Source organism: Hyposmocoma kahamanoa, unplaced genomic scaffold, assembly GCF_003589595.1.
Source record: "Hyposmocoma kahamanoa isolate Upper Pololo Valley unplaced genomic scaffold, ASM358959v1 63, whole genome shotgun sequence".
NCBI classification, from domain to species: Eukaryota; Metazoa; Arthropoda; class Insecta; order Lepidoptera; family Cosmopterigidae; genus Hyposmocoma; species Hyposmocoma kahamanoa.
This window is the reverse complement of record NW_020653851.1, coordinates 8812651-8884739: the sequence shown is the minus strand read 5'-3', so window position 1 is coordinate 8884739 and position 72089 is coordinate 8812651. Positions and strand designations below refer to the sequence as shown.

At 36.9% G+C, this 72089-nt stretch overlaps 4 protein-coding genes across 5 annotated transcripts; 2 read left to right on the top strand and 2 right to left on the bottom strand.

Annotated features, from left to right (window-relative positions):
- Positions 1-569: 569 nt before the first annotated feature.
- On the bottom strand, positions 570-2649 carry LOC113230485. Its single transcript, XM_026464436.1, has 2 exons — positions 1698-2649; positions 570-1570 (listed from the first exon to the last, which is right to left on the bottom strand). The coding sequence occupies exons 1-2, from the start codon at positions 2429-2431 to the stop codon at positions 1318-1320; spliced, it is 987 nt and encodes a 328-aa protein (XP_026320221.1). The 5' UTR covers positions 2432-2649; the 3' UTR covers positions 570-1317.
- A 13566-nt stretch (positions 2650-16215) lies between these two features.
- On the top strand, positions 16216-37617 carry LOC113230024 (ras GTPase-activating-like protein IQGAP1). The gene is made up of 14 exons (XM_026463753.1): positions 16216-16276; positions 16600-16853; positions 17343-17420; positions 18136-18280; positions 23118-24197; positions 24355-25190; positions 25982-26841; positions 28003-28228; positions 28513-28677; positions 30760-30939; positions 32204-32344; positions 33327-33480; positions 34097-34490; positions 36378-37617. Exons 1-14 carry the CDS (start codon positions 16219-16221, stop codon positions 36736-36738), a joined length of 4932 nt encoding a protein of 1643 aa, XP_026319538.1. The 5' UTR covers positions 16216-16218; the 3' UTR covers positions 36739-37617.
- A 5772-nt stretch (positions 37618-43389) lies between these two features.
- Positions 43390-48564, top strand: LOC113230404 (metallophosphoesterase 1-like). 2 transcript variants are annotated; one of them, XM_026464315.1, is made up of 7 exons: positions 43390-43681; positions 45213-45396; positions 45737-45875; positions 46378-46547; positions 46655-46725; positions 46805-47077; positions 48355-48564. In XM_026464315.1, the coding sequence occupies exons 1-7, from the start codon at positions 43583-43585 to the stop codon at positions 48490-48492; spliced, it is 1074 nt and encodes a 357-aa protein (XP_026320100.1). In that variant the 5' UTR covers positions 43390-43582; the 3' UTR covers positions 48493-48564. The 2 variants fall into 2 exon arrangements, with proteins under 2 accessions (XP_026320100.1, XP_026320098.1); XM_026464313.1 differs by having other exon boundaries at positions 46637-46725.
- An 89-nt stretch (positions 48565-48653) lies between these two features.
- On the bottom strand, positions 48654-56450 carry LOC113230403 (protein naked cuticle homolog). The gene is made up of 5 exons (XM_026464312.1): positions 56122-56450; positions 52024-52250; positions 50619-50729; positions 50056-50513; positions 48654-49937 (listed from the first exon to the last, which is right to left on the bottom strand). The coding sequence occupies exons 1-5, from the start codon at positions 56234-56236 to the stop codon at positions 49571-49573; spliced, it is 1278 nt and encodes a 425-aa protein (XP_026320097.1). The 5' UTR covers positions 56237-56450; the 3' UTR covers positions 48654-49570.
- Positions 56451-72089: the final 15639 nt, after the last annotated feature.

Sequence of the window (72089 nt, the reverse complement as noted above, 5' to 3'; positions counted from 1 at the left end):
AATAATAATAAAAGGACGGGGCCGGCCGTTTCCATCCTCTAAAGGCCGGCCGTCACCCTGAGACATAAGTTGACATGTGCCTGTAATATCACCAAATATGTTCCTCATGATTGATTTTATACACCTATGTCGTGCTAGTGTGCAAACTGTGCAAAGGTAATAGACGACTCTATCACAACACATTGATTACTATATAATGGCAAGCAGACGCGCTGCTAAAAGTCATCGTCTGTAATTGCTCTATTCTATAGATGAAATGGGCACGAGAGGCCTTGCACCACAGATTTAGTATATGGGTAGGTATGTACTTAATAGATAGTATTATCTATGCCTTGTACCTATTCGTAAACTTTTTTACCCATCTCCGACTTGTAGTAGTTATCACTATATTTTTCCTCCATCGTTAAAGAAAAGTAAATTAAACTAAGCATAGATATTTTTTATTTATTTATTTCTTAGTTACAAAAGCATTAAACATTTTACCCCAATACTACAATATGGTTTGTAAAACTGTGTGTTTTACTTTACACTCATAAACCTAAACATATTTGGCTGAGTGTAGAAGGACATAACAATTCTAACAATAATATCAACGTAACAAATAACTAACATAATATGAAAAAATATGAAACACAATTTTATAATAACAAAAAGTTATACAAGCTATCGAATCTGGTTCTTCTCTTAGCGCTATACGAGCGCATACATGCTGTTCGAATTCAATCTACAAATGTGCCACTACCCATATACTACCCATGTAGGTACTATATACTAAATCTATGTCACTACCAGACACGGGTTACTTTGAAAGAAAAACGAGTTATTGCATACAGCATCAAAAAACGCAGTATTGGGAAATGAAGAAAAATAAGTTTTTACTTTAAAAAAATCTATTTCAAACAAAAAACAAATGTCTTTGAACTATTTTCAGCTGTGCAAAATAGCTCTGTCAAAAGATGTGTCACGATGAAAGTGGAGCGTGGTCTCTGCCTACCCCGATGTGAAAAAGAACAAGTGTATGTATGTATTAGCGCCATCTACCATAAAGAGACGTGTAGATTTTGAGAGATACCAACACTCTGATAACTACGTTTAATAAATTAACTAACTACTAGGCACCTACGGTACATATTTATGTAAGCTACACTTAGACAATTGTCTGTTGTGAAACATTGTATATACACTTGTGTATATTACAGTGTTCATATTTGCAGGTTTGAAAGTGATATAGCCAAATACCGTACATAATTATCTAAATTTATAATAAATATACACAAAAATATTACTAGATGTTTCAGTATAAATACTTACTTATGGTTAAACCGGATTAGAATCGGTTTTACTAATAGTAGAGAGTTCATGAGCTGTTGTACCAGCCACTACTAAGTCATATAACTCAATTTCTTGATCTAATGTCAACTTCTTCTGCAAATCATCGGTAGGAATCCTTTCATCTTCCGGAATATCCGTAGAATTGAGACCTACTGTAGTATACATGCGACGCAACTGATCTGCACTTATCCAGCCCCGTCGTCCAGGATCGAAACTTTTAATTATTGCTTCCAAATGCCTTAAAAATAAAAATAATCTGGAATTCATTCTATGCTCAGTTAAATATATAATGGACACTATGAAACCTTTGCCCAAAATAAACTAAGTACATACTCCACCATACTTATAAATACAAAACTACAAACCTTTGTTCATACAAAACTGGTGGAAGGCCTTGTCCAGCCCGGTATAACATACAATCATCCAGTAATTTGACTAAATATGCTATCGGTTTATTGGAACCATCTGCTAAGAGTTTGGTTAAAAGGAAGCTGATCAATTCCGGTATGCGATGATCTCTTAAATAGTTTTCAGTCCTGGATACAGTACTTAAAATCTGTAGTTTTCGACCACATATTTCAATCTTTTCTGAAGTAAGGGTGGGAGTACGAATGCAAATCGGACATTTGCATGCAGAAGTGTGACTCGCACAGATGCAAACACGATCAGATACGGTGGGCGTACGAATGCAAACCTGACATTGGCAATCAGATCCATGGCTTGCACAGATGCAAAAATCAGATACCGGTGGAGAACGGATGCAAGTCAAACATTTGCAAACAGAACCACGACTTGCACAGACGCAAACAGGACCAGTTAAACTGGAAGTTCTTACGGTAGGAGTAGCTACGCAAATCTTACATGTACAAATTGATCCATGGCTAGTACAGACGCAAATCCGATCACGTATTTCAGAAGTACGTATGCAAATCTCACATTTGCAATCAGACGCATGTTGCGAACAAACGCAAACATGCTCTGATATTTTGGGACTATAGTCGCAAATGGAACATGTGCATTTAGGACCATGGTGTAAACATTTGCAAACAGGATCTTTAGACTTTTTTGAGGTACTATCGTCACTGACAGTTTCTTCCATTGTTGTATAGCATATGGTTTAATAGCCACCAATCACAAATTTAAAAAAATGTTACGGTGTTCTCAATTGATTCAATTTGAGGAAGTTCCTTGCCTTTCTCTATTTATAGTGTAATATTCTTATTTATTGCCTTTTGTTGACGTTGAACAAAGCGTAGATTGACGACATCTTTAGTCTCTTCCTTTTTCATTTTCATCATTGGGGCTACGCCTGACTGTGGAAACTAAAGGACATGTTATGTTGACATATATAAATCAGACGTTATATGTATATGATGCATTTCGACGTTGAAAACATAAACATGTTATTGTCTTTGTTTAACTCTTGCTTGCCGTCTTAAGTCAAAAAAGATAGCATTACATTGGTTTTTGTCAAACACGGGAATCGATAATACGTAACGTCATTTTAAATGCCAACCGTGTCCATTTCGCAGTACATGAGGTACGTGATACGGTTGTCAAAGGGAAGTACATCAAATGTCAAAACAAATGTTTTTCAAAGTATTTTATTTATTTATTCGCATGTATTGTAATAAAATGGATAAAAAATATTGGCAGTGAGAACAATTAAGTATTAATAAAAATTCGTCGCTGCAGCATTACGGGATGTGGCATTTGAAAAAGCGAAGATCGACCGAATGTAACATTGTACAGACACATGTTTTTTTTCTGTATATAAATCACGCAAAAGCCCAAGTATCTCATGTAATTAGACATATTTAAGTAGTTTATTCATAAATCTTGCCTAATTTTGCTTTGGTTTCTTCAGATTGCCTGTTTGTTTTTATATTTTGATGATTATTGTTAACGATTATTTTGAGATAGTGTTGTTTTTATTACATATTATTTTATTACCTATTATTATTTTTACTATTTCAAGTTAACCTACAAGTCAAAAAAGAAAAAAGAATGGTTGGAAATCATACCACCGTATAATAGTGCCGAATATAAACATTGAATCAAATACATCCCAGACCATCTTCAATTTTATTCACTTCATTTTCAAGAGTCAAATTTTAACATAACTTTGAATGTAACTGTAAACTAATGCAATGCGTTAGTGCGCAGCCTGAACCGGTAGCCACTCCACTGCGGGCCTCCGTCCCTTCGGGACTCCGTGCGGCTGCCCCTCGTGTCGTCAGCCTGCATATCTTTAACCTCAGTGTGGATACCACTGCTGAGGACGTCGTGCATCATGTGCGCACTCAGATGGGCATCCCTGTGCCTGTGTGTGAGCAGCTGGTCGTCACCCGAGGTAGCTGCTCGTCGTTTCGTCTGAATGTACCTGCAGACAGACTGAGGACTGCCAGAAATATTAAAAACTGGCCTGAGGGAGTATCAGTGCGTCCGTTTAATGTTGTGCAGCCAAAAAACTTATCCACGAAACGTGTCACAACACGTTTAAAGTAGGCACTAAATTTGTAATTATTCACCAAAATGTACGGTCTATGTGTGGCAAAACTTCACTGTTAAATTTATTATGTAGTGCTGAAAAACCTGACGTACTTGGTTTGAGTGAAACATGGTGCAAGAAAAGTGAGATTGAACGGGTGAGGCTGTGTACCCACACATACACTGGCAGATTGTTACTGCCGCACACAAATCGCTCACGGCGGCGGCGTGGTGTCGCTGTTTGTACGTGACGGTATTACATATAAACGGCGAAATGACCTGCGGGACCACTCCGTTCAGTATCACTTTGAATGTACAGCTATTGAGATTACCTATTGTAAATTGATTATAATTTCGCTATACAGGACTGGAAAGGGCAATATTGTCATTTATTTAGAAAAATTGGAATTATTATTGAATAAGCTCATTGACGAAAAGAAAAGGTTTCTTCTAGTTGGTGATCAAAATGTGGATTATTTATCTGGCAATAGTTTGAGACGGCGGGTCGACGACGTACTAAGTAGTTATGGGTGCTTTAATATAGTTTCCTTTCCCATTCGCGTGACTGCTGACTGCGCGTCGTTCATCGATTGCGGTATAACAAACCACACTCGTGAATGCCTTACCGTATCACCGGTGGATACTGCTATTAGCGACCAAACGCACAACGATATGAATTTGCAATTAAACACAGAGGAAAGGAAAACAAAACGAATCTGCAGCTGATCGAACGTCGTTGTTTTACAAACGAATCTATCTATTTATTTTATTGTGACATTTGTAACTATGATTTTAATTTTATTTATGGCAACACTATAGATATTAACAGTCTTCTTCTTCTTTTAAATGTTATGGCCCCATTGAAATAATCAATAATTATGCCAATGTCAAGTAAAAATAACTATGTACGTCTAAGTATGTACGGTAGTTTAGTATTATTATAAAAATTATACAAAAAAAAGGCGATTTCGCCAATGTCCTGTGAGATCAATACTATTACTACTACTACAATCAATACAATACAATTAACAGTAAATTTCACTTCACTTTTTATTTTTATGGAACAGTAAATTTGATAAATTTATTTAATATTTTGACATATTACACTGACATACATTTTTTTTGGCCTTTCGCCGTCAGCGTTGAAGCCAATGACAAGATAAATTAACTTCATTTAAAAACAGGGAAACCTTTTCGTATGTTAAGGAATTTTGGAAACGGATTTAGGAAAAAAACGGATCGGGAGAGGAATTTCATGTTAGGAAATTTGTAGAACAGACAATAAATAATAATAATAATATTATATTAATGAAATAGGAACTGTCTAAATTTTTATATTGTTTTCTACAATAAAGTTACATAAATACTAAGGTCAAAACATTTAGATTTCGGAATAATGTGACTAAATGAAACTACGCCGTGGGTAAATGACGAGTTATTGGAATATACACGTAAACACACGGATTTACACGAGATCAGGCTCCAAGGATCATTATCCAAACAACCCTGTCATATCAGAGTGTATCATAACATATTATAATCTTATTAAACCTGAGGCGTTACGTGCCCGGCAAACCTACATTGGAAAGAGGTTGGTAGAAAGCAAAAATTCATCCAAGGAAGTATGGAATGTAGTCAATGACGAAATAGGCATAAAAACCAGATCATCAAACATCAGCCTCAAAGATTTATCCTCTCAAATTGATATACCAATAAATATGGTTCCAGACACATTTAATTCACACTTTCTAAGTGTAGCCTGCAAATATATAATTGAAAGTGATCTGTCTATGTGTAGGCAATACATCTGCAAACATCTGCACAATACAGATGTGCCAACTTTCTCTCCACCGACCATCACACGGGGCCTTATAGATAAAGTGGTACAGACCCGTTCAACTGTTGACAAATATGACATATCACTAAATATTATATTTATTATTATATTTAATATTATCTTTGACACCGGTGTGTACCCGGATGTGCTTAAGAATACCAGGGCGTGTCCTGTCTTCAAGGGGAAGGGTGACAAGTGTGATGTGAACAATTACAGACCAATAACAATTGTTCCTACTATATCTAAAATTCTGGAATCTAGCCTATCTTCCCACATAATGGGCCACCTTGAGAACTATGAATTGCTGACAGATAAGCAATTTGCTTATTGGCAGAAGATATCTACAATTACCGCGGCACATAAAATATTTGACTGCTTAGTTTCCGGTCTGGACGAGAAGTATAAAATGGCGGGCATATTTTGTGACTTGTCCAAGGCCGTTGATGTAATTAATCATGAACTGTTGTTGGATAAGTTACATAATTATGGAATACAGGGTAAGAGCCACAAATTTCTCACCTCGTTCTTATCGGATCGGAAGCAAGTGGTAAAATTATCCTCGAACGGTAAAAGACTGGAGTCGGTTGCTGGCAGTGTGAACTTAGGAATTCCTCAAGGGTCTGCCTTAGGAAACACGCTATTTCTATTATATATAAATGACCTTCCCACTGCCATCACAGCCGGCCTCTCCGTACTGTTTGCGGATGACACAACAGTTATAGTTAGCGCGCGCACGTACGAACAGCTGGGACAGAGAATCGATGAAGGGTGCAAAGCAGCTCCAGAGGTGGTTTTCATCGAATGGGTTGCTGCTTAATATCACTAAATCCAACATCATGCTTTTCTCGAGTCGAGGTCTCACAGTTCCTCCGTGTGTAGCAAGCAATCCGATGCCGATATGCAATGAGGGTAGGTTCCTTGGCTTCACTCTGGACTCGAACCTTAACTGGAAGTGCCATGTTGACAGACTGTGTGATAGACTGAGTGGTGCAGTCTTTGCGTTGCGTAAACTGAAGTTGCTCATTTCTGATTCTGCATTAAGACAGGTCTATTTTGCATTTATCCACTCGCTGATGTCGTACGGTTCACTCATATGGGGTAACTCCACGGATGCCAATAGAGTCATGCAAATGCAAAAACGTGCCATACGCGTATTGGTTGGGGTAAAACACAGACATTCCTGCAGAAATCTCTTTGTAGCGCAACGCATAATGACGCACTACTCACTCTACTTATACGAAATTATAATGTACGTTAGAAATAATCTGTCTTCATTTGGTACTGTAAATGTTTCTGGCATCCCACAGTCCCTCGACGCATGGCACTTGCAGAGAAAAACCCGCGTGTCATCGGACCTACTTACTATGAGCTTTTACCCGCTACTTTCAGACTTAAACCGTCTGACGAAACATTTAGGCGCCGGCTGAAAGACTTTTTCTTGAAAAATCCTATATACTCTGTAAAAAAATTTATGGACTTTAAATTGTAACGAATTCAGTATTTTCTATTTTTATTCTAATTTTTACCGCATTAACATACTCTTGTATAATTGTTGTCAACTTATGACGATCCTTGATGGAGAATGATATTTGATATTTAATTTAATGACAACAATATTATATAATGAATTGTTAATTTTTTAATTATTGTGTGCTTTTCTTATTATTTCCTTTTTGTCTGACAATCTCAATATAATTTCTTATACTTTGACATGTAGTGCAATTTATACTGTAATGTTATATTTGAGAAATAAATGAATCTGAATCTGAATCTAACTAGATTACATGATAATGCAATTCCATCATTAGGTTTATTAGTAAATAATTTTATATTTAATTTAGATTAAACAAGACTCATTTACTAAGCATTCTCAGTTCCTGAAAACAAAATTATCCACTTGTTTCCGATTTTTTCCCACTGATAACTCTAACTACTAAAAATTTTTATTTGGGTCGTTTTCATATAACCTCCAAAAATGTGTCCCTTTCAATACCTTTTAAGTTATTTACATGAACGCTAAGCATTATTTATTTAATATGATTCCTTGCTTACTTAGTCTGTGTTACACAAAAAAACACTACTTTACGACGTCACAGTAATAAATAAAAATTTAAAAAGTGGGCAATTTCTCATTCATGGGAGCTGGTTCCAAGTTGCCCTAATTTTAAGAAAAGAAGAAAAAAATATTAAACGCTCGTGGAAATCGCAATATTTCCCATCGAGGATAAACTCTAATAACTTACACGTCGAATACATATCGTAACTTTCCAATTTATTATAAACAAACATGTTTTCTTGGGAACACAAAATGTGTTTCAACTTTTCTTATCATTAGTGTCAATTCAACTAAAAGCCTCATAATAACAAAAGTTCATATCGCATCACTTTCACCCTTTGCACACGTGAGAAGGGCTCCTGTCGGATTGGAGTGTATACAGTGAAGTAACCTGTGCATCTCCGTTTTAGCAAAATATCAACTTAAATATCAATTTCAGCGCTAGTGACTAAATAATTGTTCTCATTCATGTAAAGCAATCTATCTAAATAAGTATTAAATAATAGTTTTATAAACTTTATTATACATCAATTAGACAAAGGGAACTTTAATATCCATGCACTTTTATAACGGTCCAGCATATTTTACACACTTGACAATTAAAAATGTATTGAAATATCATTATTATCACGTGTATGACGTAGTATCTCTAATTAGTTTGTGCGTGTATGTGAAAACTAAAAGGAGTATGATTTGTTAAAATATTTTGCTTGTACACTCGCGAGCACTAAAAGGCACTCGCGGGCACTTAATTAAACGTACTCGCACACACACGGAGGCACTCGCACGTGATAGTATTTTATTTTATAGTTAATATAATTGGGCGTTAGCTAGCGTCATCTACAAATTCCATTTAAAATTTGTACGTATAGCCACTAGATTTCTCGTACAAAAAATATAGGTGTCTCTGTAAGTCCCTTTAAACGAAACTTGTGAAATAATGTTACTTTCCTAAAATACATAATATTCAGTCATTTTAATGGTTTCATAATTATTGTTTGAATTAATATTGGCTGTCTGAAATACATCACAATTTATCTGTAATAGTTTCACCATTGCATTTTAAAAGGTTGCCTTTTTGATCAACTTCCATTTTTCACTATTATATTATGGTTTATAAAATTAACGATATTTGGTAAATTAAGATAACTACGACGTTGATAAATAATTGCTATACAAATTAAATCATTAGATGAGCACCATCTAGGGGCAGTGTAGTAAAAGATCGTAGTTGTGCTAATAATTTTGATAAAAATAGTAAACAAATCCAAAATCAAAGTAAACTTGCATAAATAGATAGAATATAGTATTACTAACCAGTGGAAATGTTATCTTTAAAAAAGAACAATTAAACACATCAAACAATACAGTTGAAAGTGACAATCATATTTTGGCTTAAAAATTATGTCTAAATGACAATAACATCATATAAACACAAAGTTAAACTCGTGTCAAATGTGACAACAAGAACAATATAAAGTGTAAAGATAAGTGTGCATAATCGTAGCTAATAGTGTAAATTCAGTTAAAAAATTCCGTTGTTAACAGTGAACATTGATTCGAGTGCGTGGGCTTTGAATATTTGTGCTATATAAAGTGCATAAAGTCATAATATCATAATAATAAACTGTATTAACGTGTATATTCAGCGATTTCATTTGATGTCAAAAGAACCGTACATGTACAAAAAAAATGTACATGGAGATGTGACGTCTGCGCAAAAATAAAGACAAAGACAAGTCAACGAGTATCTCTGATGTGGACATAAAAGTAAGGCAAATACGGACCAAGTCAAGGTAACGAGGTAACGAGAACAAGGAGACGAGAAAGAAGATAGTTTTAAATCGACCATATTATATGCAGATAGCGAGTATGTGACTTTAAGACAGAAGATAAAGTCAGCTTCCATTGACATTGATGACAATACGTTTGGCACAAACTACAGCATGGAATCCTTCTGCAGCGTTCCGGACATATCAATGCGTAAACGAGATCTACAAATTGAACAACTGAAAGAAGAAATAGAAGTTAGAGCACAAATGAGAGGCGCCGACTACGAAATAGAAAACTTTACTTTTGGTAAATAACCAACTTAAAAAGATAATTATAAATTTGGAAGGTAAAACCAGAAAATACAAGGACATGTACATTAATTCAATGACACCAACAAAAAATAATTTATTACAGAAAATCATTAAAGATAAGACCCGTGACACCCGTGCACTTGAATATTCGTACAGTGATCTAAATGTCCAAAATGACACTAATACATCTATTAAAAATTACCCTAATCATAAAAAATCAGCAGCAAAACGAACTTCTACTCCTATTACTAAAAATGAAGAACAAACTACTAGAAAACAACAAGAAATCAAACAAAAAGATGAGAATAAAAATAAGAAAAACAAACACATGAACAAAAAAGTTAACGATAAACCAATAAATAAAAGTAACAATACACATAATGAAAAACCAGACATGAAAAATATGACAACAAATATAATACAAAACTATTATAACGTAGGAAAAAACAAGAAACTGTGGATTTTGAGTACCAACAGTACAAACAAAATACTACCGTTAATAATAGGTAACTCTGACACATTTGAGGACGTGTGTCAATATATAACTCCAGGAGGAGGTGTTCGGGTTGTTTCTTTCTTTCTTTTAATTTTATATTTTTATTGTTTTATGTTTACTAACATACAAAAATGGCAATTGTACTACTTTGTTCTACAGAAGAGTAGAACTTTTTAATAATTTGTTATACATGGACGTGATAACACATGAATATGCGTGGATTTTGGATTCTAATGGTAATATCAGTTATGACTTTAAGATGTTTGTGAAACGGTCAGGAAATTTAAACAACATAGGACTGAGAACTGTCATAAATGATCTATTTCAATTAATTAAAGACATTGACAATAAATATTACTTTAAAGAAAAGGACAATAACTACGACAAAGACACTGATAGTTCATGCGACGCTAGTGACACCTATAACGCAAATGGTGACAATTTTTTTCGTGACTAATAGCATAAATGTTGTACACCAAAATATTGACGGACTATATAAGTCAGACTACTAATATTGGAGCTAGATGAATTAACGAACAGCGGTAAATCTGTAGATGTCATGTGTATTACAGAACACAACATGAAGGTAGGAAGGATTGGTAATAAATCCTAAAATAATAGCACAAAAATTGAATAACTACTTTATAGAAGAAGTACAACCGTATTCAAAAGTAAAGAGTAAAAATACATGTTGGTCTTTTTTTATGAAACCTACAGTTCCTCAGGATATATTTAACAATATACGATGACGTATGCACGGATGTAATTCTCCTATCTTAAGTGACATAAATAATATGTGCATTGAAAAGGGTTCATTTCCAGAAAATTTGAAAATAACAGTTCTAAAACCCATGTACAAAAATGGCAATAAACAACTCATGAAATCATACAGACCTGTAGCACTACTGCCAGTTTTTTCTTAAGTGTTTGAGAAAACAGTCAACCGTGACCATGGGACCTGTAAAGGGCCCGAAACGTCGGTTTGTTTGAAAAAACAAATATACGCGATTTAAATCCGGAAAAATAGTTTCATTCCTATGTTTGAGAAAATTATTTATGAGAATTTATATGGTTACTTTGAGGCAAATGATTTTTTTTGTAAAGAACAAAAAGGTTTTAGAAAAAACAGTTCAATTAATTTAGCTATTTATGACTTCTTAGAGAAAATACGTGCAAAAATGGATAACGGTTTACTATATATATATACATATATATATATATATGGATATGACAAAAGCTTTTGACTACGTAGACCATGACATTTTACATGATAAACTTTATTCATATGGTGTAAGAGGTAACATACATAAAATTATAAAATCATATTTAAAAGGATGGACTCAGTTGACCATAATTAGTAGAATCAACATTCGAACAAGAACGGAAATGGAATATAACTCTGATACTAAAGTAACACTATATAAAGTAACACTATACCGCAAGGTAGTATTTTGAGGCCATTGCTCTTCTTAATATATATTATTGACATGCCTAAAGCATCCCATCATTCAATGGTGCTCTATGCGGACGATTGTACAATGACATATATTAAAGAAAGCGAAATAAATACAAGTTTAAATTAAAACATTAATAGAATGGCCTGAAGATAATAATTTAAAAATCAACTTAGAAAAACAAAAGTCATGAGAAAAATAGCAAGTAAGATAAACGTAGAGTACAAAGGGACACACATCGGAGACACAAATATAACAAAGTTCCTAGGTATACAGATGACAAAATTAACTGGAAAGCACAATTAGAGAGTATTTACACTAAACTCAACACTTATGCATATAAAGTTGCATATGAGACTCGGTTATTCAAGCATACCATGGCTATGTTTCGTCCATATTAAGATACGGTATAATATTCTAGGGCAATGCAACTAATGTGAACTCGGTTCTTAAGGCACAAAAAAGATGTGTCAGAACAATTTGTCGATTAAAGAGATGCAAACCATATTTTAAAGGTCTTCGACTACTGACTGTTCCTTCAATTTATATCTACGAAACTGCCGTGTATATTCGGACATACAAATATGACACAAAACAAAATGACACGATACAAAACAAAATAATACCAACTTTGTTTGAAAGCCTGTAAAACTACCTTCATGCAGAAAAGTATTTTTGTAATGGCGCCAAAAATTTACAACAATTTACCGGAAGCACTAAGATCTGAGAAAAACGTTATGCTATTTAAAAAACAATTCAACAAGGTATTGACTAATAATAATGTAGTTAAATAGTAGTTAAATAATAAAAATACAGTGCATTGACTTACAAAAATACAGTGTCTGAATTTTTAAATGATAAATCCCTAAATTCATTGTCTAATTTTTGACATTGGACGTTATTGACGTTATTCATATTACAATATTATTTTGACATCTAATTACCATTTAAATCGATCCATGAAACTATCATCCCGTTTAAATTCGTACCGACTTATTAAATCCATGTTACACCTTCTAAGGTTACACCATGGTTACACCAGGTTTGGTCTGTCGAAGTGCATGTGAGTGAATGTATATATACCCTCAATATTTGTATGGCTACTGTTTATTTATTTATTTATTTATTTGGGATAACAACAGCAATAATGATAGGTTACAAAAAATTAATTACATACTACAAAGCCAGTAACAGTTATCCTCGATTTATACATTAAAATAAAAACAGAGCACGGGGTGTCTATAAGCGTGATAAATAATTATACAGATTATATACATACATATAATTGTGAAACAAACTAAGTAAACTAAATATGTACACTTACATACAAACAATACTTACTATACACAATAAAACCTAATATTAATAAGTATTATACACTATACCTACATATGAATACAACTTAACACTAAATCATAAATCATAAATACTTCTAAAATTATAAAAATATCAAACTATAACTATAAAAGAAATGAATAAATAAATAAATGAGCAAAATAAAATAAATTACGTGAACCTACGCATCGCGTTTGAAAATTAATTCTTTAATGCTTGACTGGAAAGAATGCTTTTTATCTACAAAGGGATCAACGTCACAGAAATATTTATTGTAACCAGTAACTAATCTTGTGAGCACAGAGTTTTTGCCGTAGTTTGTAAAGTGAAATGGTACATGAAAAAGAGACGTATGTCTGGTACGACGGGCAGGCACTCGAAAACTTATTTGCTGTAATAAATCTGGACAATCCAAACGACCATTGAGTACATCAAACAAAAGACCCATATCCAACAACTCTCGACGCTCCTGGAGACTTAACAAATTGTATGTGCGACAGATATCAACGTAAGGTGAACGAAAATCGGTTAATCTACATTTATTATTCAAATGCTTTAGGAACCTCTTTTGAATTCGTTCAATTTGATTAATATAAACACTATAGAGTGGTGACCATATAGGACTAGCATAGTCCAATATGCTACGGACATATGCCGAATACAACAATTTTAAAGTGGTCGCACAATTAAACGATTGACAAGTTCGTAAAACAAAGCCCAAATTCCTATATGCCCTGTTAGTAATACTGTTATAATGATAAGACATAAGCATTTTGGAATCAAAATAAACACCCAGGTCCCGCACAATGTGGGTCCTCTCAATAGCGGTACCACTGAAATGGTACGGATATACAATTGGATTTATTTTACGAGTAAAACTTATACATTGACATTTACTGGCGTTGACTGTGATTCTGTTACTACTATAATAATTGTACAAATTGTTTAAATCTTGTTGTAATTTCTCACAGTCAGCTGCGGATCGGACTTGCATGTAAATCTTTTTGTCGTCGGCATAGAGTAAGTTCTTAGCGTTAATTATGTGATTATTAATATCATAAATATAGGCGTTGTAAAACAGAGGTCCAAGGTGTGAGCCCTGAGGGACGCCGGACGGAATTGTAAAGTAATCGGACCTAAATCCTCCCAAGACCACAGCCTGAGAACGATTGGTCAAATAAGATCGCACCCAACGAAGTAAGTCTCCGTGGATACCTAATGTCTCTAATTTGCGGAGGAGGATGTCGTGGTCCACACGATCAAAAGCTTTTTCGAAGTCAGTGTAGACCACGTCAACCTGACCTCCATTTTCCATTTCATTTAGTAAATAATTTGCAAACACAGCCAAATTTGAGACCGCAGAACGTCTTCTAACGAACCCATGCTGAGTTGTGAGCTGTTTGGCCGGACACAGTGAAACTATACGTATTTTGTACATGTCAGCTTCTATATAACCGGTGTTTTCACAAATAAATAAATTATTATTATTATTAAAATATTCTTGAAGTTTTTACTTTACACCTTCTTAGTACCTACTGTATAATATTTATTAAATGCTTTGTTACTTTAGACCTTTGTAATTCATAACATTTACTACTTGTGCTCAACCAAAGTGAGTCTAGCAATACTGCTCTGTGATCGAACGGCACCCAGGTGATTTAAGTTGACTAAAATTGAACTAATTCAGGTGAATTAAGTTAACGCACCCGATAATATGGTGTATAAATTTGATGATATTTGCTTAATTAAGACAACTATGAGGTTCCTATATTTGTTATAGTTCTTAAAATATGTTTCAACAACTTGTTAGGTAAAAGCAGTATAATATCATTAGGTAAAAGCTTTCATTCTCTTCAGCACTGTACAAATGTAAACAATAATTATTTTGTGATTGGTCCAAATAGTATGTATGTATGAATGAATTTCAAAAGAAGTTGAAGGGTATAAAAAGAAATGTAAAGCTGGAGGAGACAGATAAAGTGCCGAACCGAGAACCAACTAAAGTTAAGTACCTACCTACTTTGTAACTTGTTCCATTGCTACATTCTAATTGTGTTGTGTAAATATATGTATTGTCTCTAATATGAATATAATGTAAATTATCGTTACTACGCTTTGACATAGTTTATGTAGGTACGTACCTAAATGTGTGATTAGTTTTGCAATTCGTTATAAGTACTTGTTGTTGTAACTTGTCCATTTAAATCAATTTCTTTTTATTAGCACAGCTATAATTTCTAATACGTTAAATCCATCCTTTTAGAAGTGCTATTACTTTTACTTTGTTTATCTTGTTATTCTCAAAATATTTTTTTACTACAACTAAATTACAAACATTATTGTTTTATACCAACTTTATAAATAAGAACTGAGTCATACTGCTTTTAATTTTTGTTTTTAAAATTAGTTCGCAGATTTTTACTAGGTTCATTTCATTTTGTACTACCCTCAAAAAGAAATAAATTAGGTTTACTAAAATTATGCTTTTGAATTTCAAAGATGTTTAGCATCCTTATAATAGAATCTAGTAATTAGTAGACTCAAATATGACTTTTCTAACAGACGCACGCCTTGCTACTTCGCACATCTCTGGTGAAATCTACTTGGTTAGTACAGGGTCAAGAGCACATCAAGCTTGACACTAAAGGCTTCAATTAAATTCTTCATTGGCTTCATTTTGCAACAAGAACGGTCCAAAGTCCAAAGTGTTAAACTTGATGTACTCTATGTAGTACACTAGAGGCGAATGCTCGTTGGTGAAAGAGGCAGTTCGTAATTCAATAATGTAATGCTCAAAAATGAATCATAAATGTTACATTACAGGCGAATGCTCGCCGGTGAGGGAGGTAGTTTGTAATGTAATGCTCGACAAATTTTAAGCTTATATAGTATTTTCTTACCTTGGAATCAAGTTAACGTAGCGTTCTGTAGCCATTATAGATACAAGAAAAAACAAACATTTCAAAATAACTGTCGTGTACCTATGTTTTGTTGCATGTTTTGGTTTTGTTTCATTATTTTAAAGTGTGTGGTGCGTATGTACTTATTTTAATTTAAATGGTTAAACATGTTAATGGTTTGAATGGAAGATGGCTAAGATAACGAGTAAAAAAACATCAGTGTTGGTGTCCACAATGTTCCCCATCATGGGTCACGATGATGAAGACATACGTATTGGGAAAATTGACGACTGTAAGTTCAGTGTTCACCGTAATAACCATTATATTATATTAACTTAAATTATTGTATTAACCATTATAATACCACGTTGTTAATTTGAAAGTAGTAGTTACCCTTAGAGAACTGTTACCTACTGTCTAGTATAGGTACTTACCTTTACTGGCTAATCTCCGCTACCTTTCTAGCGCAATCCGCAGAAGTTATCTTAAATTTTGTTCTTTATTTGCCGCAGTCCCTCAATTGCGATTGAAATGAGAGAAAGCGCGTTCCTAGTATCAAATCAACTTCGACAGGTTATAAAAAAATATTGTATTGCTTTTTAATCTGTTTTACAGGTGATTCACTTGTTCGCAAGACGGGACAGGAAATGGATTTAATAAGACAAAGGACAATAGCGTATGAGTACTTATGTCGACTGGAGGAAGCCAAAACTTGGATGGAAGCATGCATTAAAGAGAAACTTCCTCACGCTACGGAGTTTGAGGAAAGTCTACGAAATGGAGTCTATCTTGCCAAGCTCGGCCATTTCATTGCACCTGATTTGCTTAACTTGAATAAAATCTACGATATTGACCAGAGACGTTACAAGGTGACTAGACTTTATGATTTTGGGATTACTAATTATTGACCTGTTTCGAGCCTGCCCTCCAAGAGACAAAAAAATGATACTCATTAATCACTTGAATGAAATGAATGAATGAAATATTTTTTATTGCATATTAAAATTACAATGACAACACATAACAGTAATATAACCATCACAGAGTAAGTCAATGTACAACAGGCGGCCTTATATTGCTAAGTAGCAATTTCTTCTAGGCAACTTTAGGATAGAAATTTAGAGTTGGAAAAGGGGGTGCAACCAGAGCATATCTTGTAATGAAAATGTTTTAATTTACTTCTACTTTTTGCTGCAATTAATTTACCAACTGTAGCAACATATAAAATTAAAAAGATGTAGGCTAGCAGTAGAAGTATGGTTAGACAGCAAATTGTAAACAAAACTAAGTATATAAATGCTGAACTGCTGCAACCTCACTGTATTGTATTATTAAGAGATACAATTTATTGTTTACAGGCAGTGGGCCTTCAGTTTAAACATACTGACAACATAAATAAATTTTTACAAGTTTTGAAGAAAACTGAACTTCCATTGGTGAGTAAACTTGATTAATTGCTTACTGCGGTTGGGCTGACAGTCAGTTGTGACCATAGGACCTGTGAAGGGCCTGAAATATTGGTATATTTCAAATATACATATGTATATTTGAAATATAATATATATATGTATATGTATATTTGAAATATACCAATATAATATAATATAATAATATAAGAAAAAATAGTTTCTACTAGTTTTACTTGTATGGTGATCATATTAGATCAAATTAATGGTTCAGTGATATTTGGCTGTGAAGACCTTACCACCTCCGAACTATGATAATAATAATACCTTTTCAATGTCTTTTGTAGCTTTTATGGTATAGTTGCACTGTAAATTGCTGATAGTTATTCTATTCTAATTATTAAGTTAGCTTTGTATACATCGTTACAATTTTATCACTTAACAATAAAGTTGTAAATGTGGTATACAATTTTGTCTTAAGGAAAATAGACTTAATTATTTTTATGTTTTTTTAAGTTCATGCTGGTGTAGGTACCTATGTAATTTAAAATAATATGTAACTCATACCTCTTATGATTAATATTAATGAATATGGCAGATAGTTAGTTTATGTAACTTAACATAGTTTATATCATGACAACATTTACTAGATTGTTATTAATTTTTTGTAATGAACATTTCATTAATTTTAATACTAGATTTGCTGTTTTCATAATTTTTCTAACATGCTACGTATGTTTCCCAGACTTTCCAACCAGAAACAACTGATATTTATGACAAAAAGAACATGCCCCGTGTAATATATTGCCTGCATGCTCTTAGCTCTCATCTCTTCAAGTTAGGCAAAGCTCCACTTATTCACGATGTCTATGGCAAGGCTGTATTTACTGGTAAGGAAACATTGTTAATGATCACTTTGCCTAATTTGGTTGTCATGCCATATAGCTGAAATAAGGAAAATTAACTTTGATCAACACTTTTTTTGAAAGTTTTTCGTAAATTGTGTGTTACTGAGTGTAACGGGCTGGTGTCCGCAACTCGACGTCAAGGCGCCTACTTTGCGTGTGGTGGGTGCAGGGTTATACTCGTGCCACCCAATCCCTCTAGGTATCTCAGCAACCTCCTCAGTTTGCTGAAGACTTCGAGGAGCTACCTCGACACTTCATGGTAGTTCGCCCTGTAGTTGACCACACTGGAGCACTGTAGTAGGATGTGTGCAGCCGTTTCCTCCCCCTCCATGCACGCTCTGCATAGAGGGCTGTTCATGAAACCTAAATTGCAAAGGTGTTTATTGCATGGACCATACCTGTTAGGGATGCAGTTAGGAGTGTGAAGCTCTTGCCTTTTAAATTAGATTAATTTTCGAGATAGACTAATGTTGAGCATTGGAAATGCTTCCCTAGCCTGTCTTCAAACCGTAAGGGTAGTCCATGTGTTATTATGAGAAGATTTTATATCTTTGTGTAATGTTCTTGACCATTGGTAGGGGAGGGACACTATAGGTTCAGGTCTGGTTAGTTCATCTGCTGCGTCATTGCCACGTAAGTCGCTGTGTATTTTAATGCACTGTAGAGTTATGTGGTTGTGTATACATACCTCCATGAGTGCTTGATGACATTCATAAATAAGCCCTGAATTAATGTCAGATGCTCAGTGCTTGAAGTAGGGACATGCTGAGTATTCAAATATTGGTGTGATTCTCTACTCTTCTCGCTATGATTGCTTCTGCTGCCTACTTGATACCTATAAATTCAGCCTGGAATACTGTTTGTGGTCACCAAGCGGGGTTGATATCCTAATATTGAAGTTTTCTGAGAATTCCCTCAATTCAGCAAAAATAAATAGCGAAAGCAAACACCAAATCTAGGAACAAGAGTTCCTGAATTTGTTTTTGATCCATGAGTGAAGATGCGGACCCCTCTGGGGTTCAGCCCTTCGTTGGCATCTTCAAACAATTGTATCTTGTATTTTTTGTCAAAAATAATAGGGGTTAAAGTATGAAATTGCCGATTTGTACTGAAAATCTAAATTGTTTATTTTTTAAATTTTTAACAAATTTATTTAATCAAAATAGTTGCCATTAATATCTATACATTGCTGCCATCTAATGGGAAGGTTATTAATGCCTTTGCGATAGAACTCCGACGATCTAGACTGCACAAACTGTGTGAAAGCATTTTGTACTGCCTCCTGGGAAGAAAACTTCTTGTCACGTAGATAATTGTCCAAATCACGAAAAAAATGGTAGTCCGTTGGAGCAAGGTCTAGGTGAATACGGTGGATGACGAATGGTTTCTAACTGCAGTTCCTGAAGGGTCAAAATGGTTTCTCGTGCTGTGTGAGGTCTCGCGTTGTCGTGGAGCAATAATGGTGAAGATCGATTCATGAGTCGGGGCTGTTTTACTGCTAGTTTTGTCAACATGGTTCGGAGTTCGGCACAATAGACATCTGCCGTTATTGCTTGACCAGATCGGAGAAAACTATAGTGAATAACACCATGCTGAGACCACCAAACAGTTACCATTACCTTTTTATTGGTAAGTTTTGCTTTAGGACACTGTTGTGGCATTTGACCTGGGGTCAGCCATTGCATTTTTCTTTTCCGGTTATCATAAAGAATCCACTTTTCATCACATTTTACAATTCGATCCAATATTCCTTCATTTCTGTACCGGTTCAACAAGGCAACACAAGTTTCAACACGCGTTTCTTTCTGCAGATCAGTCAAATCATGAGGCACCCATTTTTCGTATTTTTTTATTTTATTGATTTGACGCAAGTGAGTCAATATTGTGGGTAAGGTAACGTTAAACCATGCCGCTAATTCCTGGGTAGTTTGACTAGGATCGGCTTCCACTATCTCTCTTAATTCATCGTTATTCACCTGTGTGGGCGGTCTTCCTCGTGACTCGTTCTTTAAGTCGAAATTTCCATCACGAAAGCGTTTAAACCAAAATCGCACGGTGCGTTCATTAGTAGACCCCTCTCCATACGCAGCATTGATATTGCGGGCTGTTTCTGCCGCGTTAGTTCCGCGTCGGAACTCGTATTCAAAAATCACTCGAATTTTCGCAGTATCCATCTTTCTTGTCTAAATTGAATAACAAAAACAATTGAAAGTCGATATTCAAATGTTTCAAATTAAAAAAAAATCACAGAAACCATTTGAAAAAAGTTTCATTCGAAAACCTCAAACCATGAAGATTCTATGAAAATTCAAAGAACCTATTGCAATAAAACGGCAATTTCATACTTTAACCCCTAATATATTGTTTTGGGAACCTATCCACAGCAGCCTGCAGTAGCAGTTCCTCAATCTTGTAAAGGATTTCTGTATGTGGGGTCCTCATGTGCTTCCAAAGGCCAGCTCTGTTCAGACGCACTGCTGTTGGCGCCGCTTCCTGTCTGATGAACAGTGGGAGGGGTCACGCTAGCCTTTGGAATTTGCCTAGTTTGTCGGTTGCGGTCGTGCTTGGTTAGTGGCAACGCCGTGGTATCGCGTCGTAATTGATCATAGGCTTGTGCTGTGTAGAATCATAGTGTTATCTTGGGTGTAAGTTCCGATTGTTTACCTACCGTTCTATGGCATTGCCAGAAAGTGATAGTAGCTTTTTAATTTTGTTGTCCAGGGGCTTGTTCCAGTTCAACTTGTTGTTCAATATTACTCCTAGGTACCTCACTTCGGTTGATAATTGTAGTGCTGTACTGCAGAATTTGGGAGTTTGGGTAGTAGGTAGTTACGCAGCAATCTTTTGTTTGTAAACATTACTAGTTCTACTTCTCAGAATGTATTGGCATACTTGCCTGTTACCAGTGTAGCTATGTTGTCAGTATAGCCTATTGTATAGAAATGTTCTTTGTTTAGTTTGATGATGAGATTATTTACGATTTTGTTCCACAGCAGAGGCGACAGTACTCCTCCTCGAGGGCACCACTTCGCTATTATGGCCCATAATATGTGCCCCGTTTGCTATTGTTTGTCTTCTAATGTTGATTGTACGAGAAATTGGTTTTATCGAAGGCTCCTTCAATATCTATAAAGGTGCCTAAGATTACCTTGTTTTTAAGGGCATCATGCCGACAGCGGCATGTAGGGCTGATTCTGTGGACTTGCATTGCCAGTATGCATGTTGGTTTCCGTGTAATGGATATGTTCTTTAGGGCTCCGTCTCACAGTTCTCTGTCACATAACCTCTCTAACGTCTTCAAAAAGAACGATGTGAGGCAGATTGACCTGAAGGATTTTGCATGTAGTCTTTTTTAGCTAGTTTTGGTATAAATATAACTTTTACCTCTCTTCAGCTTACATAGCCGGATGCTAAACAGGCCCGAAAGACGTCGACATGCTGGACCAGTGTGTCCCCACCATTCAGCCATTGAAAGGTGTACACTGCCCATGTTGTTGTTTCGTATGTACTTGTTCATGGTATCTCCAGTTATGGATCGACGTGTTTTAGTTCATTTCTTCTCACCTGTCTTGGACGAACCTCATGCTGGGAAATGTGCTTCCAGGAGGGTTATCTCCGTTTCTATAGGGGAAGTTGTGAATTTGTTGTTTGTTTTACTTATTGAAACTAGCTCAGTTGAATTTGAATTGGCAAGAATTTTTCTTACTCTATTCGCTTGTGCACAAGACGTGGTGTTTTCGCAGTACCCTCGCCATGACGCGGTACTCCTGAACCGTATGCGCTTTTTTAATTTGGATTTGGCCGTCTTGTAGTTTTCGTCCTCATCCGCGTATGTGTTCATTGCTCTATTGAAGCGTCTTCTTACCCTTCTTCGCAGCCTCTCAAGCTCAGGCCCCATCAGGGTTGGTCTTGCGCGAGGCTGAGTCAGTAGTCTCTTCTTCTTCTGTTCAAGAATTTTGATGTCAATTCTTTGACCTGTGTTTCCATCTGTGTTATGTCCAGCAGTCTTCCCAGTGCTACCGGTCTCCTTAGGCTCTGGTTTAGTTGTCAATGTAAATTTTCCAATCGGTTTTTCTGGGCTTCTATTTCGGTTGTATTTCTATAGCTGTTTCTAAGTTGAATCTTATCAATCTGTGGTCTGAGAAAGATGCTTCTTCGGACACGTGCCAGTTTTGGACAAGATTCACTTCTCCTCTCTCTGACGCTGGGGTTAGGTCTGTACCAAAAAAAAAGGTCTGTACTAGTTCTACAACTTTTGTTTACGAAAGTTGGTAGGTTTATTATTATTCCTTTATTAAGGATTTGAAGGTTAGATGTGAATAAGTATTCTGTTAGGTTCTTACCTCTGTCATTTGCGAGTTCAATGCCCCACAGCGGATGGTGGGCATCAGAGTTAGAAGCCACTGCTATATGCTGGCCGTTCTGCTCGCAATGGTTGATTAGCTGTACCATTTCCTGCGGTGGTGGCACATCTATCTCCGCCATATAGACAGAGTCGAGCACCACTTTAGGCAGACCCGTGGCCGCGTTGACTATAAGTTTTACGGCACACAGATCTCTGGAACAGGATTGTGTTAGTGGCTGTATGTGCAAGTTATTTGAGTAATACATGCACGTCTGTGGTTTATCTGAGATAGTAGCAGATAATATCTTACCTTTCTGATGTGAGAGTCCATTTATTTGGCCGCAGACACTGATCCACGGTTCCTGGATCAGCGCCACGGCTGTGTCGTTTGCCTCCAACCACGTCCGGAGCTGACCCTGAAGTGTTGAACTCAATTGAAGACTTTTAAATTCTTAATCTGCGTTTCTGTTTCAGATGAACAACTCGACTCAATTTCCAAAGACTTACAGAAATGTGAACACCCTCTCCCCATGTTTCAACAAATAGGTGGGCTTTTGTCTAAAAACAACGTATCCGACAGTGACGCTCTCCACAAAGCAGTAATTGACGTAAACAAATTCTTGGATACTGAAAAGTCCATCACTTCAGCTTTACTAAATCCACATTTGAAACTCAAATATGTCCAAAATAAACTTATAGATGAATACAAAAACGTGCTTAAAGCTGCTAAAAAGGAGAAAGTACAATCAGCTCTTAATCATTCTTTGAATGATAGTTACATACCTGATGAATATGATGAATTACTCACCCAAGTCGAAATTCAGGGCCACATTACTGCTACTAATTACAAAGACTCGTGGAAGAACCTTTGCTCAGCATCCAGGAATAACGACTTAAATAGTTTGCATAAAGTTTTCAGTGATGAATGGGTGAAAGTGAAGGAATATTACAGAAAGAATCTAGATTTTTACTGTGATGTTGTAAAGGAAATAATTGAAAGTAACAAAGATGTTGATGTTGAAAGCATTACAAACTGGTATAAGATATTCCAGAATGTTATTAGTGAAGGTAATCGAAAATCTCTTGAGCATATGGATCATAAAACTGCTATTGGAAAAGTCAACAAGGCACTGGATGAAGGAACTCCTGAAGATCTGTATATGGCTTTGAATAATCCTCATTTGGAATTGAGTTTCAAAATTGACAAGTTTGCTGTACCACTTTTATTTGAAGAAATGAAATTGGAGAAGTGTGAGCTAGAAAAGAATCTTAATGAGAGTGAGATAGCTGCATCTGTATCTTACCTTTTAGCTATAGCTTCTATATCTCAGGCTGTAGATAGAGGAGATGAAGTGGCTGTATGGAGATCTCTAAATTCAAATCAGATCAATCTTGAAGGACTACGTCCTCACTGTCGGCGACGCTATTTGAACGCCCTTGTGACTGCACTCCAAGTAAAAGTGAGAGGACAGTGTGCATGTCCATTGCTTACTTTGGATGATATTAGAGATACTATTGAAATGGTCAATATGAAGGATGATGACAATGAAGAGTGTAAGTTAAATTTTCTCACATCACCCATTTGCCAGAACAACGTGTTATTTATTTAGGACGATGTATTAGAGATAACAAGTTGTTTTGGCAAGCGGGCAACATACATTTCTTGGGAATGATAAAAACCAATAATGTGTGTTAAATTTATTTGTTTCAGTGGTAGCAGTAGTAAATAGCATAAACAAAGCAGTCATGGAAGAAGATGTTGAAACCATAATGAAATTGTTGAAAAGTCCATGTCTGAAAATATCAACGCCATTGCACAAAGAGGAGCGACAGCTATACTTGCGTCTACTGAAAAAAAAGATGCAACACAAAGAGTCACAAAATCTGTGGCTTGAAGATATTGTTGATGTTATTAATGAAGTAAATTCAGAGTCTTTAAAAGTAAAACAATTGACCGAGGCGTTAGTTCATTTGAACTTAGCTGTACTTAAGAACAGCGTGGACGAATTTTTTAGAGCTCTATACTGTCCTCTTCTTTCTGGTTCTGGGACCATTGAAGAGTCATGCAAGAACATATATTTTCAAATGTTTTCTAAAGCTTTAAAGAAGAGGGGTCACCACATCTGTTCTTGGATAGTTTGTCACACCGACGCCGGTAACACTGTTTATATTGATGTGGAGTCTTACACGTACAGTTGGAGTACTCCAAAGGATTTCGTTCCATACGCTCGGTATTTGTCTAGAAAAGACGTCAATGTTCTAATTGAGAAAACAAACAAGCATCACATAAATAAGTACAAACAAATGGAGATAGAGAAATCCATCGTAAAAATACAAGCCTATTGCAGGGGATACTTGCTAAGGAGGCGTATGATTCAGAGACTTCGATTCTTCAAAGATAATGAAGAATATGTTATTAAAATTCAAGCTTGGTGGAGAAGGATATTGGTGCAAAAGAAATTCGGCACTATAATTAAAATGAAGACCATAGAAGCGAAGTTGAGACGTGAGAGAAAGCAGAATCCTTGGGTGTGGTATAAAGTACAGGTATATATATGGTTACTAATTTATTAATATAGGTACTGTAGACTGACTATCTGATTGTGGTGCTATCTGTGTGATAGGTGATAATATTTATTTAATATTTACATTTTTGTGTAATTGTCGTTGAATGTGGTTTAAATCTTTAATTTACATTCTACAAGATACAAGTATGTTAGACATGTTGTCAACACAAACTATATGTAGTATCAATTGCTTTCAGGATATCAATAATCATATTTCACGACTGAATGCCATGCTAAGAGGTTACTGGTTAATTAAAAATAACCTGGTAGTGTAATAAGAGTTACATGTCAACTCATTTTTATATTAGAGAACTGAACTGAAAAATAAATTAAATAAGTTTAATAGACAAGAGCATTTTAAAATCTCTATGTAATTTGTTTATTTTACATACACAAGTTAGCAACTATTACAATAGTGTTATGAGTGGACTAACCTTGTGCAGTAGCGTAGCCAAAATGATCGCCTTTTTCAATATTATATACAAAGTTATATTATATCTACTAAATTATATCATATTACAAACTTATTATATTCCGTAACACATTGAAAATAAAGCTACATAGAACAGGCAAATAGATCAATTTTCCCGTCAATAACATTCAAAATCCTCGTCACTCGTGTCAGTGGTGCCCTGTTCAGTAGTAGTGCATCAAGTTAATGCAGTATCCACTTTTATGAGAAAATTGCAAAAAAGTGTAAAAACACGTTGAAGATTTTAATCTTCATATGTCATTTTTATTTGCTATAATATGTCGGTTGTTATGTTTTAGGAGCACAAAATAATAAAAATCCAAGCATTGTGGCGTGGCCGACGCGCACGACAAGCATTCACTTCTTTATTCCATTCCCCAAACCCACCACTGAAAGTAGTGAAAAAATTTATTCCTATGTTGGATTTCTCCACTGAGGATTATGACAGAGAAATAGAACTGCAATCTCTTAAATCTGAAGTAGTGCAATCTATAAGGAAAAACAAGGAATTGTCAAAACAAATAGACGATATGGATTTAAAAATTGGACTTCTCGTACAAAATCGTATAGCACTACAAGAGGTCGCGGCCCACGGACTTAAATTAAACAATTTGGTAAAACATAACTCGATGACCAAGCTTGTATTTCAAAATCAAAATGATGGGAAAAAGTTAATGGCAGTGACCACAGCTGTGAAAGGATTAAAGTCTTTAACAAAAGAAAGTAAAAGACTCTTAGACGGCTACCAGCATCTTTTCTACGAATTGCAGACAAACCCCACGTATTTGTCGAAACTATTGTTCTGCATTCCACAAAACAAAACTAACTTTTTCTTACAAAACGTCGTGCTAAGTTTATACAACTTTGGCGCTTATGCTAGGGATGAGTATTTATTGTTGAAATTATTTAGATTTACACTTGAGGAGGAAATCAGTTGCAAAGTCACGAAGCCATTTGACATTATAGCATCGACTCCTTTGGTTCTGAAAATGGCAGTAAGTCTTTCGCGCCAGTTATCTGGCTTGAACAGTCTTCAGACCATAATCGGGCCTTTGGTGGAAAAGATGTTAAAAGACAGAGAATTGAACATCGAAACAGGGCCAGTAGAAATTTATAAAGCTTGGAGAAATGAAACTGAAATGAAGACTGGACAAATCTCGTAAGTGCGATATAGTAAATTTATTAAAAAATATATTAAGTGTAGTGTATTTTTGTGCCTTGAACTCCTCAACATTTCCTATCATTAACACGCTAGGTGTCCCTTTTTTCAGTCTGCTCTCATTTTCTTGGTCCCTCTTTTTTCACGGTCGTTATTTCTCATTTTCCTAATCACATTCTCATGGTGCCCTTTTTTATCGTCTTCCTTTGTTATTTTACTGATCTCATTTTTTTGGTGCCCATTTTTTATAGGCGTTCTTTAGTGGAGTATGGACACTGACATATCTAAATAGACGCCGCAAGTGTACCTACATCGCGTGCCCAATATAAGTTATTATCGTAGTTAAACATCAGTCGAAAACGCGAAAAATGCCTAATTTTTCCATTAAAACCTGCAAAACCACCATAGCTATGAATTAGATGAATAAACAGGAGCTATTACTTCCATAGTTAAGTAATTTTGTAATCAGAATATGCATAAATTATCTTAAAATCAATTATTTTCATTTTGAATGAATTTCGAGAAAACAAATATGCATACCAGTACATGGCGTACAAGCGGCTTTTACTTGGTGCGGTACACTTGTGGTCCTTCTTTAGTGGGCCATGAATATCGAACGAGCGGTACTTTCGTATAATGCATTAGCTTCGTCATGTTTTTGGTCAAATTTTACGATTAGTGATGATCACTTGATGCAACACAGTTCTCGATTCTGATCGATTTAGGAAACAAAGAGATTATAATACTTAAGACCTTACAAAATGTTATAAAAATATTCTATAAACTTTTTTTTTTTTAAATTTTCTGTAGCGACGTTTTTTAAAACACTTATCAATAAAGGACTTTTGCAAAGGAATTATCTTATTCTGGTATTATTTTACAATATTAATTTTTCATGTCTTCTTATAATCGACAAATACTTGAAAAAACATTATTTTGTATACGCGCTCCGTCCGCATCTTCGTTTGAATCAATCGCTTTAGTGCCGAAGGAGGTTTCCAATCCCTAAATAGCGCTTGTGACGTCATCAGAGGTACAAAAAATGTGACACGCTTGGTTTGTCTATTTAGATATATGTCTATGGGTATAAACGATCAAGGTTGATTTAAAATAAATAAATATTTGTTATTGAATTCGTGGTTATCTATATTTTTCTTTTAGCAAACTTCCTTACACGGTATCGCAAGAAGAAGCCCTCAATTATCCAGAAGTGAAACAACGTCTTGAAACTGCCTTATCTCATCTCAAAACTATAGTGACCATGTTCTTGGACAAGATAACGAACTCTACAGAACTGCTGCCATTTTGTATTACTTACATGTCACGAGTACTGCACAGAGCTCTCACTACAAAGTTCCCTAACACTCCTGAGAAGGATATTTTGAAGGTAACAAGGTTTTCAATACAAATACCTACTTTTTCTTTTTTTCTATTACTACTTTCTTCCTTTACCTTTACTTATATGCGTAAAATTTCTTAAACATTGTGCTTATGTAGTCCTGTATCTAATAATATTGATTTGTCCTGAGATCGAATAATAGCTTGATCAGTTTTGCTTGGCCTGTTGTGTCAGAAGACCCAACTAAGCAGACCCAGACATAGTGGTATATTAATCTCACTGTATTGAGAGTTCAATGGAAAATCCTTATGTGGCAATGATTTTCTTCTCAGGTAATAGGAAACCTGGTATACTACCAGTTTTTGAACGCAGCGATCGTAGCTCCCGACGCCTTCCACATCATCAACTTGCCCAACGGAAGTGGTCTCACAACAGACCAGCGGAAGAACCTCGCTTCTGTTGCCAAAATCTTGCATTTCGCTGCAGCTAAGAAAGGAGTAAGATACTTTATCTTTAATAATACCTACGGCATGCAATTCTATAGGACTAACCGTGCTGTAAGCCTATTAAAAATGTCTGAGATTTCATCTTCGCAGATATAACACGACAATAAAAAACAAGATATAACAAACGCGAATGTTTCGTTCTAAATTGAAGTACGCAAACAGTTTTTTGTTTGTGTAATTGGTACACGAAGTACAAGTACTATTTGAGATGTTTCATGCCTCGTGTGGATGGTAATAATGTAATAAATGCCTTTAAATAACACTGATTTATAGTATACAATTTAGTATGGAAAATCAAATTAGAAGAGAAATCAAATTTTGACGCCTTCAAATTAGACGCTCGTGTAAGGGCGCGTGTCAACGCTAAGAAAAGTCGCCGGGTCTATACAAGTTACGTTTAATACGTTTTTACACACGAACTGTCTACACTGCCTCGGCGTAGGACAAGAAAAAAATATTGTCTACCCCCGAAACGACGCGCTCTGCCGCTATTGTATGGGGCGGGGCGAGGTGCTTGTTGGTAAACGAACGTTTGTGCGCACGGACGGGTGTTGCTTAATAGTCAACATATACAACGACATATTTCTTCCCACAGCCGGTATTAAAACGACAGCTACCTGGAAGACTCGTCATGCACTGACACATTTTACCCTCCATACGTCTGTCCGAAAGCATTCGTATTGTGTACATAATCATAATTTTATCGTCTGCAACAGTCACGACATCTTTTCGTGGCTAGATCCGACAAAGTTTTTGTCGTGTATAAGACCTTCCTCATCTTTCCTGTAGTAGACACGTCGAAATTCTTAACGTGTACACATACTTTAAGCGTACGTTGCTGAAGCGTGACCAAATTTTCAGTGATGTTTCGTTAGGCTCTGTTATGCGATTAATTCTGTCGAAGAAGCAATGTTTTTGCCTACTTATTTGTTGAAAGTGATGAAGAAATATTATTATATAAAAAATGAGAATCGAAACATTAAAATCCGCTCCTTAGCTTTATTTTATGAAAATATTCAAAATAAATATTACAGGTTTCAGCAACATGAAGATAAAAATTTTATTCTTAAATTTTCCTACGCTATTTTCTCCTTCGATCTGTTGAAATAACTGACAGAATTGCTATCTCATAGCGCGGAGTATAGTTTAACATTATTAATAAAATCTCCAATTTGTTATTTATTCGTCGTGGTCAAGCAAAAAATAAACAAATACACCACACTGACTGTGACTGCAACTTAAACGCCTACGTGCAACTGTGGCGCTGCTAACGTGCTTCTAAAAATTGTATGAAAACTTCTAGTGGCGCTACAGATGCGCCACTGCAGTGCATATATGACGACCTCGATGACCTAACGGTTTACATTGTGGGCGTTGGATGCGGAGGTCCCGGTATAACCAATTTGGGAAATGAACTTTTCTAAATTGGTTCTACTCTGGGTGTTCTGGGAAGTGCCCCAGATTGAATTCCGTTGCTCTGGTACAGTACAGGAAATTCCCTAGTTTGAGACCAAGCAATTCTGTGTGTTTGTCCGGCACACATATACTATTATATTATATACATGTATTATTACTATTATATTATCTACAAGCGTCTATTTTGAACACGGCCTAAAAGTATATGGTTTTACAAAACTTAATTTTAATGTAATGAGGCTGGATTCAGAGCAGTGCGGGTTTATCTGCAGATCGTCCGCGTGGAGCTCCGGAGCTGAGTGTGTTACTTAGAACACGTGTGGCGATAGAACATTGTGGTGTTACAGTGACGCGGAATGCACGGTACGGAACCCGCTCCGCGTGAACTTTGCACAAGGCGACAGTCTTCCATGAATATCCGCACTAAGTTAAATACTCGATTCAGATTATTGCGAATTCTACGCATGCGGATGGCCCATCCATAGAATTCGCAGGCGGACAAGCCGTATGGACCGTACCCACAGCCAGCTGTGAAACCAGCCTAAGACAGAGCTGAGTAGAAACATTAGACGTTTTGTTTCGACCTTTCTGCAACTTCCGTTAGAGCCACTTTATTATAACTACATTATTTGGATTCACAAACCATATTGTCAACAGTTCGGCGAAGAGTCCAGCCATCTCCGTTGCCTAAATCCCTTTATAGTGGAGTGTCATGAAAAGATGAAGAAACTATTCCGGCGCTGTTGTCGCGGACCTACACTTGAAGAGTATTTTGCCGTTGACGAGTATACCGAGGCCACATTGTTACACCATCCACATATTTACATCACAGTTCAGGTATTTCACACTTCCCTTATACACATATTATTGGACGGATAGCAAAAGCCGAAGCGCACGAAACGATATAGAAAAATTCGCCTGTGTGATGCCTGAAAGTCCATGTTATCTTCTGCACCAGTGGTCGGCGGGAAGCATACAGTATTCATTCTATACCCATAGGTGTATGTGATCGTTGAACTTTATTTAAAATATGACGCCATAAATTGATGAAATGAAACTATTTCACGGATATAAATCGCATATATTTGTTTTTCAAACAAACCAACGTTTCGAGCCCTTTACAGATCGCATGGTCACGGCTGACTAAGATGGTAAAGTCATCAACAAGTTATATCTAATATTAAAGCAAACCACCCTAATTTTCACTATATTTACAATGTTATGCAACGCTGCTAAGTTGTTTGACGCGAGTGCTTGTATTAAAACCTGAGCAAGCGAAAGAACCTAAAAACCTAAGATAAAAATATAATCCTGAGGTTTTAAGGCACGAGATGCAAAACAACTTTGTTTCCGAGCGAAACACACAACATTTAATTTTCTCCTCACCATAGCGAGGAAAATAATAGATGAAAGAAAAACAGTTAAACTATAACAAATCAGTTTTAATAAACAAAATTAGTTGTCGTTGCTAAGTAATTTCAACAATAATAAGAATAAAATATACCAACGGATTTATATTACATAAATGTACGACTAATCGCGTAGTTGAACGTGTCGTTATGGTTTTTTTTCATCGAAAGAAAAAGTTAGGAGCACCACAATCTAATTCGAATTTTAAAAACCTTTTCCACGCTAGTGTGGAAAAAACGCTTTTGCGCCCAGATTTCTAACGAGAAAGAAAGCTTTTCCGAGATAATGAGGTGAAAACGTTATTAATTAAATTATTATTAATTTTCCAAACAATATTCCTATTCCTATATACATACATATTTTTACAATTATTTTGTTTTAACAATATAAGTTTTTATTAAATGAAGTTTATTATTAATTAATAATGGAATTATAAAAAGTTCATATATTAATTAGTACTGCAGTTTCGATTTAGATCCGTAAGAATATTTTCATTTCCTATATGTAACAATCTTGAAAATCTAAGAACTGGATGCCATAATTTGATATTTGAAACACTGATATGAAAATTTAACTGGAATGGTATATGATTAATTAATTGTGTTATTGTATGATGAGATGATATGATAGTATGATGAGAGGTCCGTACCAATATATATTTTTTGTTTTATAAAACTAGTTACCATTTTAGGAAATCGTCGATACGCACGCTTTGCTTGTTGAGTACCAAGACATCATTGCTCCGGACTCTCGAGATAGGCTTAACGAGTTATTAGATGATCTTGGTGAAGTACCTTCAGTCGCACAACTTGCTTCACGAGATGTGGACACGGTAAGTTCTATTATTTATTCTGGTACCTGTGAAAGAACGCATTTTTCGTTGTGAGCTCGATAAGAGCTATTAATGCTCTGGCCACACAGAGACGCGCGTTTCAATGTGGCATGGTTCCTATGAACTCGTACGTTACAAAAATTCCCGCGCCCGAAACGCTTTCGCAGCCTCTTCTGTGTGGCCTGAGCATTAAGGGAGAATTCAGGAAGAGCTTGTTTCTTTGTGTGTTCCAGTGGAATACAATTTGTGCAAAGAATACCAGATAGGTAAACACAGGATAAAATTTGTTTACGTGTTCGTCAAATTATACCCTAAATCGAAGATAGTTCTACATTGCACTAAAATTTGACAACCTCTGTGGTCGAGTGGCTTGCACACCGGTTTTCATGGTGTCGCCATCTCTGTGGTCCCGGGTTCAATCCCCGGTTGGATCAACGTAGAAAACTTTTCTATATTGTCTCGGGTCTGGGTGTCTGTGGTATCGTCGCGTCGTCCTTTTTGGTCGGAGCAACGTATGTTATGTTGTCTAATATTTAATAATGTTTTTGATATATTAATTAAAAGAAACTCCGAAAGCCTCACACATGTTGATAAACCAAATTGCCAAGATCGACGCATTAGAAATTGGTGTATGCTTATTTTCTTTCCTGTAGCCTTAATCACATAATATTGCATTTGCAACCATGAAACCACTGATTTTGAACGTGGTTGTTGAACATTACCAACATACGCAGCGCGTGTGTCCTAAAGAAATGTAGCTATGCAAAGGAATTTATTTTCGAAATTCCAATTTATTTTTGAAATTCTAATTTATTTTCGAAATTCTAATTTATTTTCTAATTTCGTGAGTACGGCGTTCTTCCACTGGTTTTATTGCGATTGCCGATAGGCTTTTATGGCATCGTTTCCTTGAAGAAGTCTGTGATCTCGCGGCGAATTTTACGTATTCAATTGTGACTTCTATGACGCTTTGTGTTTACAGCACATGGGAGATTCTGCCGAAGAAAATGCAAGATTAGAAGTGTGCCTGGCTTTAGTGAACAAATTCCAGGCTCCTGCTGACGATATGACGGACTTAAACAAACTGTTTATTAAAACCAAAGAACTGTGCGTTGCTATCATCCCGTTTTTGAATGGTAGGAATGATATTTTTTTTTTATTAGCCTATTGTGTCGCACTGCAAGAAAGGGGTCTCCTCTCAGGCGAGGGTTTCTTTCATAGTCCGCCATGCTGGCTCGATGGGGGTTGGGTACTACATACGTTTTCCGAGGATTGCGAACCTCCTTCAATGTGAAGGTTTCACCGCGATGTTTTCCTTCGCCGACACGCCCTTGATAAATTTCAAGTGAAATTTCGCACATTTTCAAGAAAATCAGCCCGGATTCGAACTCACGATCTCTGCTTGAGACGCAGTAGGTCAAAACATTAGGCTTCCAGGGCTTCTAAAAAAAATACGTCTGAGTATTTTTCCGACAATATAAACGTCTAATTTACCGATACAAATTGGTTGATGATGATGGTTTTATGAATATTAAATTAATACATTGTTGATGTAGATCATTAATAAATAATTATTTATTTATAACTCGAATAGTCAATTTATGATACTCTCTATTCACGCAAAATAGGCGCTTTGTCGTCGAGTTGCGGATACCAGTGCAACGGCACCAAGTACCAAGTACCAAGTACTCTCTATTTTTTCATCAAGTTTTGTGTTTTACGTAGCTTTAATCTTCATTTTATTTTATCAAGGTGAACATCTTCTAGAAGCCTTATGCATTGGCACAACCACAGAACAACAAGAACAATACGCAAAAATGGTACAAAGACGTATCTATTCCGGACAAGCGAAGCCAGACGAAGTAATGTCGCTAAGAGAGCATATAGCCAAACTTCGAAGAAACCTTCAAATGCTGGAAGACGAAGGTTACGTTACCAGGGAAGACGGCTATCAAGCTTTAATAACTTCTATAGCTCTCGATGTGTGTAATAAGGGTAAATACAGACAAGCTCAACGAAGAGCGCTGACCACTTTGACAAGAACGAAACAGAGTCTGCTGGAAAAGACAAAGTATTATGAAGAAAAGGTGAAGTCGTATGATCAGTATATTAAATCTTGTCTTGCTAATCTTCACGCTGGTAAAAGGTAAGTGCGTTGAGTTATCTTTCTACTGCGCCATCCTTGAGAAGGTACTGCGACCTTATATACTTATAGTGCATCTTTCTGTTACAATTTTTGAAGAACAGGAATGAATTTCGAAAATTTATTGAATGTGACACTTCTTGCTGAACACCAGCTTTGATTTCAAACTAGACTATTTGGACTAATTACACACTAGGTGATTACAACTGCGGCTCCGCCGCTTACGAGCCTCAGTTGTAGGCGCCCTTGCATTTGTATACACTTGCATACACGCACCGCGGCGTCGACATTACTTGATATCGTGGTCAGAGAACAAATAAGTAATGAGAACGGACACTCTCCGCCTCTCCCTAGCTTTAGACACCACACCACGCCCCGCACATTGACGGTCACATTGACTGAACGAGAACAAAGCTGTCGGCGAGCCGTTTTCGGCTTAAGACGACTTTGATATTTGAATATAGTTCTCATTTATTAATTACGAAATTTGTACGTTAATATGTAACATCATTTTAAGTTACTATTTATAATGGTCGTGAATTGTGCTGTGTACGGCTGTTTATCATCATCTAAACGGGATAAAGAGAGGAGTTTCTTCCGTTTTTTGAAAGATGAAACGTACTAAGTAAATAAACTTATGTCTGAGACTCATTCAGTTATTGTTTTCTTTAGTGCAGAGTAATATAATACAGATAATAATACAGATTTATTGTATCAATATAATAAGACGCCATAACTTCGTGAGTTAGACAAGGGTTCTCGAATTTTTAATTTTTATTGCCGATAAATATTACTTAGTGAATATACCTAATTATTAACTAGGTAATGATAAAGTTGGACACGCAATTTCAAATACTTTGGTTACCTTTTTTAAAGGTACCTGTGCTTTTAATATATTTTTTAAATAAATCTTCAATATTATTCTAGTTAGTGAATTAATGAAAAATATAATATTATATCGATATAAATACGTAATGAACATGTAAAATTTTTAGGATTCTATTATAGAATTATAGATAACAGATTCGCGTTAGACTTTTCGCTATGTTGCCGCTTTGACCACGTAACGTAATAATACGAGCAAGTGATGGGTAACCCTGCCACTTCACGCACACATTTGCGCGTGTGCAGATAGCGCCTTGCTGTATGTAGTAGTAATAGGTAAATAGTTTTCGACCGTTGTATGGAGTGTCCGGGGTGTGCCGCGGTACCGGTGGTGAGCGCTGCCGCAATTTTCTTCTAATGTGCGATTTTTAAGTCACGCCGCATGGGTTGCAGTCGCGCCACTGGTGGTGTTTTTTTCGTGGGGAAATTCGCTATACTCCTCCAGCGTGTGCTGAGCGGAATCCTGAATTCTCCCACAGTGGTGGCACTGCGTCGTCGATTCGCGTTCGATGCGATTCAGATACTCACCGAAAGCATCCGTGGCCGGTGAGTATCTGTGTCAGCCGAAACGGGGAGACTCACTTCCGCTGGCTCAACCAGACTTCGAGTCTGGGCAGGATCGCTCCGACGGCGCGCTGGCTAAAGATCCACGGCTGCTCCAGCCTCTCGCGCCACTTCTCGAATGCCCGTCGGCGCTCCTGCCACCGCACTTCCGACAGCGCAGCTCCCTCCGCCTGCGCGCAGCTGGTGCTGCAGTATGACGCCGCAACTCCTGCGCCGCCGCGGCGCCATGAGCAATCAGCTTTACTGATTCCTTTATGTCGCATTGCAGTCTACGTTTGCAATTTCGAGCTTCCCATAACTCCACGTATACATATAGTAGTGTATTTTGTTACCATTACTATTATAATTTATTCCTTTCAAAAAGTTTAATTCAAACTCATTTGACAATACATTTGTAAGCAAAGATTAATGTACTTGTGAGCAACTAGGTTTTCGTTACAGGAGCGTCCACGCATGTCTAAGAAGATCTGGAAAGGACAATCAGAAGTTGAAGTCGAAATTAACGGTCAAATATTCAGGAGCAAAGCTTATGGAGAGAGGAGTGTTGCTTGAAATCGACGGTCTGTCACCGTCACAGTTCAAAAACGTACAATTCGACATCACACCTACGGATAACAACGGCGTTTTTACAGTTAAGGGAAAATTTATGGGAGTCGAAATGGAATCTATAGACATAGATATACAGGATCTTTTGCAAAAGCAATATGAAGGCTGCGCTGTCATGGATCTATTCGGAAAGGCAAAAATCAACGTGAACCTTTTAATATTCTTACTAAATAGCAAGTTTTACGGTAAGTCATAGTTTAAGTTGACATTTTTTTCATTTTCGATTTCTTGTTCGGAACTATAATTGATCACATTCTGCCTACCAAATAGTCAAAAGTATTATGAACCAAAAATTTTCAGTTTTTAATGTTTGTTAACAATGTTAGGTTTAAGATTTCGGTCTTACTTTAGTGTGTAGTATATAAATCACATTTTTTTTTAATTTTAGTTATACTTTATAAATTTATGTTATGATTACGAATACTTTGACAAGATTAGTACAGAGTGCTGTAATATAAATGATTCATAAATAATTAATCGCTGTGCTTTATGTTGTAACATTGATTAACAAATCGTCTGTTTCTTTGTCACAATTAATTTACAAGAGTACCAGTGTTATTAGTTCAGAAAATGAGCAGGCGATACATGTTTTTTATATGTTCGCTTTAGTACCTCGTGTGATTGCCCACCGGGATCGTTAAACATAAAAGCAACTGAATCCTTTTGCGAGGAATTCTACAAAATCTTTAAATACATTGGAGAAGAACCATGTCACTTTATTATTTTTCTACCAAGTTTGTCATTTGTCAATCATACCACATTGATGCTTCCAAAATAAAGATTTAAAATAAAAATTTTAAATTTTCTTTAATACCTGAAATATTTATTACCCTAAGTAAAGCTCTCTTCATACTTTTGGTACATCTACTCATTAATAGTTTTTAGAATTTTTGGATAGGAGGGGGTAGGGGACAGCCATTTTTAAATTTTACCAATAAATATTTTTTTCAGTATATTGAACGTATGCTTTACCTACTACTTTACACATTTCAAAATAATTTTATTTTCACTCGCGATTATGCTCTCCAAAATGACTTTTCCAGAATTTAACTTTCAATGCTTTAAAATTCTGATAGACCCATAAAAAATTTGTAGCGTCAATGTTAATTGACATATTGATGACCCCACCGATCCTACCGAATAAATGTGTATTACCTACACGTTTACTCGGTGGGCCCGTTAAAAGGTTTCAAAGAAAATTTGGTTCGATAGACAAACAACAAAATGACTTCAAGAATGTTTAAATTTTTCATTCTTCGTACACATATTTAAGAACGAACAATACAATTGTATTTTATTTCCTGGCTTTTTAACAGACACTACACACGCTGTACTAACTTGCCATAATCTATTTTGTTATTCAAATAGGTATCTCTATTTACTCTTTTATCAATTATGTCACAAATGAATTTAATTAACTTTTGCACAATGATTAACTGGAAGTATTTCATTGATTTTAATATTAAGATTTTTCTTACACAATATATGCACAAATGCATTAATTGACATTTTTACTATTATTGGTACCTGATTGTGCTTATAATTGTGTGATGCAGTTACAATATAATGACGTATTTTACAGGTATTTTTTTCTATTGAATTTTGTATTCAGGAATATCCTTAGTATCGTTAAGTGTATTTATATGAGATATCTATGATCACGTTATTGCATCGAGCATGCCGATAGATATCCCATACAAATCACGCATTTAGTATGGACGCGGTGCTAATAAGGCACCAACCCTTACACTAAATTATTAATTTATATATTAACACATACTACGTGCCTGTTTTTTAAATAGTCGAGTAGTAAACATAAACGAAATATCATAACGACTAATAACTTGTGAGGGTGTCTATTTAGCTTAGTTGTATACTAAATGTAAGACTAACCTGAAAATATTATTGCATTACGTTATCTATTACAAAAGTGTTTTCATTGCAACCTTACTTTCTACAATAAACGAGGCTAACAGTATTTGCCATTGTTTTAGTTTAACAAACAAATATATTTTATCTTAATAGGTAGAGTGCACCGCATCTATTTGCGTGTGCTTGATGTGCCCCTGTCCGCTATTATATCGATACCTCCCACGTAAATTTATTGTAGGTCACAAAATAGCATTTTTTGTTTTTTAGCTTATGGCGTGTCCCCGGAGGAGAAGCGGGAAAAACTGTTTTGCTTGATCAAATGGTTTGGGTATTTACTGTTAAATAACGGTCTTACGAATATACGATACTCCTAAGAATATTGTATAAAAAATGTGCTAATTTGTTACACGATAGGATATACTTTACCCGATCATATAACTCCTGAAAACAAGCTAAAATAAAAGTCTAAAACGGATTCTAACGTTACACATAATTTTTTATAAGGAAAACTTTCTATTTGAGTACGTATTCTACTGAAGCTATATAGTTATTAAATTTACATTAGCCCATTACCCCATCAGTTGCCATCGGGCGCTTGTCAACGTCGGATTTTCTCCACTCTTAGTGTTGTAAAACTTTTAAATATTAAAAACAAAGAAAACACTCAATTTTTTTTTTACTTTTAAGCATGGAACTTATAAATTAACAAAAAAAAATTATGTTTAATTTTAAAAGTAAAAAATGCTATTTTTATTATGCGTATGTCGTGACGACAGATAGTCGTGCAGTGTAAAGTTTCATGGCTTGTATGTTTCGATGAAGTTGTTCACATATAGTACAACACAATTAACTGTCGCTCACAACTTGTTTGACGTTACAACGACAGACTGTCGAGACAATGGGAAGAGCTAGAACAACAATCGTCAGACGATAAATACAACGTCACGATAGATAATTGCAGCTTCCATTGTCGTCACGTTTTATTTATCGTTGTGTACACGTGCAACGATAAATTGTCGTCACGATCTAGTGAAAACAGCTAGTCACGACAGATAGTCGGAATGGGGGAACAGGCTAGACGCAACAGTTGTTCAACGATAAAATAAACGTCCATGACATAGTCACCACAGATAGTCGCTGTATGGAAACAGGCCAGACGCGACAGTCGTCCAACGATAAATAAAACTTTTTCTGAGTGTTCCATCTTTGTATTAATAACTATGATAAATAAAACATTACGATATAACGAGAACACGCTGTGCGACGCGCGTGTCGGTAGGCCAACATTGTACCATCGAGTACACTCAATAGTTGATTGGTCGGACGTCTCTATCATTTGTTAGAAAAGCGACAAAGAGCCTTTAAGTGCTTTTCCACCGGTGAGGCGATATGAAACGAGACGAGGCGAGGCGAGAATTGAAATCTCGCCGACCTATTTCCACCAAAAGTTGCCATCGCGATCTCGCGCGAGCACGCGCGGTCCCGCTCGAACACTCGCGAGCTCGCTCTTGGGTTATGGATAGTGAATATACAGTGCTGTTCAATTCGTCTAGCGATAAACACGCGGCTAAATTACCATGACCCGTAAATTCTTATTATTAAATATGTTAACGGAAGAAGAATCAGATGAAGTTACTGTAGAAATAGTCATGTTGTAATACAAGCTGTTTGTACATAACCTTCTAAGATAAAATAAATAAATTAAAATAAAAACTTTTTCGTTATTATTTTTTCTTTCTACTTTTTTCATATTACTTTTTCGTTATATAGTTATTTTCGAAAAAGTTATTTTTATTTTGTATAATCTTTTATCCCGAATTTTACGAACTAGCAAAATACACATGAAAAAGTTTACAACTGGCGTTGGTAAGTTTACACTATATTGCAACTACATTGTGTATTATATATTTTTGAAAACGCTGCAATGTTTTAAAAGTGGTTACATAATTATGATAAAATCACAATCCTAATCGTGTACATTTTAATGCAATTATAAATATACAGTGTGTTAGGACACGCACTGTACAAACTTTAAGGGGGTGTTTAGTATTCAATATTATGTGAAAAACACTAACACATGTGGGGTCAAAACTCGACTCCCTAGGAATGGCAGCCATTTTGATTTGTTATACTTAGTTTACTAGACGTTTGTTCTAAAATTATCATATTATGAGAAGTAAAAGCAGTACGAACATAAAAAATATTTTTTCGGAAAGCTAAGATTAGTGGCAATTGAATAAAATATCTGTCATGTACATAAAAAAGTGGAGGATTGCCTAAAAAAAATAATGAATGTAAATTTTTACCAAAAAAACTGCCAAAAAAACTAAGTTTTTGTAATTTAATCCTAAAATAACCAAATTAAGGTACTGTTTTTATGTATGAATTTTAAAATATTTCAGCTGTTCTTAAAAACAAGACCAAAATCATAATCGGTACGTCTACAATTCTAAAAGTTTTTACTACTCGAACTTAGTGTCTTAACAACACAAAAGATCGCTCTCGGTTACAACAATGGCGATGAGTTCAACCATTTATTACCTGGCTCACTCTGCCCAGCTTGCAAGTGTAAAAGGGACAAAAGATAAGCCCCTAAGCACAATCCTGATTGAAAAAAAGTTCTAAGGGTACTTAACGGTTCTTTTCATTCAACAATTAACAGTCAGTTGTTACTCTCTACTCAGACAACACATCTTGACCAAAAGTGCTTTCGGAGTGAAATTTATTGTTGATTCGTCATGAATAATCAGCAGTATTCAAGTGCGCATATTGCAGATATTCATTTCATCTATGGATTTTGCAATGGTAATGCACGGGCAGCAGTTCGTGAATACCGAAGGAGATTCCCAAATCGGCCTACACCTAATCACCAGACATTTCGTGATATTCATAGGCGATTGGCAGAAAATGGTATTCGTCAACCAGTAGGTGAACGTGCACGTGAAATACCAGTTTATGATGAAGAAACCGTTCTTAATATGATCTACAGAGATCCAAGATTAAGCACGAGGCGAATTGCTCTCCGACTTGGTATGTCGCATTAGACAGTGTGGTATTTTGAAAAGTGAAGGCTTATATCCTTACCATTTTCGACGCGTGCAGAATATTAGTGATCCGGACCAGCACGTTCAGTTTTTAGTGCGTGGATTAATCAAAAGGTGCGGCAACAGCCAAACTTTTTAAAGAAGATTTTATGGAGCGACGAAGCTTCGTTTACAAGAGCGGGGATAACCAATTCTCGTAATTTACATATGTGGATTACCGAAAACCCTCATGCAGTGAGACCATCCTCATTCCAGCATGAGTTTTCTGTCAACGTTTGGGTTGGTATTATTAATAACCAATTAGTTGGACCGGTGGAGTTGCCGGAAAGATTAAAAGGCCCAAGATTTTTGGAATTTTTAAGGACAGAGTTTGTGGGACAGCACTTGAATGAAAATTATCCACAGTGGATTGGAAGAGGCGGCACTGTTGCGTGGCCTCCGCGTAGTCCGGATTTAACTCCATTAGATTTTTTTTGGGGTTGGATGAAACAAAAAGTTTATTTTAACCCAGTGAATAGGAGAGAGGAGCTATCGGCGCGCATTCGTGAAGCTGCTGAAGAAATTCGTGCAAATCCCGAAATTTTATATCGGGCCACGCAGCAGGTGGGAATTCGGACAACAGCTTGCCTTCTAAATATGGGACACATTTTAAACGCCTTTTATAATTTATATTTCTTTTTTTTTGTAAAATAAATAATCTAATATTTTTTACTGTTTTTTATTTAAAATTAACTTACTACATCTCAACACAAAACAATTTACTAGAAAGACTGTAAAATTTACTTATTTCGCTCTCGGAGACGTTATGTTGCAGAAGCTGTAACTTTTAGAATTGTGGACATAGGATTATGATTTTTGTCGTGTTATTAAGAACAGCTGAAATATTTTAAAATTCATACATAAAAACAGTACCTTAATTTGGTTATTTTAGGATTAAATTACAAAAACTTAGTTTTTTTTGGCAGTTTTTTTTTGGTAAAAATTTACATTCATTATTTTTATTAGGCAATCCCTCACTTTTTTATGTACATGACAGATATTTTATTCAATTGCCGCTAATGTTAGCTTTCCGAAAAAATATTTTTTATGTTCGTACTGCTTTTACTTCTCATAATATGATAATTTTAGAACAAACGTTTAGCAAACTAAGTATAAAAAATCAAAATGGCTGCCATTCCTAGAGAGTTGAGTTTTGACCCCACATGTATTAGTGTTTTTCACATAATATTGAATACTAAACACCCCCTTAAAGTTTGTACAGTGCGTGCCCTAACACACTGTATAATATGCATTGTATAAATATTTACGAAAATGATATGGATACATGTATGACACCAGTACTATATATTTTTCATTGACTGTAGTTTGTTTATTTTTCTCTGAAATAAAAGTATACCTTTTTCAAAATGGTGTCGTGATTACATATTTTTGAAAACAGCATTACACATTACATACATTAGTACATTTTGTGAAATATCTAATATTTACATAATTTCGAAAATGTGTGAACGTTTCAATGCACTGCGCACTGCGACTGTATCCCACAATCTCGCGCGAGTTCGCACAATATCGTACGAGACGTCATGAATCGTGTTTCCGTTGTAAAGTTAATAAAGAGTGTATGTAGGCAGCAATACGGTTCACTGTTACGTCAACAAATATTTCAAATCTCGTCTCGCCCATCCTCGTCAATACCGACCATTTCCACCGAAGATGCGCTAGGAGAGAAATGATATTTTGCCGTACAAGTTTTAAAAATCGTCTCGCCTCGTCTCGTTTCGTCTCGCCTCGCCGGTGAATATTAGTATTGAAACTTAGTTTCCATAGTCTAAGATTGAAACCCATCCTCTAGAGCAAAGAGGTGACTACGGAAAATCTCAAAAGCAAGGAGTTTCTTTACCTTGGAAAACGTTGTTTTGCGAAATAAATTTTGACATTATATGTATGTACTAGCCCTACATATTCAATAGCAACGACATGTTTATAAAATATGTTGGAATCTAATCTACCTACTCAAGATTTTGGCAGGTACTATTTTTAATGCGATAAGATAATACTGATAACCTGCTTAAGTTCATCGGATAAAAAAAACATTTCCTAAAAGCGCATGGTTACAAACAAACAATGCGGCGGGTTACAAGAAAAATAGTGATTTTTGTATTCGGCATTGCTTTAATTGTGATTTATTGTGAATTCCTGATTTACTATGTGGTAATCGCACAGGTATGTATTACACAGTTGTTTTTATTTAATTATTTCTGTGTCTGCGTATTATTTATCATTATGCATTAAATTTTCGGGTCTAAATCGTATGTATTTGGTTTTTTAAACAATCTAACGTAACGTCATCTTGACTTTACCATCTCAGTCACCCTGTAAACCCGGAAATGTTGATTTGTTTGAAAAACAAGTATAGGTATGTCATTTAGATCCGAAGTTTCAGTTTCATTGTGTAACAACCGCGAAAACCCAAGAACTCGACATATTGTATGTTTTTGTCAAATAGTTTGTTCTACTATACTATTTTATTAAACACATAATACACAAACTATAGATCGTGCATTATTATCCCTCGCTCTTGGCCACTAGTATTAGGAAGAATCAGCGTATGTAAATCGAAATAGGTAGATTAATCCGGATCAATATTATCAGTGCGCTTCCTATCATTTCGTAAATATTTACTAAGGTTTCAAACAACTCGCGTTCATATCGTGCTCATACGGCGATGCATCACAACACCGTTCTCTATTATCATGACGTGTTTTATCATCTTTAATGTCATTAACGTTGACAAGAATAATTGTAAATCCTCCATCTAGGCATCTCGTTCAAAACCATATATACATTATCTTTTGTAGAAATACTTTACAATGTGAGAAGAGATCTTGGAGAATAGTTCTTAGGTTTTCGCGATTGTTACACATAGGAAATGAAACTATTTTTCCGGATTTAAAGCGCGTATATTTGTTTATTCAAACAAACCAACGTTTCGGGCCCTTTACAGGTCCCATGGTCACAGTTGACTGAGGTGTGAAACGTTGGTTTGTTTGAAAAAACAAATATACGCGATTTAAATCCGGAAAAATGGTTTCATTTCCAATATGTAAGGTGCTTTATAGATGCAATAAAAAAATTGTCGCTATTTTTTTTTTAACACGTAGCTTTCTTTCCTTTTCATTACTTATAATGTAATGTTCGTCGCCAATGCTCTCGCCATTTCTGGAACTTCAGAGTTGTATACTTTTTCAACTGAAGTTTTCAATGAATTTACCATTATTTATACTTGGTGATAATGTAGAGATATTCTTATGTTTCCTAATAATCATGATCTCAACTCATACATTAACCTCTAATCGACATTTTTTAGCGAAGTGAGTTAGTTAACATGAGTTAGATCAGCGAAACGGGATCTACAACCCCCTCTAATCGGTTTTTTGCGCCATGTATTGGTGGTCATATATATGACAGACCAATAAGAATATTATTTAGTTTCAGTTTTATTGTTAAGCGAAATCGCGTAATTGACATTTTTACTAGCAAAAGAAAGGTATAAGTGAGCACTTACAGCTTTTTTATAGCTATATTTATATCTCGAAAGATACCGAACCGCAAATGCGTTAGTTATATGACGAGGAGAGCAGTACAGCTATGACAAAATTGTATTATATGCTTAGTAGCGAGTTGACGAAGTCGAATTAATTAATTTACATAATATGCGAGCCTATTCACCGGTTCTTTTATCCTTTCATTTTAGTGCGGCTGGTGGCCATTACCAAATTCAAGCGGACCAGTGTTAAAGGCCCTCTTCTTGTCGGACACCCATTTGCTGGGATCCTATAGAGACTCCTTATTCATTAAAATAAGACGCGAATGGCAAATGTACCGGGCCTTCCATGCTATCATTGATTTACATTATCCAGATGTGGTTTTCGTGTTAGGTGAGTGTTGGGTATTTTGCATAGAATTTGTACAGAACGTCCACATACTTAACGCTAAAATGTATGAGGTTTATATTATTAATCAAAATTATTTAAAGATGGACAACTTTTATGGACTGGCGTATAGCTTACCAACAGGCGCACGACTTATTCGTCCCGTCACTTGATATTATAATAAAAAACTTATGGAATGCGTTTTACTGCATCGCCTACCCATTTGACAGGGTTAGCGCTTAGGGTCTTATGTCTAGGAATTGATCTTTACGTGTCGTTAACGTCGGGGGATGAAGATGATGGTGAATTCCATTAATAGTCTCTACGCTCCGCTTCATAATTTCAGGCGATCTGTTCGACGATTATCAGCAGACCGACGAACAATTTCTCAAAGACGTCCAGCGTTACATGCAGTTGTTCGAATTGCCACAAGATATTAAAATGCACGTCGTCCCTGGCAACCATGATATTGGATTCCATCCCAAGTAAGTAGACTAAGTAATTATTTAGTGCATAGGTGTCCAAACTTTTTGACTCACTTGGTGGTGAGGCAAGATAAAATAAATTCTACGCGCACGACCACAAAAAATATATTTAAAACACGCACACAAGCTAAAGCTTAACACAAAAAATTACAAGGAAAAAATCTATTTGTAGTGTACTTTATACAGATAATTCAGGTTTTTTTTTTCAAATTAAACATTAAGAAAAAAGCATCCCCTGGACAGTATCAACGCCCAATTGATTCCGAGGCCCCTACCTAGGAGTCTTCAGCGATCGCTGGGGGCGTTAGCGACCACTTTGGGAACCTATGGATACTAGGTTTATCTAAATTTCTTAGACTTTAATTAAGTTCAATCAAGATGTTTTACTCAAATTGTCTGAATGAAGCGAATGAGGCATCCTAAGCTAGGTTTATTTAAGCTATGCCAAATTTTCGACTAGTTATTTCGATTGTGGCGTATACAATTGTTTTTTTTGTTAAAGAATGGGATACGAAAATGGACCACAAAGATTTAGGAAAATGTTTAACGTTTCAACAGTGCAGTTTCTCACAATAAAAGATAGTCATTTCGTTCTTTTGAACTCGATGGCTATGGAAGGCGATAATTGTTCCCTGTGCCTTGAAGCCAGAATCGAAATAGATAAAATTTCAGGTATGATACTCGGATTACTTTTCATTGCATTCATTGTTTATGTTTTTTTTTTACTAAATAAATAATTGCGGCCTAACGTAATGTTTTAGACATGTTAAAATGTTCAGAAAATCAAGACCAGTGCCAGACCCAAGACCAGACACCGAAACTGAAATATAGTAGACCAATACTTTTGCAGGTAATTTTCAAGATAAAATGTTTAGTTTTATTAAATAAAAGTCTTAATAGCTTTTTTCACACACGTTTATTTATTGCAGCACTTCCCTCTATACCGATTATCTGATGAACCGTGTACGGAGCCAGATTCTGCACCGTCATGGGAGAAGAAAATTAAATTCAAATTGAAAAAAGATGTATTATCTAAAGAAGCGACGGACTATCTCGTTTCTAAATTGAAACCCAGAGCCGCAATTGGAGGTCACACACATCACGGATGCAGACTCCATCACAAATATAGTGATGCAGACTTTTGGGAGATCTCCGTACCGTCTTTTTCGTGGACAAACAGGCCTGATCCCAAGTACATGCTGGTAAGCCTCACGTGACTTCTTTGTTTAGTAATTATATACCATTATTATCATCCACGCTACTATGAAATCGATAGGATATAATACCGTGCCTTTAAGCATTTTAGTTTTCCGTAGAGTTAGCTTGTTTCTTTTTGGTTGGGCATTAACATTTAGTCATATAGAAATGGTTTAACGGAAGGGGTGTATCAATTTTAAGTAGCAGTAGAGCTATTTGTGAGAGAGTTCGTCCAGGGAAGTACCTTTCCTATTTCTGCCGCCAAGAGTAATGTGAGCATTACTGTGTTTCGGTTTGGAAGGGTAAGGGTTGGGACTTGTTAACTTATGTCTCTGGGTGGCGGGCGCAGTGGCAGTAGGTACTCATATGATCTTTGTAATTTAAAGCTCTGAATGGCACTGCAACTGTTATAGATAGCCGTGTCGCTTACCGCAGGCGTACGACTTGTTCGTCCCGTCACTATATAGCTATATCAAGTGCACCAACTCTGTTAAATGCTCACGTTATTAGTAATATCTACCACTACAATAAAGTAGGTTCTGATCCGTCAGTAGCTCATTGAAGGCATATGTGCCTCGGCAAAGCTCCTCAACTATGATGAAATTACAGGCCCGTGGGACTTGTCAACTTATGTCTCAGGATATCGGGCGCAGTGGTGGTGCCCCTCTGATGTTTGTGAGGTACTCCAGCTGTTATGGATCAGGCGCACGACTTGTTTGTCCCGTTTCTTAGCTGCTTTTGCTGGCGTGTTTCAGGCGGACGGTACACCGCTTGTACCACACTGGTTCTTTCCATGCACCATCTGAATTTTAGGAAACAGTTCGGATTAGCAGAACATCGCGCTGAGTTGACGACCAGCATCAATATCACTTTGGCCGTGCTTAAGTTCTTAAAGCACAATGGCTGTTGATATTAAGGTGTAAAGCTTTCAATGCCCTACGTTTCATTAAACACTCGCCGTTGTCTGCTGTAGCTGCAGCACGTATGTGCTATTTAGGTTGTAGGCGCACTGGAACGCGGAAAAGAATAAAGTTTAATGACTTCCAGTGCAAGGACACATTTGTTTCGAATTGAAATTAATAAATTCTTCCAACGAACATTTTTCTGACAGTGCTTCTTTTAGTCGTATTTTTAAATATTTCTGGCAGATGATCAGCATTGGGTAAAATATATAAACACTTTTTTATTTACATTTATATGCCCTTTCCGTAATAACCTGTGTATCCAATTTAAACCATTTCCCTAGTTTAAAATGTGTACACATAAGCAATTTTATTTCTAGCTGTCTATATCACCGGATGCATATACCATACACAAATGCGGCCTACCTTCAGAAATCACCATCGCAATAACAGCCGCAACATTTCTATTTCTTCTTATATACTACATTAACCGGAGAACCATAAGAATGATCTCTTAGTTATCGTTAGTGGATTAAATCAAATACGATGTTAATGCCGATGATTATATTTGACAATAAATATTTTTGACAAGATCGAGCACTTTGTACACTGTACACCTAATGAACAAATATCTTTGAGTGAAATAATTACACACTTCATTACCAAATTATCACAAAAGAAGTATTACATTACTTTAGGATTCAGCTGATAATAAATAATAACACTAAGAAAGTAAATTAAGAGGTAGATAATAATATCGAGAGATTCATGTCAATTAATTTTCTAAGAATAATGAATACTGATACTGGTAATGCGTTGACAGTAAATGTTCCAATAAAAAGAGCTAATCCAAAAGTTGCCTACGATATTCCAATACTAAGTTATTATAGACAGGCTAGAAAATCAGTGTTCTTAATTAAGTACTGACAGTCGTTTCATACATCAAGTGTCACATAACAATGTATATAAACTTTCTTCTGAGCACCTAACACTTACATCTAGAATCAGTCTAAACTCAACAATGAGTTTTACAATATTGTAAAGGTACATAAACTACTGAGCATTGAGAACTAGCCGTATACATGAAGTACACATTGGCGAACATCCTTAGCGTACTAGAGAAACCCAGACGCAAAAGGTTGCGGCTAGTTAACTAAGGCACTTTTTACAAGAAACATGGTCAAATACATAAAACAACACCCAAATTACAGTCAGTTACGAAAACACGCTTCTTAATTTTATAAACATTCATTTTTCCAAGCTCTGCATTTACAAATACAGTTTTATTTTAATATAGGTATGTAAATAAGAGTTTACATGAGATTTTTGTGCCGTAAATTCATTTCCAGATCCAGAGTAATTACATAATTATACTGTCTTCAATAAATACTGATTAATGACTAAAGTATTATTACTAAGGTAAATCTTATACACTCATTTGTTGACAATTTTTTCTTACTACATTACATGCCAATCGATTTTACAGCGCTTGGTAACTAACAATTCATTACACTTTGAATTTGTAACTCGCACACACTTAAGCAGTCAGCAAGTGAAGAGGACAATGCCGTCGCCGACAATGCCCTTTCTTAAATTCTATAAGAATATGATTTGTAGGATTTTGGGTTGTTGGTGTGGCTGGGCAGGTAGGTCGTGCGACCTGGAGCGCACGTGTTGTGCGTGGTGAGCTCGCGCCGGCCGTGGTGTCTGCGCTTGTTTCTGATGAAATCCTGTGTGCGCATGCCGCGCCGACGAGCATATCACGGCGTGTAAGTATCTATCGTACCTACATAGATTTGAATCACCACCGCTGGCCAAGTCCAGATAACCGTTCCCGGTGTTCTCGGCCTTCAACTTTTGGAATGCATTCAAAGGTTTCTCACTGACCGTGTACGATCTGTTTCGAAGCTTCTGGTATTTACTTGTGATTTCTTCTTCGTTGGCAATAGGTTCACTGGGCTTTCTGCAATTAAAAATTAACGTTACTGAAATACGAAGCGCAGCGTACTCATACTAACCAAAGATGAGTCAACAAATTGAGATCAAGAATCATGTTCGTAACAACAAACAACCATACATACCTCGATGCTTGAAAACTCAGGTGATTTTTTTCCATGTTGGCCTGAATGATTTCGAGTAGTTCACGTCGTTGTAAGCTTCCAGATCGTTTTTTCATGTGTCTACGCTCGCGGTGCTCCCGGCGAGGGTGTCGGTGAGGGCGATGATTGGTGGGTTGGGGGCGTTGCGGCTGTCTACGATCGCCGGAGCATGAAGACTTTGAAGACACGTCTTCATCAGGTGAAAGCCGCTCTCTTTGCTCGTCGTCGGTTTGCTCTACGCTTTCGTGCGTGGCTGTGACGACACTAGGTTGCTCTTTTCTCCGCCGTCGCCTCCCCTCGCGCCTCTCCCGTTGGCTCCGTGCGGTCCCGTCATCCGGCACTACCGTTAACCGCACTTGTATTGTTTTGGAGCCGTAATGTGGTACTGTGACCGACTTGCCAATCGACTCGTATATTGTCGATACTATACCCGCTATATCCTGTAAAGAAATAAGAAACAAATGAAAATAAGAAAAATCATCAGAAAGCTGAAATAACAATTTTAAAACGAAGAGATACATTGTTTTGACGAAAATAAGACTTACGTCTTTAGTCATACGTCCATGGCCATCGAGGTCGTAGAGTGTAAATGAGAATTGTAGAGGTTGTTGTTTCGATGGCTCTGGGTGCTGCAGCTCTACGTCACATGTCAGCTCCTAAAAAGGTAAATAACACTGAATATATTAATACAACAGTTAAAGGTTCGCGAGATGCCCGGTGAGATCATGCGGGTCATGCTATCAACTATTTATGAATGAATATGAGATAATGCGGCGATCTCTGTTTATAGAATTGACCTCGATTATTTATCGTTTATAAAATAAGTCGGTCAGTGGCCATAAGACGGTTAACGGGTTCTATATGTTTAGGGTGTGGGTAAGTACAAATGTTTGTGATGATACGTTTGTGTACGTGACCACGCATCTGTAAAACTACTTAACATGGCATTAGGATCTAAGCTCCAGTTCGTTTCGGATTATAGCGCTGTGGCGGTAATTGTAAGTATTTATGTGTATAAGCGTAGGTATAGCAGATAACCCGGCGGGTGTGCGCCGCCGCCGCCGTCGGCAGACGGACGCGGCGGCGGCAGCCGGCCTTATCTCGCACTTTAAAAGGAAACTAGCCGCGCATTTACGACCCGTGAGTTAGGTATGATACACCAAAGGCGAGCCGCTATGCGGCTCGTACGTAATACATAATTAAATTGCCAAACAGACAGCGATTTATCAAACTTACGCCGAGCCCACTCAAATGACTAAAGATTCGAAGTAAGTCTTTATAATCAATTATTTAGCTAATATCAACCCACTCGTTGCTTTAGCAACTACCGATGCCGTGCCTCTAAGATAGTTAAGTTGATGAAAATAAAGATTAAAACCTCGAGTCACGGTTTAAAATAGGTGCAGAGGTGGATGCTGGTTATCTACACTGTAATCATACTTTCTATCTCCTCATTCACAACTGGTTCCAGCGTCATGGCAGCCTTACACAATTTGTGATGGTGCAAATTTATCAGTAATTTTGGATATTCTGAGAAAGTTGAATGCAGTCAAACTTGACACTTTTCGACTTTGGACCTTTCTTATCGTAACGGGCGCATAGAGTTGAATTTAAGTCTTAAGAGCCAAGCTTCCGTGCTCTTGACCCTGTACATAAATAAATAAATGTTTCAATAAAGTAGTAAGTAGTCCAGAAGTTGTATGTTTAGTTCTAACATTGTTACAGCGTACTTAAAGACATTCCACATAACAATGTTACTAGCACTTACCGAATGGCTTTCATGTTTTTATCGAAGAACTGTTTTATCTGTATCTAGGGTTTTTTTATTTTATATCTGCTGTATCTTCTATTGATTATGTATAATCTTGTCCAGTATTTTTGTCAACACGAGAAACAGTAACAGCTAGCTACTAAGGAATTCAGATCTTCATGTCAAGTGTTTTTTCTTACCTCAAACCGTAGTTTAGGTTTGTCATCGTGCTGATTTTGCAACTGCACCGGTGAAGGAGGCCTCTTGTATATTGGCTCGTGAGAAGGCCGAGAGACTCGCGGCGAGGACGCGGTTGGCTGCAGCAGTGCTCGCGCTTCGCTGGGCAGCAGATCTGGTGGTGCGGAGCACTGTGACGCTGCACGACCAACCAGTTCTTCGGTGTCTGTGCGTTCACTTTCCGTGCCGACTGAAAAGAAAAACTTCTAGTAAGTATATACATTTATTGTGTTGTGACGTCATGTCGATCACAGTCGAATTTAACGTGATACTTTGTGAAGCGAGAAAATATCACACACAACGAACGCCTGTGTGTTATGTTGTCTCGCTTTGATTTGTCCGTAACCTACATACATTAGTCTTTTTTACATTGCCGCCAACCTTATTTTCAATTGCAGGATTTCCATTTAATGTGTAAATATGCCGCCTGCGGTATATAAATGAAAAGCGGCATGTAAGAGATAACCCTGTCGCATTAAAATGTTTCAAGTTTTGTAATCTGTGCTCCAAATTTGTAATCTATATGCCAAAGCCCGTCTAGATAATGAATTGTTCTATTTATTTTTTTTCGTTAATTTGATGCCGACTGATTCAGCGATTTGTCGATGTTTTAGAATTAGCCGCGTTGACAATTTTATCCTACGTCCCTATTTATGTACCTATCTACCGCTTATAAGTATAAATACAGTAAGTAGAACAGTTTAGTCGTTTTGTCCATTGTGATTTGCTCGACTTGCAATAATTATTATCTATCGATTATCCTATTTACAACAGGTAGGTTCTGACAACTTGAACGTAAGTAATTAAAATTTTTGCGTGTTTTATTTGTAACAATTACCACATCAAACCGTACATACTCCGTACGTTGTTATTGAAATAAAGGTAAAAAAAGTACAATGCACAAATAACAAGAAAAATACAACGAAATACCCTAACAAGTCGTCGGCGAAGCTCAAAAAGAACAGCGGGGCCGGTGTTACCGGCACAGTGAGTTAGTTTCCTGGAAGGCCCGCCCGCCGATAGGCTCAAATACTTTGGGATCCACATCTGTCGCTAATGTTATTTTTCTCAAAAGAACCATCCATTCCTGATCATTTCTAGTGTAAAGCGGGATGGTATTGGGCATTAGGAATGCTCGAGAATATTTAGGTAAAATCAATGCGTTTAAAAAATAAAACAAACGATTTACTACAGAATCTTCGTTCACAATCGATTTAGCAGTTTATTTTATTAAAAGCTAAAATTTACGAAGAATTTAAAACACGTTTTATAGTTAAAAACGATGGTTAAAGAAATGTGACCAAAAACAAGGGATCAAATCTACTAATATATGAAAGCCGTACAAACGAGTCAGGGTGACGCGAGTCAGGCTTGACCACGTGGTAGATTTATCAAGAGTTTATCGTAATCCATCCATTTGTAAACTCTGCAGTAAATCCCTAGTAGCATGTTAAATGGATTACCGCTTCTGAGCACTAGTGCGTCGAGGAGAGTACAGCGTGAGATTTTTCTTTACTGAGTTGCCAAGTTCACTTATGTCGAGTCTATTAAGCGTAGGAGCAATACCAATACGAACTAAATACCAATTAGGGTCAACCATTAAGGGCAGATTGTCATTTGTTAAGACTAGATAGATACATCTTTAAATATTCTACAAAAGGAGCTTGATTTTTTTAAAATTTACTTCGCTTGAAAGGAGACAATTCTTCGTACTCTGCAACAATGACGGTTGCACGGAGGATCTTAAATTATGCAACAAAGGCCCAGCATCTCCGAAAAGGTTCTTTGTGTCTGCTAGGTTACTATAAATTGTTGGGTGCTATATGTAAGTATTATAGCGTTTAGTACGAGATACGTCAAAACTGAGCTTAAAGCCAGGGGCGGGGATTTCTTTGATGTTAAATAAAAGGTATCATTGTCTCCGCTTCGGCGACGAGCTTTCAACTTTTCTCTTTGAAGTTAATCAAATGAGCGGCGCGCGCGACTCGGTTTGCATCTAAAACTGTATTAACAAACTCAAGCATCACGAGTTTGATGTGCGCTTCTCGCACATTTTTAAAATGAAAGATGTAGCTGTAGTATTCTAATTGAAGTGTTCAGCTTTACGTATATTTCGTAACTAAATAGAACGAGATCAAAGCGTCGCTGTCCACTTTGAAGTATGATTAGGTGGGCAGTCTCGTTTCGAGAGAGCGGAAGTTTCAAATTTTATGAAGGTTAAGCGATTGTTTCGAAATCGACTTTGTGCCACTACGCCGTGTAATTTGTAAGCGACTATTTTGGTTTTAAGCGCGCACATTTGTAGACGTTCCTAACGTGTGAATGGTACGAAAACAACGACCGACGACGACGCCACAAATGCGCTACCCACTTACGTGAATTAACATAATCGAGGCTATGTTATACCTATTCTGGCGTCGGCATTTTATTAAAAGAAACGTGAGTAATTCTGACAGGTTCTTAAGGTCTGGCTACATGGTCAAGTAAATTTGCTAAGACGAAGTAGTGATCACATGTGTCAAGCAAGATTGGGCAAGTGATTTCGATTCAAGTGTTTTGATTATCGGATAATCGATTATGCCGGTTAATAACCTATTATTAAGCGCCCGCTATTTGAATTTTAAAGCGATTTCCTTTGATGTTAGGTATATCTCACGGTAGTACATAACGTTTTTCATTTTGTTTGACAGTGCGGTGTTTTACCTTTCTTTTCCTTTCAAGAAGTTAAATCTAATATTTAATGAATAATTGGACTAAGGTAAAAAATGTTTTTTTTTTAAAGAGGAACGCATAAACAAATATTTTTTTAACAATTTCATAACAATCTATTCGGATTTCGACTAAAATGATTAGTCTATTATCAGAGTAATTTAATAGCCACAACAAGTACCTACTGACAACGCGTCTTGAACACTGTCCAACGCGCTCTCCAATTAAAACTGCACGCACCGAGTTTGCGCAAGTAAAATTGTCGGCATTGCATCGATTCATCAAGTTGTATGGTCGGCTTGCATGAGGTACAGTTTTCCCGTCCACACGTTCCAATAAACTGCGCAAGTTTACTCGCGATGAAGTTCGAGCATGGAGACAGGCCTTTAGCTGTGTCTCACATTAACCTCCCGCTGTGATTTTTTGTTTTCTTTTTTCTTGTTGCTGCGGATGGCGGCGGCGCGTTTGATCTCGCAACGAATATTTTGATAACGGACAACTAAGAGATAAAATTTAGTTGTGGAACGAACCACGTACGCAGTTGTGTACACGGATAGGTAATTGGGTTGTAGAGTGTAGACGTAGGCCGTGGAGTTGACGGTTGGCAGTTAGTTAATATTTCCATAACTATTAGCAAGCTTTCGAAGTTAATTACAGAAATAAAGTTAATACTGTAAAGAATAACCAATATGTATCTGCAGAAGTAAAACTGAGTCAACTAAGCCATTGTTTACAAAAACAGATTCTCTTATATACTTTAACAATGTGCATATAAACATATAAACAAGGCAAATCGACATAGGATTAAAACTACACAGTAAAATATGATTTAAAAAAATACAAGACGATAAAGGTCAAACTCTTAATTTACCAAGCGCATTTTTTTGCTAGTCATAATACAATAATGCAGACTTATAAACCATAAGATTTTAAAGGAAAATAAAAACAAAATGCACCACAAAAACTAATTCATTCATCGATTTTAAGGTCGTGTCGTCACCACAAGTCACTCCATTAGTTATAAATTGGGGAATTTGGCCAAACACTGGCGCTAGATATTATATAGATATTATAGTATAGGCTGGCACATACTATGACTTGTGTATTGTTATCTGCCAGTGAAATTATTCTTATTGGTTACTGACTAGCGCAAGACCATTTGTGTTTTGGTTGTTTCAGTTTGAATTCTTTTCAGTTTGAATTCTTGTTTACTGCCTAGTTTTAGCATAAGGAATACCTTCGTTTTGGTTGTACGTATTTGAAGTTAATTTACCAGTGTTGTGTGGGTAGTGGCCTTCAGCAATAGAGTTGTTTACTGACAGTAAATATGCAGAAGAGGTAAGTTTACTTACTGCTGAACTTTTTGTATCCATTTCTAAACTTGTTGCGCCACCACTTGACGAAGTGGTGCGCCATGGGGGCGTCTGCGGCGGGTGCCGGAGCTCTCAGCGTTTCGTAGCACGTCATGCGCTGCGCTCACGCAAGCATCCCGCACACTTCAAAAGGGCCGCTGGTTTGTTATTTCACTGCGAATAATCTCAATTCGCTGTCACTTGAACCATTCACAACACTAGATGTGTAAGTTTCTTCGTAAGTGGCACCACGAAAACAGTGACCTAGTTGTCCGCGTGAACTTGTAGTGCGGAGACGAAGCGAGCGACTATCCCACGTGCGTGTCGCCGAGTGACTGACTGATGGATGGAGAGGAGAAGGGAAGGAAAGGAGGAGGGTGCGGTGTGGCGGGGAGGGCCGAGCCGCGGGAACACTGCCGGCACAGCCGCGCGGCACTGTGGCGTCGAACGAGCACGCGCCGCGCCAGGCGGCAGGCGAGACGGTTACCCGGCCACGATCGACAACGGCGCACGGTTTTGTGATTCTCTCTGAGATCAACCATTATGCTTCTTGCTAGTTTTGACATATGATGAACCATAGTCACAGAAAGATACACTTGGCAGCAAAAATACCGAGCCTCAACCGTTGGCTTGCACCTTTGATCTTAATTACTTCTGGTGTTAGATACGGTTTATACTAAGTCCGCAACAAATATCAATGTTTAGGTCATTAAAATACCTTAAAATTAGGGTTCTTATCATTAAGTAGTTTTAAAGAGGTAGGTACGACATAATTATTTTCGTTGCGCCTATTAAAAAAAAATATGCAAGGATAATGTTAATTATTTACAATGATTATATTAATAGATTATTTGTGACTATAAATGACTTCATCAGAGTGTGATAGGTTATTGTTAGTGATAAAACTGATACACCCGGTGGAAGTTGCCCAGATGGTTGCTTTAGACAGTTTATAAACCCTTACTGTAAGTAATTAATGACATATGGTTTCGGAATAAACTTACGCTCATTTGAAATGTCAATATATGACCAATTATATTTGTTACGACTTTATATGAAACAATACCAGCAATAACATGAAATGTAGAAAATGTACATATATTGGCTTTGGAAAATGTGACCCGGTCCAGCACTAAGGTCGTTTGACATTTCCAAATATCCTAAGAACTTAGATAGCTGTTTACCTGTAGTAAATAAGAGATGGCAGTTGTCAAATGTTCAAACAATATATAATCATCGATCAGTCTAGCCTACTACATCGGTACGCTGTCGATCGCCTTGATGTCTTTTCTAAGGACAAAAAAGTTACATAACTAGAGACGTTGTCATTCACGTCTTTTGTGGAAACTCTTAAAAAATGTTTTTTTTCTGTATCCACCGTATCACATAATATATACTCCATATCAATCAATTTTCGTATTAGTAATTAATGTGACATGTTATAAAATTGTCTGTCCCTTCCAACCTTTTTCATTACAGTTATGTAACGATTACCATGTCGGTAGTTATGTGCGAAGAAAGTGCTCAGTACTAAGCACCAAGAGAGCCATAATGGAAGCGCACGCGCATAGGTCCGCTAGTTGCTACAGCCTCCGGTCGACGACCCGTGCTGGCGATTACAAAAAAGATTATGAAAGTAGATACCTAGTTACTGAGCTCTCCCGGTATGTTGTTCCATTGGGAAACTTTACGAAATCTCTGGAAACAAGGGAGGTTCATTTTGTTTGATACCTTTTGCGACTATCAGAGCATTTTGGGAAGCACGTGATATAACTTTAGATTAAATTTATACATAAGTATCAACCCACTGTATAACACCCATACAAACACTAATTGTTACCTCTTTTTTATTATGTCATCTTATGCATACCTGGTTATATAATTCAGAATATCACGACTGTAATACAAACGTACATTTACGTTTATAAAAGTAAATTAATGAAACAAAACGATTGTAAAAACGAAATCTCAGCTACTAAAAACTATCCTAATAACTTTAACGTTCGTTAGTGGTTAGAAATTCAGGTAGCCGTTCTCATATTTGCTTTCGAGTTAGAAAACACATCTACTATATAAACTCGACAAATCTGAGTCTACTAACCACTATGGCAAACACTTTAAAATCGGGAGAACAAAAATGTAAATGAAATCAATTAGAGTTCGTCTTGCAGCTCGTTACTGAACAAAATATAATATACAGAACATTCTTCCATTTTCAATTTTGCTTGTTTTGATCTTTCTATTTTACCTACTTAAGCTCCTCGGCTCCTCGTGGGACCACTAAAACTGCGAAGCTCAACTAAACCTTTTTTTTAAATAAAATGGGGTTTTACACATTTGCAGAATGAAACCTTTTATGAATTATATAAGCTTGCGTCCAGTGCGTGCTCTATCTCGCTCATTTGAAACTGGACACTAAATGTGAATTTAATCCATTGTTAACATTTTCTAGGAATCTGTTAACGAATCCCAGTGGATCCGAAAGCGTTGGTGGTAGGCATAGCGCGGTCCTGCCCGGATTGCGCCGAGAGCCGGAAGGGGGGAGGCGCTTCGAATTAGAATTTTACGGCCTCTTCGTGTTAGGTTTATTGTCGAGGAGTTATCTGCGACCGAGATGAGGTCGTATTCCAAAACGGACTACAACAAACAGTGTTTTATGTTGGTAATAAAGAATTCTTCTGGTAGACGGTAAATTGGTTAATCTCGTTCGAATGTTCACATCTGCTCCTCGAGTTTTTAGGAATCGAGCCTGTCGAATTATTTTATTTTCGTTGCTACAAACTAGGAACTCGGAGTTTTTATGTAATCGGCCAAATATTCATTGGAATAAAGGCATCAATTGAATGTCGCAACGAAATGGCCATGGCGCTCGAGTAGAAGTTTCGGCGGACTCAACGTGGGTGGCGTATTCCACGAAATAGTGTAGATTGCCAGTCCATAATCGTATTATCATCGATAAACTGCTGCACTCCTTCTCAATAAAACTTAACAAGCAAGTTAACTGCTGTAGTTTAAACTTGCACAATAGTGAAGTGCGTGTGTGGTTTTCTCGTATGTTTTTGAGACCACCCTCATATATCGCTATTTTGATTTTAGAAATAATTGAACGTAAACAACTCTACCACAATATTATAATTACAGCTATGCGTGTAAAAATATTAAAAGCAAATGTATTCTGGGAAGATAAAATTTAAATGGCATACTTTTAATAAAAAGATAATCGTATGAAGTGACCTGGAATGTTGATAGTGGCGTTATTTCTGCTATTCAGTTGGCTGGCACGCCGCCAGTCGCGGTCACCGGCTCTCCGCGTGGGCTATGCCCACTCACGCACGAATATTTTCATCAAAAACATGCCAGATAATAAGGATATTCAGAATAATGATGAAAAATCTTGAATCTCTACACCGAGCCATCACTTATGCGAATCTTACGCAACTATTGCTGTTTTGTTCTACTATTTTGAGTTTCCCCAGTGAATAAGCAAAACATTGGGTTTCGCTTCAATGATTTGAAAACATAGTTAGATTTACGTATAGCAGGTTACGAATAGATCATTTAAAAATGCATCATTGATTACTTGTGTGAGATTGAATCACTTCCTCGAATGCAGTTTAATTTAAATTTAAGGCACATTTAATGAAAGAATTTTTACCCGCGACGCTGATGGTGTGGGATCGCCGGAGGGCAGCGCGGGCGCAGTTTGTAGTAAGCCCCGGCATTGCTGGTCGGTACTTCAAAGAAATAATAACGTACGATTACGTACCTCCGTCGACCCTCTCTCGCGGTGCGATCGCTTCTTTTTCTTTATATCAAGAACCTGTTCTCTCCCATGTCGGCCGCTCTCAAAAAGTGATTCCGTCTTAATAGCTACGAAGTGTGATTATTAGTATTATATAACGCTCCACGAAATTCGATTTTAATAATAGGTTTGAGTCGAAGAGATTTACGGCTGAAATCGCCTTATGGAGGCGACAGGAATCGAAGACGTTGATCAAGCAGCTAGAAAATAACATATAAATTAGGTATACAAGAAAGTTTAGTTTCAATCTAAACTTTTTCAAAGCATAGTAGTATATAGTAATTATAATTTATGAAAGGCGACAATGCAACCACAAAATTATAAATCAATTTCTCGGCAAGTTAACTAGTTAATAAGGAAACAGATAGGGGTTGGCTCAAATAAAAGTTACCCTCGGTTCCCACAGGGATGCAAGCGGTGTAACGTGTCGGCGTGCATCAAAAGGGATTTAAATGATATCAATAGCTTTGAGCTACCGCTCGCGCTTTGTCGGTGCTCCTGGGCGGCGACTTCACTGGCGACAACTCAGCCGACGGCGATCCATTACCGGTACAAAGCGGACATCAAAGCCGCCACCTCCTATTGCGTCACGTGCCATTATTGCAGTCGCAACTTTGCAATTTCGAGCTTTTACGTGAAAAAAATCGAGCGCTTTGGCGTTGTGATTATGAACGCATTGTATACAGATCTAGACCATTGTCAAATGGAACATATTTGGCAAGTTCGCATAACTTTATCGAAATCTGTAATTGTCTGTTAGTTGTTATGTTTATTGTTCATATTTTGTACCTATTCACATAGAGAAGATACTTTAAGATACTTGGTCCAATACTAAATGCGGATATATACATATTACTATATTTATCGTAATAGCCATACAATAAGGAAAGGTACTCCGCATGTAGAGATAAGAAGCAAAGCTGTTAAAAAATGTATAAAAAATAGGGGCGTGGGCCTCGACCTGCGCCTGCGCCGCTGCGGTGATATTCATCTCGGCACCTTTGATCCGCGCTGCCGCGGCCGACAGCCCTCGCCACATTGTCTCGCCAGTGTTTATTACTATTACAAAGAACAAAATTAAAACTCACATAAAACAAATTCACAAACAGTTGTGGATTAATCAAGATTCGCGTCAACAACGGGTGAAAAAACTTATAAATTAATTTACAATATCTCCATTGTCCCAAGCAATAAAGAAATGTCTAAGTTGCACTTGACATTGTAGTTTCCAGTAAGAATTTCTTACTGTATCACTTGCTTTTGTAAGTTTTATTTTGTACATTATAAATTGTGTTAGGTGCTGTTTCTGACTGTTTCTAAATACACGTGGTTTTGTAAGTAGTAGTAGGTAATAATATATTTGTACTCAATATGATACTACGAGTAGGTATATAGAAGTTTAGGTCTAAATCTAATTTATAGTTAGTTATGTAAAGAAGACGTTAGACGCTTGCAATGTATTTACGCCTGGACGCTGGCACGCCGGTCCTCATGATACCATCGGTGCACAGCGCGCCTTCAAATTAATTACGCCTATATTTCACGGCTTTGTCGGCTACCGCGCCACCTTTGCCAACTCGTTGCATGTTCGCAAAACGCTTTTAAATGTTAGTTAGCTCCAGGTACAGACACAAGAGTTGCCATGTTGTTAGGTCGCTGCGGATATACATTTTAGTAAAATCAAGATTTAGTGTTGATTTTATTTAAAAAATTAAAGCCGTAGGTTTAATATACTTACAACACTGTCTCTTTTCTAAACTGACAATTTGAATGGTACCTTATGTAATGTAATGACGTTAGCTACAATTTTCAACAAAGAATTAATATGTTTAATGCACCCAGGTGATTTTAGTTTACTAAATGTGTACTTAATGCACCTAGGTGAATTAATTCAGGTGAATTAAGTTAACGTACTTACTCATTTTTGTCACATTAACATTTTTGTCACATGTCCACTGTATTCATGATTACGATAGATCTGATGGTAAGTATCTTTAATTTTTTAACATTTCCGAAAACCTCATGATATACAACGTGTTTCGTGAAACTGAAGGTAGCAAAGCATACAAGCAGCTGTATCTCTCAATATCAATGTAGCCATACAACTTAAGCACAGTGAACTGCGTTTATTTAAAGATAGATCGCTTTAAGCGTGTGTAGAGCGTAGAGGATGGACCATTTGTCGAGAACTCTATAATTTGCCGACACGCCGCCGCATGTTACCCTGCAGCTTACACGAAGCGGCAAAAAACGTTATAACTTTACTATTTTGCCATATACATTGGCAGTAAATTCAAGTTTCTGTCACGCATGACTGACTACGATAGCTGTTCGCCAAGCTATAATAATAACGTGTCTATAAAGTCTCCGTCCGCAAGTTAATGTGCGTGTACTACTCGTGTCGTGAAAAAACCAGCGACAAATTGACTATTTCGAGGCGTGGCCGGCTGAGGCGGCATCGTCAAAGGCCCGCGTGATCAAAGGCGCCGCCATCGAACGGGCGCGGCTTTGATCTCGCCGCGAGAAGTGCAAATTATGTTATAAAGACAGTGAGTGGCGCGCCCGCCAAGCTGTGCACTGTTAATTAATTCAACCCGTTGCGATGGCTCTTACCGCGACTCGCTATCTTGCCACGCACCACACGCCACCTACATTTTTACGACCGCTATCCACGGAGCTCGGAACATGATACGATTGTAGTCATATCAAATGTACTTTGTTAACTATCAGCATGCCTTAGTAGAGCTGTTAGAAAAAATAAAAATGAATTCAGTGCACCAAATACTGACACTGTGACCAAAATCATTAAATTTGTTTCATCTAACAAATTTTGGTATGAGAGAATTATAGACTTGTCAATAATAATAAAATTCATGCCGTGGTAATAAACTAGTGACAATCGTTAACCGTCATATAAAATCAGTTATAAAAAGAATATGAACCATAATTGACACAACATATTTACTACATTTCAGGATTTGTCTTAAATGCCTCTAGACTAAACAAGTATTTTTTAAAGTTTATAGAAATAATTGGATAGTATTACTGAATGTAGAGTCGAGGGAAATTGTAAAGTTCCATATAGGCAAATAATATTGTGCTAGATACGATAGACGTAAAATTAAACATAGTCATGCAATTATTTGAAATGTGATATCTCGTCTAACTTGCCACGAGTAATAAGAATTGAAATTAATGTCCTGCTCACAACTAAGGGATTCATATTACATGAGTTGCGATGGTTTCAGGCGGAAGGACTTTATCTCGTAGAATAACAAGAAGATATTCGGCCTGAGCCATTTACAACCATTAAAGAGCGCTCGTTTGTAAACAACCGGTTCGTAGATGGTGTTTCTTTGAGTGTTTCGCACGCCCCGACTCAAACGATTTCAAACACTCTTTGTTTCCAATATTATGCGTTTATTAGAAATGACATACTCTACTCTTCATCGTTTATCATCATGACTGTAAAGAACACCTTTGTTATCCTGAGAATAGGGTGAAGTGTAAGCTCTACATGGACAAACTTACTGTGTCGTATTTTAATAAAAATCGAGTTGGAGATATAGCTAAAATAGAGTTGAGAAAAATGCTTGTTACATCGATATGTGGCGTAGGTATATCTGTTGTATGGTTTTGTAGGCACAGTGTATGAATGAACACTACATTATGCACAAGTTGCCAAGAAATAATAGTCACCTATAAAAGTAGGTAGGTACATACGTCCTAAACATGAGTGCGGGACACGTCAAAAATATTGAAATCATAAAACCACAAATATTCTCGAGACGAGTTTATAACAATGTAAAGAGCGGTCTGCAGATATTGTTGTTGTGTAGGGCGAGTCGGCGGGACGACGGGGGATGCGCGGGGGGTGTCGGCGGCGAGAATCGAGAGCCGCGTGCGTCGACCCGCGGCGAGCTTTGATCTTACGCCGACCAGTCGCGAAGGTCCAAGGATCCCGCTCCACTTCCACGCACCTGCCGCTCCGATATTACCTACAATCGATACTGCCAATCAGAGCCGACAATTCTTTCGTAAAATAAAAAAAACAGAAAATGAACAAAATCCTTAGAAATGGGCATAAAATCGTTTTAGGTACTTGTTACACTCAGGTAATTAGTTTCCCATGCAAAGTGCCTATATTAACATTCGATACGTATAGACTATGTAGTTAGTTACATTAACCAATTACGTATTCCCACGACTTATTGTATTATTAGTAATTTACAATCCTGTAAGTGTTGATGTAAATGTAAATATAAATGATCCTAATAACAGTGCATGTGGTGACGGACAAAATATTATGGATATAACATTGCGACTGCGTCAGGGAGAGCTTAAAGGTTTAACGATGTTAAAACAATTAACCCGTTGGCGTGATTAGGAAACTGCGCCGGCGCCGCTCACGAATCTTCTTGCCATAACATAATACCTACCTACCTACCTACGTACCTACGTACGTACATAACGTACAATTTGTCACTGTAAATAAAAAGCATTTATTTTAGACATCTTTATATCGTGTAGCTGTTGCGTACTACAACAGTATATATACATATATATATATATACATAGGTATACGTAGTGTCTTAGATTTATAGGTACTCTCAGTGCACAGAGTTTATCTATACAATTACATCCAAATTTATTGAGTAACGGCGTGATTGACTAAAAATGTATATCAAACTATATTACTGAGTAGATGAGAAATTTAAATCCGATAACAAACAAAGCTTGTCTATGTACACATTTAGACTTTATTTCCTTTTATCGTATCACTTTAGCAAAGTAGTAAACTTTTAACTTAGGTCATCACCACTTTCAACTTTCTGGAAACAAAATACATATTATTATGTACCTGAAAACAATATTGTTATACTGCAACAAAAACATTAGCTGTGGTGATGACAAACACAGTCACATTAGCAATAAATACTTACTAGTCACGTATGAGCGAACATTTGCTTGCAGTGGCGCCTGTTGCAATATGACCTGAATCTAGGCTAAATGAGCGCATTTGTGCTCTATCGTTAAAGGCTAACTCTGATTGCGCTTGTTTATGGTTCGAGGAAGAAGATATTATTTCGTAACCTTCTATAGGTTATTTTATAAGTTAGAATTTTAACAAAAAGAGCGCTGGCGTTACGTAATGTAGTTATTGTGTCTGAAATCATAGACGTGTAATAGACTTGCACAACCAATCTTTTATTGAACAGGCTAGATCGTTTTGAAGGTAGATTTCAGACAAAAAACATTTGACCGGTTTCTGCATTTACTCCAAAAACTGTTGTTTTTCAATTTTTCATTGAAAGTATTCGTAGGATGAAAGGCGCACACTACTTAATAGTCTTTTGTGACCGATAGGGTTTCACGCCACTCATTCCACGACCTACTTGAGCCAATATAGGGACCATACACTCTAATATACGGACACGTGTACTACCTATGCGCAGGACTGATTGTTGCGTCATAATGGCTCGTTTGTTTTAAATAATGTTTGTTGTTTGTTTCAACTATTATTTGTTTACGAGCAATGGCGTTATATATACAGGTTCAGTAATATATATATATATATGCGTGCACGCACGCGTGCGTGCGTGAGTGCGTGCGTGCGTGCGTGTGTGCGTGTCTGCGTGTCTGCTTGTGTGCGTGTGTGCGCGTGCGCCTACGTGCGCGCGCCTGTGTGTGTGTGTGTGTGTGTGTGTGTGTGTGTGTGTGTGTGTGTGTGTGTGTGTGTGTGTGTGTGTGAGTGTGTGTGTGTGTGAGAGAGAGAGAGAGGGAGAGAGTGTGTGTGTGTAACTCCAATGCTCCTTAAACATCCATCTACGACCTTCCGTACGCGGAGAGTGGTCCTATGGGAATTTCCTTCCGTGCTTGCTTCCGTGCTTACTCATGAACGACAAATATCAATATTTTCATATGCCAGTGTCATGTGTATGCCATAATGGTGTCAAATCGGGGTTTTCACGTACTATAAATACGAAATACCAGGGTTAGTACTGTAGACTAGGCTCTACTCTATGAGTAGAATTGCTGGCTGAACATAGGTAATGATTATAGTTTTGTATTTAGAATGTTAAGAAAACAGAAGATCTTGACATATTAGATTATTGATTTGTAACCTGAAAGTATAAACTATGTAAAAAAGGTGAAATAAACCAAAGTTCTTAAGATGATCCCGGTTTATATTATTAGAAGTACCTCTCGCTACGCAATCTGAGCTACCCCGCATTACAGTACTCAGCACTCCCGGACTTGAATCAATTTAGAAAAGGTCGTATCCATGTATCAATAAATGTTTAAAACCGCAAAATGAACCGGACCCCGTCATGTAGAGCCATTGATCGTCTATAAGTCTAACAATAAAATATATTAATATTATGGTGTTATACGAATCTTTAATATGAGCAAATGCTGAGTCGAAAATAGGTAAGTAGATTGTTTAGATCCCTACAGAAAGTGTTTCCTTACATCTCGGCACTACAAAAGCTATGACCTTCTTTGATGGCCGGCGCAAGACAGTTATTCTGGTGAGTGATACGATCGCAGCCGGCGTTCGCCATCTGATTACGCCGAGTATAAATAAACACTCGACGAGCGACAAGAGATCCGATGCAAGAGTTACTCGGAAGCGCTATTTCCGATATTCCCAGAACGTACACTCTTCAATAGGTTGTATACAGCATGTAAAATAAATGGAATTAGTAACACATGTCGTCGTAAACTTGAAAAACCATGTAGAGGTTAAATTAGCAACTAAAGCTGTAAATTTTATGTTCTTTTTTTATTGTCACATCACAACACTTACAATAATTGTGGTCAAGAAAAAGTTAATCAGCGTTATATTAAATATGTATGAATTTCAATTACGAATTCTGAAATTTCTAATTAATGAGCACATCCACAGCGCCGTAATGAATGTTAATGACGTTCCGAAGTTGAAACGAAGTTCGATTTCCGAGTAGGGCTAGTTTCCATTCCGCTTGGTTTATTTAACGAGCCAGTCGTCGGGCCTGCCGGGCCTCCTTCCATATTCAAATTACAGGTTTGAATTGTGCACCGCATCGCTGCGGGAGTGTCGGCTCGGCCGGCTTGCCGATGCCATGCCGCTGATGGGGCCACTTTCTAGGAAATTTCTAAATTTTTACTAGCTATTATGGCGCACGTGTAATTACGTAAAAGTTACTTTCGTGTTCAATCGACACGTGTGCGTCGCAACGTTGCTAAATTAGCGAAATAAGCAATCGATTTAAACTTAGGCGAAGTCTAACCAAGTCGAATCGAACGTCAATATCCGCAAACAAATTGGAGAGTCGTTGTCGACATCGCCCGCTCGAAGAGTGCCTGCGTTCGACATCGCATAACGAAATCACATTACTCTGCACAATCGTTCTTCGTTCAAAGTGAAATCACTTCAATTATCTTGATAAAATTTAATCCTATTTTGAAATAGAAGCCTCTTTTTTTACTGTGCCCATTTCTGCCAGGAAGACGTGAAATAACATGACGCCCATTGTTTTCAGCGGAGAAAGAGATTAAACTTTTTTTAAAGAAAATGCGCCGTCGAAGTTGTTCCGTTATCAGAGCTACCTCCGGTGTTACACAGAGACTTGAGAGCAGGATCTTTTTATTTACTTAGTCTTTTTTATCAAGACAAGAGCGCCGCTTACCTATCGCCCTTTTTCTATCAACTAGTGTAAATAGCTGGAAATCATTGCTCTAACGTAAATAAAGGAAGAAATATAATCGGCGTTGTGTAAACTTGGGAGGAGTTATCACTGGCGGAATGTAAATAAGAGAAAGAATTATAATATGAGGCGAAGAGTCTTTAGTGTTTTTATATGTTTTGGAATGTGTGTAGTTTTCGGCAGAGAGATTGTGTGATGAATTTAGCCCACGGTGTTTTATAGAAACTAGCAGACTGCGTGATTTTGTTCTCATGTGTTTATCTAGTTTAACAATTAATTGACATGTACCTAACATGTGTAGCCAACCATTTCAATTGTTTTACGCAGTTTTATAATTCTACAAATAAACCTACTGCAGGGCTATCACATCCGGTAGGGTTTTGAAGTAGACGGCTAAACACATTCCAGAACCCTCTCGTTGGCGCCGCAGGGTGGAAAAGCAAACCCTCGAAATGTGATTGAATTTACCCACTCGACTTCCTCTCCATTTTATCAGGAAATTACTAACTCGAGTGCGATTCATATGACTACCGACGTTTACATTCACAATACCGCGACGTTATTGCAAAGAATTGCTTTGTAGGAATGTTATGAAAATTATTATACCTGTATAAATATCGTTCCTTTATTGACAAGTTTTTGTGCTTCGATTGAATAAAGCACTTATTCGCTCTATTTTTCCATGATTTTTCCAAATTTTTGACTTAGGTCAAAGTTAGGTTGTAACTTGTGATTTGTAATTTGTGACCTACACTGGAATCTGAGTAAAATCATTTTTACTTTTTTAAGCTGTGTGACAATTTTAGACGCTATTTCTGCATATTGAGCATAACAATGTCCAGAGACGTTTTATCTGACAGCAATTAAATGGGGTTGGAGTAGAAAAGGCACCAATCGAGATCGGACTGGTGCGGAAGTGCGCTGCGGATTCAATGCCGTTCACGGAGCATTCAGCGCCGAGGGGCGCGATATCCGATTTAATCGTATTCGAACAACGAAAAAACAGGACTCTTTTGTAATGCTATGCTGTTGTGACAGCGTATCTTGAGAACCGACGAGTTAACATGATTCCGTCGAAAATAGCATCCTGTTCTTTACATTTATTAGCGCCGGTGAGCGTATTCGCGTCCGGTCGTGCGCTCTATAATCATTTCTGTCTAAATATTGATCTTTTTTTGCTTCCGCTCTATTGTAATGAATGGAAAAGGGCGGATTTTTGTCGACTTCCTCGTAATCAATACCCAGTACACCCCTTTACGGCGGTGCCGGTAAACTAATATCAATGATTGCGATGACGGGACACGCAACTGTTTGTTAACTTTGTGACACTGGCCTAGGTGCCTGTTACCACTAACGCCAATACCTGCAACTTACCAACTAAATAAGTCGCATATTTCATTTACAAAGACAGGGTGGGTGTAGGTACTAACGAATGGTACTGACACATGTAAATAATAGTTACATTACCTATTCGAAAACTGCTGTTTGAGGGAAAATAACTTCCTCCAATCCGTAGGTAGACAAGACAGGAAGTTTTAGCATCAGTGGGGAAATATGGAATAATATCTAATCTAATACCAAAAAAGTACCTGTCTGGCCCCTCAATGTCTTAGTATCTGACATACATAGATATCATGTAATATGTATATACTTAATACATAATGTTGAGAAAGAAAGAACCACTAATGAAGTCAGTCCTCGTTTTGTTTTGAGACACAACATTAAACATTTGCTTTTACGATGTGTATAAATCATGAAATTCTATAGAAGCTTTTATTATTACCCTACGGACATAAAACTGAGAGCATTAAAATAGCGATTAGGGATCGGGAATGTGTCATCGATTATACGAGTATCAAGAATACTGTCACATAGTATATTGTGCGCCGCACTCATAAAAATGTAGTCCTATAAAAATAAGAAAATGGAACGGTTTTTTGTTACTTATTGTGAAACTTCGAATTTCTTTAAATTCTTTATTTTATATAGGTCATTTATTTTACTCAAATTATTGTTGTTTACTGCCTATACTAAGCATACTTTTTTTTTTAATTAAGTGCCTAGATCATATATTATTTCACTGAAGAATGCCCAATCGTTCTGTGCATTTCAAAAGCATAAATTTCATGTTATTTGCTTCTGCGTAAACGAAAACTGAGTCATTCTATTTGTTCTGTAATTTCAAGCAAAAAATTAAGTTAGAGCATATCGGTGCGATTGTAACCGTCGTCGGCATCGGCTCGTCAAATGAAGCGAGCCGCGAGGATGATAATGGAATTTCTGGGAACAACCCTTGTGCCAGTGGGGTGTGCAGCGGGGATGTGCGGGGTGGGGTAGGGAGGCGCGCGAGGCGCGGCCGGCGGCCTGGCGCGGACCATCCATCACGCCGCGGGGGAGCAATTAGCCCGAGTAGATGTGCTGACACGCCGCACCGCCGCCGTCGCGCATACGGTACGTCCATCTCCTGATGTGCACTTAACTACTAATCAAATGCATAATAACAAACCCTATGCATAATAACACCACCTTATTTACGGTAATCAAGTCGATTGCATCCACAAAATCACTCGGCTGTGTAGAGTCAAAGCGCAGATGAAGTTCCATTATCATTACACAAGTCACGAATTTGAACGCATTTTACTAAAGGTTTACTCATCTCAGGCTTCGGCTTATGTAAGAATTATGAAATAAGTAATTTGGAAAATATCGTCTTAGCGTTTCGCAGGGAATTAATTTTCTTACTGTGTATTTGTAGAACAAAGTTCTGTGTTTAGATTTGTAGGTAAACTTTTACTTTGAACTGGCGATATACGATGATGTCAGTTTGTGGAATTCACTCCGGGCGGGCGTCACTCATGCCGAGAGCTAATTATTTCCCATGATTACCTGTACAAGGAACTGTCCTACCTGTCCACCTGTCATTTGAATGCGTCTGCACAGTAATTGTCAATGGTAATTACTAGAGGCTTTTCTACCCCGAAATCGGCACTACTTATGCATTCCAATCCGCAGGAGTCATAGCTTCTCGTTAACTTCTAATCGTTAAATACTTTTTCTATGCTTATCTATTCGATTAAAATCCTTTAATAGCCTCCATTTGGATGAACTCGGGAAGCTTTCGATAACGGCAACCGGTGCGCTTTGATTGTCGGTTTGTTAAGTTTAATTCCCCCAAAAATTCGACAAAAAGTTAATGCGAGCGGGCGCGGGGCAGCGCGAAGCGGGCGGAGGGGCCGGCACGCAGTAGCTGCCGCCGCCGATTATCCGCTGATAAGACACAAAAACAACTTTTTGATTTATGAAGAAAGCTGGAGAGGCGGCTACTGGGCGCCGCGGTACCTCACTGCACATTAGTGACGTCACCGTCTGATCTCCATATCGACTCTCACTGACAATGTAGCTTTACGTTTAACGCGTACTTTGCATTTAAGGAACAATGGAACACTTAGCTGCTATTTTTTCTGTAATTATTTAAAAATTTGATTACTGTTTCCGGACGAATACACAAAACGCGCGAGACAACGAATATTATTTTTCCTTATTAGGGTGTGACAATATTAATCATAACAATGAAAGTGTAAATAAAACTTAATAAAACCTACGTATTAATTGACATATTAATTAAAGCTCATGGGTTTCATTTTCCCTGCTTTTTCTTATTGTATCAATGGCATGCACTGTAATGCTTGCAATTGTTGCCCAGGGTACACCAGACGGACAGTAAAGGGGTACCTACGTACGAGGTTCCTTTCGTGCTCCCCTATTAGCTAAACACTTTTTCGTACGTAACTATACTTAACACATTTAAATTATATTACTTACAGTCAAACTTGTGCGTCGAGAGCACATCAACCTTGACACTTTGGACTTTGGACCGTTCTTATTGCAAGCGGCATAGAGTTAAATTTAAGCTTTCGTTAAGAAAATTGTCAAGCAACGGGTCTTATATACATTATTATGAAGGTTTCCAACCTAGTCAGTTTCTATACATGAAAGAATTTATTTATCTTGTTCCGGTGAAGCAATGTAGTAAAAAAATCTATGTACAGCTTATGGAAGTGCTCTCAAGACGATCTCAGTGTTAGAATATGGTAAGGATCCTTGTTATAGACGTTGCAAATAATTATTTTCGTTGATGAAATTGACGGGACCTAACAAACAGTCTAAGTTTTCTTCGCATATTCAGTTCTCTTTCATGCAGGTTTGATTGTTTATATAACTAACTATACCTTTATATACTTTCTATTCGTTTACGCCTATAATAAAGATAGACAGAACTAAATCAGCCTAATTGATCCGCGCATCAGATTGCTAATAACTGATTATAATTCCAAAATAGAGACAAACTGAAATCATTCTAATATTTGAATTAATGTGAATATCGACAGGTGCTTCTGTAGGCAGCACTAGCGGGCACTCGTCAAATGGAGTCGCCGCCAGATTTTGAAACATATGTAAATGAGAGGCATGCGAGG

What these genes read in the sequence shown, in the direction of transcription:
- LOC113230485 (XM_026464436.1), bottom strand. Translation starts at nt 2,431, where the DNA reads ATGGAAGAAACTGTCAGTGACGATAGTACCTCAAAAAAGTCTAAAGAT. An exon ending in CCAGTTTTGTATGAACAAAG is followed by an intron (nt 1,571 to 1,697) that starts GTTTGTAGTTTT and finishes TTTATTTTTAAG; the next exon opens with GCATTTGGAAGCAATAATTA.
- LOC113230024 (XM_026463753.1), top strand. Translation starts at nt 16,219, where the DNA reads ATGTTCCCCATCATGGGTCACGATGATGAAGACATACGTATTGGGAAA. An exon ending in TGGCAAGGCTGTATTTACTG is followed by an intron (nt 18,281 to 23,117) that starts GTAAGGAAACAT and finishes TTTCTGTTTCAG; the next exon opens with ATGAACAACTCGACTCAATT. An exon ending in CTGAGAAGGATATTTTGAAG is followed by an intron (nt 28,229 to 28,512) that starts GTAACAAGGTTT and finishes TTTTCTTCTCAG; the next exon opens with GTAATAGGAAACCTGGTATA.
- LOC113230404 (XM_026464313.1), top strand. Translation starts at nt 43,583, where the DNA reads ATGCGGCGGGTTACAAGAAAAATAGTGATTTTTGTATTCGGCATTGCT. An exon ending in ACTATGTGGTAATCGCACAG is followed by an intron (nt 43,682 to 45,212) that starts GTATGTATTACA and finishes CTTTCATTTTAG; the next exon opens with TGCGGCTGGTGGCCATTACC. An exon ending in AGATGTGGTTTTCGTGTTAG is followed by an intron (nt 45,397 to 45,736) that starts GTGAGTGTTGGG and finishes TCATAATTTCAG; the next exon opens with GCGATCTGTTCGACGATTAT.
- LOC113230403 (XM_026464312.1), bottom strand. Translation starts at nt 56,236, where the DNA reads ATGACGTGCTACGAAACGCTGAGAGCTCCGGCACCCGCCGCAGACGCC. An exon ending in TGGATACAAAAAGTTCAGCA is followed by an intron (nt 52,251 to 56,121) that starts GTAAGTAAACTT and finishes TTTTCTTTTCAG; the next exon opens with TCGGCACGGAAAGTGAACGC. An exon ending in ATGGACGTATGACTAAAGAC is followed by an intron (nt 50,514 to 50,618) that starts GTAAGTCTTATT and finishes ATTTCTTTACAG; the next exon opens with GATATAGCGGGTATAGTATC.